This window comes from Bos grunniens, chromosome 18 (assembly GCF_055505025.1).
Source record: "Bos grunniens cultivar Pamir isolate PY7600 chromosome 18, Bosgru_T2T1.0, whole genome shotgun sequence".
Taxonomy (NCBI): Eukaryota; Metazoa; Chordata; class Mammalia; order Artiodactyla; family Bovidae; genus Bos; species Bos grunniens.
Window position 1 is genome coordinate 58,601,377 of NC_141182.1, and position 71,246 is coordinate 58,672,622.

Below are 71,246 nucleotides of genomic sequence, written 5' to 3' on the forward strand. Positions count from 1 at the left end.
GGGGATTCGTTTCATATATGATATTATACATGTTTCAGTAACAAGATTTTAAAAGCAAGTATGAATCACTTAAAGACAAATCTCCACAGTCTGTTATCAAAAGCCTCAATTAGTGGAAGCACCAAGTGCTAAATAAACACTGGACCACCAGGGAATTCCCATTGGTCTTGAATTGAGTGAGTAGCACTGGCTTATCTGACAGTTACAAGAATAGTAGAATCTCCCTCTTGAACTATTTGCTCCTGGTTCTTTTGTTTTTGAGGGACTTTTTAGAGCCTTCTCTTTTCTATGAATGTTGGTCTGCTTCTGCTTCCTATCATCCTGTGCTTAGTTACTCAGTCATGTCCAACTCATTGCGACCTGATGGACTGTAGGATATTTGGCTCCTCTGTCTACGGGGATTCTCCAGGCAAGAATGCTGCAGTGGGTTGCCATGCCCTACTCCAAGGGATGTTCCCAACCCAGGGATCGAACCCAAGTCTCCTGCATTGCAGGCAGATTCTTTACCAGCTGAGCTACCATGGCAACCCTCCTATCACCCTAATTAGAGTCAATATCAGTAAAGTTTAGTTTCCTAACAATTCCTAATATTTATTGATATTGAGTTGTACAAGTGGGTGCACTGATATCCAATGTGGATTATTGGCACCATGTCCTTCTTGTTACTTTGATCTGCTTTGAAAGCCTCAGATATTTGGACAAATTCTACTTCTTTGTTCTTAACTTAATTGATAATCCAGCTCAATATATGAAATTGGGAAAGAATTGTCCTGAGTACAGTTTTTCAGTGAGATGGAACCTCCTTTGAGATTCGTCCTTGCAACCAGCCCCTTACATGTCAGTCCTAAGTTCTTCCTGCTTGCTCCCTGAGGTGATTCTGTTTGCCTCCTGGGATCATGGAAAAGTGAGACTCGATCATAAACACTCTAATAGTCTCTTACGACATATTAGCTGGAAACTTCTTATTGCTCTTGACAGTTAGCAACTGGGATACAAGGATTTACTGTATGGTACAGGAGAAATATGCAATAACTTATAATAACTGACAATGCAAAATAATAGGAAATATATATATATAACTAAATCACTTTGCTGTGAAACTAACACAATAAGTCACCTATACTTTAAAAATCAAATTAAATTGAAAAATAATCTCCAATGAATAAATAGTGATGATTCAGATAAAATTGTAGATCTACTTTTATTGGACTAAATATAGACCCGTGACAGAGGAAAGCAATTTGATTAGAAAGTAAGTCCACTATGACAATATTTGTGTAAAAACATAACCAAAATGGAATATATTAAAGAATTCATTTTTATGCCATTTCAGGTAAAATATCAGGTACAATATGAAACCACAATATAAAAAAAGAGTATGTCTAAAACTAAAGAAAATTATCACACATCAATATCAAAATGTCATCAGCTGTGGGATGATAAATGCGAATCTTACTTAATTTTATTGTCTGTATATGATTGTGTTTCCATGGGAATCAGATTTCTATTGCTGCTGTAACAAACTGCCATGATATCAGCTGCCTAAAACAACACTCATTAATTTTCTCCTAGGTCAGTAAGTCAGAAGTCAAAGTCAAAGTGTCTGCTCCCTTGGACTCTTTTTTTTCAAATTGAAATATAGTTGATTTACAATCTTGTGCTAGTTTCGGGTGTCCAGCAAAGTGAATCAGTTACATATATACACATCTCTAGGCTTTTAATGTGTACTAAAGGACTTCCTTGGTGGTCCAGTGGGTAAGACTCCACCCTTCAAGCACTGAGAGTATAGCTTCAATCCCTCGTCAAAGAACTAAGATCCCAGAAGATATATTGTGGATTCGAGGGAAAAAAAGGATGTTAAATTTCTAGGTAAAAATTAACACATACTTCAGTTCAGTCGCTCATTCATGTCCAACTCTTTATGACCCCATGAACCACAGCACACCAGGCCTCCTTGTCCATCACCAACTCCCAAAGTTTACCCAAACTCATGTCCATTGAGTTGGTGATGCCATCCAACCATCTCATCCTCTGTCGTCCCCTTCTCCTCCTGCCCTCAATCTTTCCCAGCATCAGGGTCTTTTCAAATGAGTCAGCTCTTCACATTGGGTGGCCAAAGTATTGGAGTTTCAGCTTCAACATCAGTCCTCCCAATGAACACCCAGGACTGATCTCCTTTAGGATGGACTGGTTGGATCTCCTTGCAGTCCAAGGGGTTCTCAAGAACACCACAGTTCAAAAGCATCAATTCTTTGGCGCTCAGCTTTCTTTATAGTCCAACTCTCACATCCATACATGACTACTGGAAAAACCATAGCCTTGACTAGATGGACCTTTGTTGACAAAATCACGTCTCTGCTTTTTAATATGCGGTCTAGTTTGGTGATAACTTTCCTTCCAAGGAGTAAAGTGAAGTGAGTGAAGTGAAGTCTCTCAGTCATGTCCGACTCTTTGCGACCCTGTGGACTGTAGCCCACCCGGCTCCTCTGCCCATCCGATTCTCCAGGCAAGAATACTGGAGTGGGTTGCCATTTCCTTCTCCAGGGGATCTTCCTGAACCAGGGATCGAATCCAGGTCTCCCACATTGCAGGCAGATGCTTTAACCTCTGAGCCACCAGGAGTAAGAGTCTTTTAATTTCATGGCTGCAATCACCATCTGCAGTGATTTTGGAGCCCCCCAAAATAAAGTCAGCCACTGTTTCCACTGTTTCCCCATCTATTTGCCATGAAGTGATGGGACCAGATGCCATGATCTTCATTTTCTGAATGTTGAGCTTTAAGCTAACTTTTTCACTCTTCTCTTTCACTTTCATCAGGAGGCTCTTTAGTTCGTCTTCACTCTCTGCCATAAGGATGGTGTCATCTGCATATCTGAGGTTATTGATATTTTTCCCAGCAATCTTGATTGCAGCTTGTGCTTCTTCCAGCCCTGTGTTTCTCATGATGTACTCTACATATAAGTTAAATAAGCCAGGTGACAATATACAGCCTTGACATACTTTTTTTTCCTATTTGGAACCAGTCTGTTGTTCCATGTCCAATTCTAACTGTTGCTTCCTGACCTGCATACAGGTTTCTCAAGAGGCAGGTCACACTTTAGGTGCTGTGTTTTGTACTAGATATTGTGATTTTGATTGTTGCAGGGTTGGATGGACTGGAAAGTGTAGGAAGCTGCCATTATGAGGCAGCCAGAAGTTTGCAGATAGAACTGTTTTTCTATGGAAGATCATGTCACTGAGACACACACGTGCACGGTGACTGTGTTTTTAAGAAGGAGGGGTATTCTGAGTTTGTGTATCTATGAGTATTAGTATATACGCATGGGAATTTTCATGTGTTCAGTATGTGTGCTAATGCTGTGAATGTCCATTGAGATTATATGAGGATGTGCGCGTGTATATGCATAAATATGTGAATGTGTGTGACTATATGTTTGAGTATGTGAATGTCCATGTGTGTATGCTTGTATGTCTATGTAATGACTTGTGTGTGTGTGTGTGTGTGTGTGTCTGTGTGTGTAGAATGGGTGGTCCACCATTACGGCTCTAACAACTGACTTGACAATTGGGAGTGAATGTATAGTGAAGCCGGGTCAAAGATTTGTTTGTGAGTGGGATCCCCTGATAATTCAGTTGGTAAAGAATCTGCCTACAATGCAGGAGACCTCGGTTTGATTCCTCAGTCAAGCAGATCCGCTGGAGAAGGGTTAGACTACCCACTCCAATATTGTTGGGCTTCCCTGGTGGCTCAGCTGGTAAAGAATCCACCTGCAATGCGGGAGACCTGGGTTCTATCCCTGGGTTGGGAAGATCTCCTGAAGAAGGGAAAGGCTACCCACTCCAATATTCTGGCCTGAGTCTCAAAGAGTAGGACACAACTGAGTGACTTTCACTTTTGGTTTTCAGGGTAAACCTAAATAATTCAACTCAATATATAAACCTTTTTTCTTGACCCATTAGAAATGTGCTTCTTAATTTGAAGACCTAGATGTCCATCAGCAGATGAATGGATAAGAAAGCTGTGGTATATATACACAATGGAGTATTCAGTTCAGTTTAGTCACTCAGTCGTGTCCGGCTCTGTGAGATTTTGGAGCCCCCCAAAATAAAGTCTGACACTGTTTCCACTGTTTCCCCATCTGTTTCCCATGAAGTGATGGGACCAGATGCCATGATCTTCGTTTTCTGAATGTTGAGCTTTAAGCCAACTTTTTCACTCTCCTCTTTCACTTTCATCAAGAGGCTTTTTAGTTCCTCTTCACTTCCTGCCATAAGGGTTTGTAGTTACATGACCCTAAAGAACAGAAAGAATGGTTAGAAGCAAATGAAGTGGAAGATATTGAAAAAAGGAGGTGGGGGCGGTGGAGGGGTGGGGGGCGTGGTGTCAGTGTGCTGACACTGGCTTTCCAATAGAGTGAGCCATGTAGAAGAGATTGTGAAGAATTCTTGCAAAGACATGAATCAGCCTGCAAGTAATTCTCCCCCAGAGGCTCCAGTTAAGAGCCCAGGTGAGCAGACTTCTTGATTCTGGTCCTGACTTGACTGAGCTATCAAAAAATGAATGAGTGTTGTTTCGGGTGCTATATTTCATGGAAGTTTGTTTCAGAAACAATGGAAAGAGAATAATAAAGGAAAAATAAAATGAAGTAAAATTTTCACTTATTCTTTACAACTGATGCCATTTTGATATTCAAGTGTAACATTTTTTTGTTTTTCATCTATTCTTTTTAAAATGTGGTTTTAAAAAAGTATACCTGATATTATACCATAATTGGTGTAAAAATGCATTTTGTAATATGTTGTTTTGCTTCAGTGTTTACATAAATATTGTCAGACTGTTGTTAATTTTTCTCAAGTTGCTTACCTCAATCAGGTTGTTTATGAAGAAGATATTTTTATGTCAGTAGAAATAGCTTTACCATGTTCCGCCAAACACAACAATTTATTCAATGGAGAATATCAGTGAGTCATCTTTATCAAAACACTCCCTGTTTATACCTTTAGAGTGTTGAATCTCAGCTATCACACACTTCGTGGGATGTTAAAGTACATCACATTAAACTGTCCATTCGTGAATTTTTATTGGTAGCTGTGGCTCAGAGGTAAAGAATCCATCTGCAATGCAAGAGACACATGAAATACGGGTTTGATCTGTGCTTTGGGAAGATCCCCTGGAAGAGGAAATGGCAACCCACTCCAGTATTCTTGCTGGGAAAAATCCCATGGACAGAGGAGCCTGGCAGGCTATAGTCATGGGGTCGCAAGGAGTTGCACACAACTGAAGCAACTTATCATGCATGCACACAAAATCCCTCTGCCTTTTCTCTCTCTGCCCTCTCTATAACCCCAGGCCCCCAGGTTCACTCCGGCACCATCTTATCCTTATGGCTCCTTTTCTCTGTGGCCATTCCTACTTCACTCTATCACACCTGCACGCTGTCACTTGCCAAAACACTCCAAGTCCCAGAGTCTATATTAACATCAGGTAGCAATATTCACCACACATTTTAGGTGCTGTGCATTATGGTAAATATTGTCTTTGTGACTGTCGCAGGGTTGGAAGGACTGGAAAGTGTAGGAAGGCTCCTATTTGGAGGCATCAGAAGTTTGGAGATACAGCTATTCTACTCTGTACGATCATGTCATTGATGTACATGCATAGTGACTGTACTTTCATGAAACAGTGTAATTGTGAGTTTGTGTGTGTGTTTATATTAATGAGTATTTGTATATTCAAGAGGGAATTTTCATGTGTTCAGTGTGTGCACTCATGGTTGTGAGTGTGCAGTTGAAATTGTGTGAGGACATGAGTGATTGTGTATGTGTACAAGTATGTGAATGTGTGCAAGTATATATTTGAGTGTGAATGTCCCTGCATGTGTGTGTAAATGAGCTTGGGTGTTTGTGTGTGTGTGATGGGTTGTGGCTCTAACAACAGACTTGAAAACTAGGAGTGAATGTAGAATGAACCTGAATTAAAGAGTTAATTTGTAAGGGAAACCTGTAAAATTAAATTCACTTCATAATATGTAAGTATTTTTCTTGACCCATTGAAAATGTTTCTTAATTAAAAATGCAATCATAGTTCCTTAATGAAAAATCTCCACAAAACTGTGTACTCTGTTGACCTCACCGTGGTCTTGAATTAATCAGTAGCACTGGCTTATCTGATTGTTATAGGAATAGTAGAGTCTCCCTCGTAAGCTGTCTGATCCTGGTTCTTTTATTAGCGTGGGTCTCTTTTAGAGCCTTCTCTCTTTCTTCTATGGATAGCATATACTTCTGCTTCTAAAACTACAGAAGGTCCATATCAGTAAAGTTTGTTTTCCTAACAATTTACATATTCATTGATATTGAGTTGTATATATGAGTACCACAGTGTCTAATGTAGATTGTTGAAATCATGTCCTTCTAGTTACTTGTATCTGTTTTGAAAACCTCAGATGTTTGGAGAAATTCCATTTCTTTTACTGATGGTCCAGCTCAGTGTATGAAATTAGGAAAGAAGTTTCCTGGGTAGCATTTCTCAGTGAGGCAGAACCTCCATTGAGATATATACGTGCAGCCAGTCCCTTACATGTCAATCCTAATTTCTTCCTGCTCCCTGCATGTGAGCCCTGTCTGCCTCCAGGGATCGTGAAAAAGTAAGCATCTGTCACAAACACTCTAATAGTCTCTTAAGACATATTAACTGGAAACTTATAATTATCTTTGGCAATTAGGAACTTGCAAAATATTTTCAAAAACAATCCGAGCTCCCAAGTCTGTTCCTGCCCACGCTGCTACAGGTGACATGAAAATTGCATTTCTGAGGGGAGGTGAGGTCACAGGTTCACAAATTCATATCTCAGGGTCCAGCTACCCCTCCTGCACACTTACTGATTGCTTTGACCTTCACACTGAGCCCACCATTCAGGTAGCAGGAAAAAGTCAATGGTTTTCTCTGTATTCACACGAGAAGTAGAATCTGCAAGGGATAGATTTATATCAGCAATCCGGTAAGTGAACATATTGGACAAAGGGATTCTCCCTTGTGTGAACCTGGTCCAGCAGCAAAGCCCTGCAGGAGGGTGGGATAAATCCTGAGTCTGAACTAAGATAGAAAAGGGAGATGGGGTCCTAGACCTTTCACCAATCCCTGATTCCCATAATGTGAGACTGTTGTGATTTAATGCCAGTGTGATATTTTATGTACTTAAGGACTGTATTTCCCAAGTTAATATGATGTTCAGTCTACTTTCCAGGAATTACAGACATAAATTTCAGGGTTCAGAGGTGAGCACAAAAAAGTCCAATCTGTAACAAAGAGTGTGATGAGTCTGGAGGAATCATCTGACCCAGTGCTGTAACAGTGTGTCTGGCAGCCATTGCTGGAGTAGAAATGTTTCCTCTAACTGTGGGTGTGTGAAGTGCTGAGAAGATTTAATTATTGTGACTCTATTGATTATGGAGAGAGTCTTCCCACTTAATGTTAGGGAAGCAGCATTTAAGAAAAATAGAACTTTATACATTTCAGATACTATTTTTAGGCTCCAGTTTATCTTCTATTATTTCTGCCACTTTCAGGTATTTTAATACTGATCCAACAGAGTCTGTGCTTTGTACAGTATACTCACCTTAACATTCCATTTACATGTGCCTTATATTTTCATATCTTTTGCAAATCTTGCTTTACTGGTAATACTTATATTTGACTCAGGTATTAAAAAATAGGTAGATGATGTGAAATTAGTACTAATTTTGTTTCTACAATGCACTATTAATCAGGCAGCAGTGTTTCCTGTCCCATACGTCCTGAGACCTGGCCATTGCACTTTTGTCCTGGAATGAGAGTAAATGAGTCTTTCTGTTTCCATCCTAATATTGAGCTGTTCTTGTATATATTCAATCCACCATGTCATGGTACAGGTGCCTGCAGTTTTATATTGCAGGCAGTGTATTTACATTAAAAAAATTTTTTTTGGCTGCTCCTAGTGGCATGTGGGATCTTAGTTCCCTAACCAGGGATCATCCTCATCCTGTGCCATGAAAGCAGGATTCCTAACCACTGGATCACCCGGGAAGTCCTAAGGGCATCTACATATAATTAAGATCTCTAAAGCTTTATTCAAATTTTGTAATTGTGTAAGTGGAAATTTGTATAAATGGAAATTTGTTAGTACCTAAATTTTGAAATAAAATACAGGCCACCTAAATTGAAATGACAAGCTGCAAAACCAAACTAAATTTCAGTTCAGTTCAGTCACTCAGTCGTGTCCGACTATTTGCGACCCCATGAATCACAGAACGCCAGGCCTCCCTGTCCATCACCAACTCCCGGAGTTCACTCAGACTCACGTCCATCGAGTCAGTGATGCCATCCAGCCATCTCATCCTCTGTTGTCCCCTTCTCCTCCTGCCCCCAATCTCTCCCAGCATCAGGGTCTTTTCCAATGAGTCAACTCTTCGCATGAGGTGGCCAAAGTATTGGAGTTTCAGCTTTAGCATCATTCCTTCCAAAGAAATCCCAGGGCTGATCTCCTTCAGAATGGACTGGTTGAATCTCCTTGCAGTCTAAGGGACTCTCAAAAGTCTTCTCCAACACCACAGTTCAAAAGCATCAATTCTTTGGCACTCAGCCTTCTTCACAGTCCAACTCTCACATCCATACATGACCACTGGAAAAACCATAGCCTTGACTAGATGGACCTTTGTCAGCAAAGTAATGTCTCTGCTTTTGAATATGCTATCTAGGTTGGTCATAACTTTCCTTCCAAGGAGTAAGCGTCTTTTAATTTCATGGCTGCAGTCACCATCTGCAGTGATTTTCAGTTCGGTTCAGTTCAGTCCTTAAGTCATGTCCGACTCTTTGTGACCCCATGAATCGCAGGACGCCAGGCCTCCCTGTCCATCACCAACTCCTGGAGTTCACTCAGACTCACGTCCATTGAGTCAGTGATGCCATCCAGCCATCTCATCCTCTGTTGTCCCCTTCTCCTCCTGCCCCCAATCCCTCCCAGCATCAGAGTCTTTTCCAATGAATCAACTCTTCACATGAGATGGCCAAAGTATTGGAGTTTCAGCTTTAGCATCAGTCCTTCCAAAGAAATCCCAGGACTGATCTCTTTCAGAATGGACTGTTGGATCTCCTTGCAGTCTAAGGGACTCTCAAGAGTCTTTTCCAACACCACAGTTCAAAAGCATCAATTCTTCGGCGTTCAGCCTTCTTCACAGTCCAACTCTCACATCCATACATGACCACAGGAAAAACCATAGCCTTGACTAGAATGGACCTTTGTTGGCAAAGTAATGTCTCTGCTTTTGAATATGCTATCTAGGTTGGTCATAACTTCCCTTCCAAGGAGTAAGCGTCTTTTAATTTCATGGCTGCAGTCACCATCTGCAGTGATTTTGGAGCCCCCAAAAATAAAGTCTGACACTGTTTCCACTGCTTCCCCATCTGTTTCCCATGAAGTGATGGGACCAGATACCATGATCTTCATTTTCTGAATGTTAAGCTTTAAGCCAACTTTTTCACTCTCCACTTTCACTTTCATCAAGAGGCTTTTTAGTTCCTCTTCACTTCCTGCCATAAGGGTGGTGTCATTTGCATATCTGAGGTTATTGGTATTTCTCCCGGCAATCTTGATTCCAGCTTGTGCTTCTTCCAGGCCAGTGTTTCTCAGGATGTACTGGGCATATAAGTTAAATAAGCAAGATGACAATATACAGCCTTGACGTACTCCTTTTCCTATTTGGAACCAGTCTGTTGTTCCATGTCCAGTTCTCACTGTTGCTTCCTGACCTGCATACAGATTTCTCAAGAGGTAAATCAGGTGGTCTGGTATTCCCATCTCTTTCAGAATTTTCCATAGTTTATTGTGATCCACACAGTCAAAGGCTTTGGCATAGTCAATAAAGCAGAAATAGATGTTTTTCTGGTACTCTCTTGCTTTTTCCATGATCCAACGGATGTCATCTGCATATCTGAGGTTATTGATATTTCTCCCGGCAATCTTGATTCCAGCTTGTGCTTCTTCCAGCCCAGTGTTTCTCATGATGTACTCTGCATATAAGTTAAATAAGCAGGGTGACAATATACAGCCTTGACGTACTCCTTTTCCTATTTGGAACCAGGACACAGGTGACTGGTATTTGAGTATGTTCTGGATTAAATGCACCATTGTTGTTATTAGCTGAGTCAGGGTCCAATCTCCACTAGCCATCTGCCTCCAAACAGTGAGTGAATTTAAACCAAATACTTCATTTCTCTGTGTGGACGTTTGCCTCATATTTATAAGGAAGATAATAGTGTCTGCCTCATGAATTTGTGAGGGAAAAGACATTAACACACGTGTGTCTTTCATTGCAGTGATTCATACATTTCAAGTGTTTTTTAATGATTACACATTCAACCCTTGGAAGCCTTGACTTGACAGGAAAATTTTAAGTAATTATTTCTCAGTAGAAGTATTTGTAGGGTCTTCCCTCATAGCTCAGTCAGTAAAGAATCTTCCTGCAATGCAGGAGACCCGGGTTCAATTCCTGGGTTGGGAAGATCCCCTGGAGAAGGAAATGGCAACCCACTCCAGTATTCTTGCCAGGAGAATCCCATGCACCGAAGAGCCTGGCGGGCTACAGTCCATGGGGTCACAAGAGTCAGACACGACTGAGCTACTAAACCACAGGAAGTATTTGTAAGTACAGAATGTTGCCTTTCAGTTTACATGGTACCTGTGTTCCACATCTCATGTTCCCATTCAGGACCCTCTAGCTCCGAAGACACCCATCAGTCACTGAGACCTGACAGCATGGCTGCTGGTGATTTGGCAATAAGAATGGTCTTCTTATCACAGACTCTGTTTGGAGTCCTGGGGAATGTCTCTCTTCTTTACCATTATCTCTTCCTTTATTGCACTGGGTGTAGGCTGAGGACCATAGATTTGATTGTCAAGAATCTGACTGTCGCCAACATCTTGGTTCTGTTCTCTAATGGATACCACAATACAATGACAAATTATGGGTGGCACCACATGGACAGTGACTTTACATGCAGATTTTTCCCATATGTTCGTGGAGTGAGCAGAGGTGTGTCCATTGGCACCACTGTCCTCTTGAGTGTCTTCCAGGCCATCACCATCTGTCCCCAGACCTCCAGGTGGGCAGAGCTTAAAGTGAAAGCTCTGCAGTTGGTTTTCCCTTCAATTATCCTGTGCTGGATCGTGAACATGCTGGTAAATGTTGTTTATCCTATGTATATGACTGGAAATTTGAGCAACAAAAACTTCACAAACAGAAAACGTTTTGGACATTGTTCTTCTGTTCGTCATGACCAAATCAGAGACTCCTTATATGCAGCGTTGATATCATTCTCTGATGTCTTATGTTTTGTGGTCACAATCTTGGCTAGTGGCTCCACGGGTTTTATCCTGTACAGGCACAAGCAGAGGGTCAAAAACTTTCACAGGATCAAAATCTCCTCCATATCCTCTCCTGAGTCCAGAGCCACCAAAACTGTCCTTCTTGTGGTGAGCACCTTTGTCTGTTTTAACATCCTTTCCTCCATCTGTTATATTGTTTTGAGTGTTTTGAAAGATCCTGATTTGTTCATTATGAACATCTCTGCCATAATCACCGCATGTTTTCCAACTATCAGCCCCTTTCTGCTCATGAGTCGTGACTCCAGAATATCCAGGCTCTGCTTTGCTGGGAAAAGGAATACAAACTCCTCTAGCCTTATGAGAAAGATATAAATGGTATATATTTGCACTGTGGGTCCAAAACAGTCGTAGGATCAATGTCTCCTCCATATCCTCCCTTGAGTCCAGAGCCACCAAAACCATCCTTCTGGTGAGCACCTTTATCTATTTCAACACCCTTTCCTTCATCATTAATATTACCTTGGCTTTAAAAAAAAAACAGTATTGATTTTTTTTGTTTGTTTGTGAAAACGTTTGCAATAATCATTGCATATTTTGAAACTCTCAGCTCTGCTCATGAGATGTGTCTCCAGAATATCTAGGATCTTTTTTGCTAAGATAAGTAATAAAACATCCTGTAATCCTGTGAGAAAAATGTAAAATGGATGTATTTGGACTACGTTCATTTCATAGCCGCTTCCCCCAGAGTCTTAACTAAGATTATGAGTGGTTGAGCAGAAATAGTAGGTCAGCAAGACATGGTGAGCATCTTCTCCAAGTAAACGCAGTTATAATGGTAACTGTAATTGAAGATATATAAGTACTTATGTAATGGAAGTTTCGCTAGTGCTTGCATTGGAGGAGTTCAGAATTTATGCACTAATAAACAACAGTTCCTAAACAATCTGGATACTGTGGAGAATTGTATGAGTGTGTAATTTAAATGTGTCACAGTATATTTCTGAAAAATGAAGTTGACCTGGAATATTAAGAAAAGGTCCATGGAAGTGGAAGAGAATGCGGCAGGCCATGACTGGAACTGAAGATAATAGTGCTGGAGGGGAAATTCAGTGCTTGAGTAAAGCTTTTCCAACCATTCATGAGGTTTGTCCATTGTGTCCCTAGAGAGATGCCAGTTATGTACTTGAAATGTGATGCTACATAGGAAGATGTGCATGTTTAAACATTTGCAGTTAGAAATGTCCAAATTGAACTGGAGTTGGGCAAATGAGTGCATAAAATGACATTTTACCATAGTTTGAAACAATATCTGGTGATGTGAAAATTGAAAAAGATGTGAATTGCATGAAATTGGGGTTTGCAGAGGCACATTTCTGTCTTTTGTGACGATGACTTGGGCAAGTTGTCAAGAAAGACATTTGGAGGTATTGCTCATGTCCCTAAAGTGATGAAGTTTATTTCTACTGTTGTTGCTCAGTCAGTAAGTCGTCTCTGACTCCTTATGACCCTGTGGACTGCAGCACGCCAGGCTTCCCTATCCTTCCCTATCTCCTGGAATTTGTTCAAACTCATATCCATTGAATCAATGATGCCATCCAACCATTTCATTTTATGTCATCCCCTTCTCCTCCTGCCCACAATCTTTCCCAGCATCAGGGTCTTTTCCAATGAATTGGCTCTTTGCATCAGGTGGCCAAAGTATTGGAGCTTCAGCTTCAGCATCAGTCCTTCTGAATATTCAGGGTTGATTTCCTTTAGGATTGACTGGTTTGATTTCCTTGCTCTCCAAGGGACTCTCGAGAGTCTTCTCCAGCATTACAATTTGAAAGTATAAATTCTTCTATGTTCAGCCTTCTTTATGACCCAGCTCTCACATTGTAGATGACAATGTGAGTTACAGGAAAAACCGTAACTTTGACTATATGGACCTTTTTTGGCAAAGTGATGTCTCTGCTTTAGAATATGCTATCTAGGTTGGTCATAACTTTTCTTCCAAGGAGCAAGCATTTTTTGATTTCATGGCTGCAGTCACTGTCTGCAGTGATTTTGGACCCCAAGAAAATAAAAATCTGTCACTGTTTTCATTGTTTTCCCATCTATTTGCCATGAAGTGATGGGGCCGGATGCCATGATCTTCATTTTTTGAACCTGAGTTTTAAGCCAGCTTTTTCACTCTCCTCTTTCATCCTCATCAAGAGGCTCTTTAGCTCCTCTTCACTTTCTGCCATTAGAGTGGTGTCATCTGTATATCTGAGGTTGTTGATATTTCTCCCGGCAATCTTGATTCCAACTTCTGAGTCATTCAGCCCAGCATTTCATATGATGTACTCTGCATATAAGTTAAATAAGCAGGGTGATAATATACAGCTTTGACATACTCCCTTCCCAATTTTGAACCAATTCGTGTCTGCTTCTAACTGTTGCTTCTTGACCTTCATACAGATTTCTCAGGAGACAGGTAAGGTTGTCTGGTATTCCCATCTCTTTAAGAATTTTCCACAGGTTGTTATAATCCACCAGGTCAAGGACTTTAGCATAGTCATTCAGAGCATCACATGAAGATCCATTTGAAAGGAAAATACATGAAAGATACAAAAAGATCCATTTTGTGTATACAGAGTTTGGAATTTGGGGTTCCTTGATTTTTTTTTTCCTCGTCGAGCTGCTCAGTTTCTGGGATCTTAGTTCCCTGACCAGGGATGGAACCTGGGCCTCCTTCAGCGGATGCTCGGAGTCCTAATCACAAGACTGCCAAGGAATTCCCTGGAGCTCCCAGATTTTCAGTGAGCACTGTGGATATTGCCTCAAATTTAGGAGAGATTTTTATGTAGGTTTCTCTGTATTGATGTTCTGAAACCAGTGAAAGTATTGACAATTCAACAGTTTGAAAAACAAAAAAGTTATTTTCAACCGATTGATATATATATCATATATATATATATATATATTCAACCAATTGATATATATATATATATATATTTCCTTGTATCCCAAATAGAAACCACTATTTCTTTCTCACATGAGACACTTAAATATTTACCAGAAACTGGATTACAACGGACGAAGAAAAAAAAGAAAGAAAAACCTACCTATGCGTATATATGTCTGTGTGTGATCCGTGTGTGTATATGTGTCTGTGTGTGATCCATGTGTGTATATGTGTCTGTGTGTGATCCGTGTGTGTATGTGTCTGTGTGTGATCCGTGTGTGTATATGTGTCTGTGTGTGATCCGTGTGTGTATATGTGTCTGTGTGTGATCCGTGTGTGTATATGTGTCTGTGTGTGATCCGTGTGTGTATATGTGTCTGTGTGTGATCCGTGTGTGTATATGTGTCTGTGTGTGATCCGTGTGTGTATATGTGTCTGTGTGTGATCCGTGTGTGTATACGCATAAAGTCTGTCATGTTTGTTATCCATCAGTCAGTACATTGGAAAGTTGTACAGTAAGAAAAATTGAAAATACCACTAATTACAATAACAAAAGTCAAAGTGTGTGTTATCTAAGAAGTACGTTGCCATGTTAGCTGCTTCTTAAAACTCCATGAAATGTTGTTTTCGTTTTCCTACTTTAATTCTATTATGTGGCCATATCTCCTGTAAACCCATTCACGAATAAGGTAAAAAATTTTCAATTAAGAAATTAGTCTATATAAATGTAATGTAATAATTGATACATTTGCTGTGAGAGTATTTTCTTATTTTATCTATGTTAGCTTCTTTTCTATTAATTTCTAACTATAATTCTATAGTATAATTTATATATTTTCTTTGAAAAGTTGTATACTATGTATTTATTAGCTTTTACCCAGAAATTACAGCATATTTTCCAAAGGTAATCACAGTGTCATTGTATCTAATACTGTTAAACACCACCTTTATAATATGAGGACGTCACAACAGTAATCTGTTTTCTGTATCCCATCTTTTTTTTCCCAGAATGCTCCAAAGAAACCTTTATTTATTTACTAGCTTATTTAATCATTTACCTTTGTTTCTACTTTTTATTTTTAAAAATTCAATTTTTGAAGATTGAGGTATATTTTGTTTACAATATTATGTAAGTTTCAGATCTACAGTAGTGATTCACAATATTTAAAGTTTATACTCCACTTACTATAAAAGATTAGCTGTATATCCTGTGTTGTACAATATTTCCCTGTACTTTATTTATTTCATACATAGTCATTTGCAGCTCTTAGCCCCCTACCCTCTGCCTCCCTTTGGTAGCCTCTAGTTTGTTTTCTATATCTTCAAGTCTGTTCTTTTTGTTATATTCAGTAGTTTGTTCAATACCTTAGATTCCACAAATAAATGTATCATATAGTGTTTGTCTTTCTCTGACATATTTACTAAAGCATAATACCCTCTAAATCCATCTGTGTTGTTGCAAGTGGCAGAATTTCATTATTTTTTTATTGCTAACTAGTATTCCATTTTGTTTGGTATAGATATATTCCATCTACATGTATCACATATTCTTTATCCATTCATCTGTTGGTAACACAATTTGCTTTCATATCTTGTTTATTGTAAATAATGCTGCTATGAACATTGAGGTGCACATATTGTTTTGGATTAGTGTTTTCATTTTCTTCTGATATGTACCCAGGAGTGGTCTTTGATGATGGTCATTCTCACAGCATATCCCAACTTTTTGATTGGTGATATGTATCTTAAAATATTAAAGATATATGCAGTTTATACAGTCAGAGCTCAACAGAAATTACAGAATGAACACATTTCTGTAGTCTGTACCTAGATCAGTAAATGGAATACTGCCAAGCCCCCAGAATCCCCGAACTGTTCCTTCTCCTTCATTGCTCCTCAGGGTAACCACTGCCTTGACATCCAGCAACATAAGTCACTTTAGTCAGTTTGAATTTTATATAAAGTAAGTAAACTATTCTTGTATTTGGCTTTTGTCATTTCTCATGTTTGTGAGTTTATTGCTGGGTGTTGTCGTTGATCATTTGTTTGCATTGCTGTGCAGGGTTCTATCACGTGAATAGAAAACAATTACTTTAATCATTCCACTGTTAGTTGGCATGTGGATTGTTTTCAGTTTGGGACTATTAGGAGTAGTGCTTGGTATGTAAATCGAGAACCTGTTTTGATGAGGCACATACTAGTTTCTGTTGATTGTATATTTAATAACAGACTTGTTGGGTGACAGATTTACATTTTTATCATTTTTAAAGGTTGTTTTTGATGTGGACCATTTTTAAAGTCTTTACTGAATTCATTATAATATCGCTCCTGTTTTATGTTTTGGTTTTTTGGCTGTGAGGCATGTGGGATCTTAGCTCCCCGACCAGAGACCGAACATGTACTCCCCGCATTGTAAGGCTAAGTCCTAACCACCGGACCACCAGGGAAGCCCCTGCACCTTTACCTTTTAACCACCGGACCACCAGGGAAGCCCTTTCATCTTTACCTTTTAGGGGCAGTGCCAGTGAGGTCTGGAAAATGTTTGGACCAATTTCCACAGTCACAGCAGTGTAGGAGATACTCTTGGCTTACCAACATCCTTGTCAACACTTTCTGTTTATTTATTTATTTTTTTCATTTTGGACTTCTAATTGGTGTATGATGGTTTCAAGTAGTGATTTTATTTTATTATGAAAGTGAAGCATGTTTTCACAATTTATCTTTATTGGGAAACCTCTTTCTGAAGTATGTATTAATTTATTTTATCCATTTTTTCTATTGTATTGCTTTTTTCTTATTGATTTATAGTAGTTCTATATACCTACTGGACACGATGTCATTCTTGGTTTTCTTTATCTCATGCTCTCTATCTCTGTCTTCCTCTGTGTGTGTGTGTGTGTGTGTATGTGTGTGTGTCAATGAGGAGGAAGTGTTAATTTTAATGTAAAAATATTTACTTCTCAATAACATTTATTAGTCTGCTTAATAAAATTTCCCCATTCTAAGACTAGAAATGTTTGCCTTTGTTTTATTTTCAAATTTTTATTTAGCTTTAATATTTAGATTAGCAATCCACCAGAATTGACTTGTTGCATGTGTGGATACTGAATTATATATTTTTCTGATAAGTTAAAAAATTTCAATTTATTCAGATATGTGACATTATTCTTTCTTTTCATCTGTTCTCACCTCTCACTGCTCATCCAGGTTAATACCACCTCACCCATGAAGTCTCCTGTTAAATCTGTCTCTTTCTGTCTCCTCTAGCCTTTTAACAGTCACACAGCACCACACAGGTGGTGCTAGTGGTAAAGAATCCACCTGCTAATGCAGGAGACAAAGAGATGCAGGTTCGATCCCCTGGAGGAGGGAATCACAACCCACTCCAGTATTCTTGCCTGGAGAATCCCACGGACAGAGGAGCCTGATGGGCTAAGTCCATGGGGTCAGAGAGTCAGACATGACTGAAGCAACTTAGCCCAGCAGCACCACACAACCAAGGTCAGTTTTGGTATTGGAAATCTTCAGTGAATGTTTTTGCTCTGCTGCTGCTGCTAAGTCGCTTCAGTCGTGTCCGACTCTGTTCGACGCCATAGACGGCAGCCCACCAGGCTCCCCAGTCCCTGGGATTCTCCAGGCAAGAACACTGGAGTGGGTTGCCATTTCCTTCTCCAGTGCATGAAAGTGAAAAGTGAAAGGGAAGTCACTCAGTTGTGTCCGACTCTTCGAGACCCCATGGACTGCAGCCCACCAGGCCCTCCGTACATGGGATTTCCAGGCAAGAGTACTGGAGTGGGGTGCCATTGCCTTCTCCATGTTTTTGCTCAGTTACTCCCAAAAGTTGAAGGGAAAGGTGTACCTTACTGGGAGACAGTTCTCCATGACCCTCTCATTTTATTTTTCATGTCTTACATCAGCTTCTGTTCTGGACTACTTTGAAAGGATTTTTATATAACCTCCTTGAAATATGGCAGTAGTGTCTGTCTTGGGGACAAGGGCAGATTCATTATCTAACTAACATAATAAATAAAATGTCTTCCTCAGAAGCAAAGGTTGATAGATGTACTTACAATCCACACTGGAATATTAGGATTTCTTAAGCATAATGTTCTTCATCTGTGACACAGACCCCGCTGTGGGTGTGGCATCCCCCTGGACTTCTTTGCACAACCCCTCTGGGGCTTGTGGGAACAAAAGGAACCAGGTGTGAACTTGAAGCTCTTGCTGCCTGTTGTGCCACACATAATAATGGCTTCTGTCTCAGTCCTAGGCATCTCACGTCTTATGCCAGCATCCATGAAACTGGCAAGGTAACTTACTTTGCAAATGGGGTAAAATCTTACACCCTTTACCTTTTTTGACAATCTTGGAAATGAGGATGGGGTAGTGACTGAACCAACATAACAAACAGCCTTCATGTGTTATCACAAAAGCAGAGGGAAGCTAAATAGATGAGGTAGTTGAGGGCCTATCTCAGTCTGTTTTGGTTGCTGTAATGAAATTCCAGAGAGCGGATAGTTCACAAACATCAATTTATTTCTCTCAGTTCACAAGGCTGAAAGTCTGAGATCTGGGTGGCAGCATGGTCAGGTGAGGGCCCTCTTCTGGATTTCAGACTTCTGGTTGTATCTTTACAAGACAGAAGAAGGCAAGACAGCTCTTTCAGGCCTCTTTTGAAAGGTCATTATAATCCCATTCATGACCTAATCTCTTTCCAAAGCTCCATCTCTTAATACGATAACCTTGGGAGTTGAGTTTCAATATATGAATTTTGAGTGCACACAAACAGACCATAGCAGGATCCTTTGGAAAAATTCAGCATCCTGCATCAGAACGTATCAGAAATTGTTGTGTGATATGCTTGTGTTTCCACATCCCACAGAGGTGACTGTTCCAGTAAGGGGAGATGCAGGTAGACAAGTGTTAGTGAGACATATTACCTTTTTACTTGCCTCCGGCAAGTGGTAAGGATTTTGGTCATGCGCCACTAATGTCTGATGTACAAAGTTTTCATTATATAAATTATATTCTCTTTGTTCACAAGTTAGTGGCCCCAGCCTCCATAGCCTTGTCTAACTTGTCATCACATCTCTGCCAGTTGGGGTAGCTGATATAACCTGACCAAATTCAAGTCCTATTTTCCAGTGCAAGTTTAATGGGTCTTTGGGCAGATTATCATGCTCAATCTTTCCATCAGTGAAAGAAAAACTATTGTCTCTTGGACTCCCCATTAGCCAAAGGAGGCCCAACACTCACTACACTTCTGGGACATGGGAGACAATGTCCTAATGATTTTGTCAGTTAATACCTCTGGCAAAGGGATGCTGCTGCTGCTGCTAGGTCACTTCAGTCGCTTCCAACTCTGTGCGACCCCAAGGACGGCAGCCCACCAGGCTCCCCCATCCCTGGGATTCTCCAGTCAAGAACACTGGAGTGGGTTGCCATTTCCTTCTCCAATGCATCAAAGGGAAAAGTGAAAGTCAAGTCGCTCAGTCATGTCCGACCCTCAGCGACCCCATGGACTGCAGCCTACCAGGCTCCTCCACCCATGGGATTTTCCAGGCAGGAGTACTGGAGTAGGGTGCCATTGCCTTCTCCGGGCAAAGGGATGCAGCCTCCATTTAAAAGTCCCCACTGCTTTATGAACTCAGGGCCACTCTGACACTACCAACAGGTGCACTGCTTATGAACAGCAGTAGTTAGCTTGCCAATAAATGCACCTCAAGTGGGCTGCCATCTATGGGGTCGGATACGACTGAAGCGACTTAGCAGCAGCAGCAGCAAATGGACCTCAAAACTGAAGCCTGATCCGTAGAAGCCTTGCAATTCTCTGGCTTGATGTTCCAAATTTGGGGATGAATTAACTTGGACTCCACTGCCACCAAGGTACGAAGGGCCCCCAAAGTCCTACATCTTACGGGAATCACTTATTCAAGAATGAACCCAGACTGGCTCCAGCAGCATCCTGGCTTTATAGGAATAAGTGGTATCTATCCCTTTGGGGAAATTTTCAGCTCTACACTATAGCCAAAGCCACTGGCACTACCAACTCTCAGTCCTCTAAGACCTCCCTAAATGCATGGTCTGACCTACACAGAAGGTTTAGGCAAGCTGAAACCTAATGTTGCTCCCTGGGCCGCTGTGGCTGTGCAGTCTTAGTGCCAGCTGTGCAGGAATAGAAAACAGATGTGGTCAGACACCTGGACGATTGCCAGCGTGTCCAAGTGGCGCACAAGCCTTTAGTGTGCCTTGGACATCCCTCTTTTAGGATGTGAACTGTGGAAACAAACTGTTGTGCTGAGAGAACTGTTTGGGTCGCTGACTGAAATACTCTTGGTCAGGGTCTTTTCTGTGAAGAGTCTGACCAGAATCAAGCTGCTGACTGCATCTATGAGCTGCAGAGGCTGTCTCTGCATGGCACACTTGGGGCTCTTTGGTGAGGGGGAGCTTTGTTGAGGTGTAACTGACAAAATTATAAGATATTTAGAGCGCATCCTTAGCTAAAGAGATTTATAGCCTCCGTGAGTTGGCAAAGTTGGGGTTGCGGGAAGATCCTGGGGATAAGGAGGAAAAGACTGAAATATGAAACGTCTCCTCCGCTCAATCCCCGCTCCCTTTTATAAGGAGCAGTTTCCTAACTGGAGTGGGTCTTTAGCACAGACTCAGCTAAGGGACACGAATTTTGAGAGAGGGAGGGAGGGAGAGAGATTGAGATTGACTGATAACGTGGCTCTGGGAGTTTGGCCAGGACTGAAGAGAGGAAGGGAAGGGGAGATACGTAGACATCTGACGATTTAATAGGAACTGCTTTCCAAACAGAACGTATAGTTTGGGCAAAGGCTTGTTGGCATGAAAAAGCATGATGTGCTCAAGCAGTTAATTTTCCAGAACTGCTGAAGGGTATAAAGGGGAGGTGGGAGACAGGCGTTCAGGAATCAGATCCACGCATGAGGAGCGTTGGGTTTTATTCAGAGTAAGGCAAGTCGCCACCTTTCTCGGGGCCTCAGCAAAATAAGGCATAAATCAAAGACACACTCTCTCCTCCTCTCCCACAAAGGTTCAGAAGTCCGCTTGCCAGCAAGAGGAACCACTGCCTCCCAAACCAAAACCTGCAGATAGTTCTCGTTGCCCCGTCAATGACGTCATGCATTCCTAGCGACGCAGGCGCAGAAGAACTCGGAGGCGAGCTGGCTTAGCCACCTCCCAATCTTGCTCCTCATTGGCTAGAAGCAACTGCTTGTCTAGGCCGATGTTAGCGGCGACGTAGGCGGGCCCAATCTTGGTCGCTAAGATACCACGTACTTCCGTTTCTTCCTCCCCCTCTCCTAGGCTCCGGCAAACTTAATCTCGTCCCTTCGGCCAATGGCAAATGGGCGGTAGGCGGGACCTTATTTGTTCGGACCAAAGAAACGCAGGCTAAGCCCGGAGTATCGCAGCCAATGAATGTGGGGTAGCCCCTGTAAAGTGGCTCGGGCGTCCCCACGCCTTTCTTTCCTCCTCCCAGCCCAACCCCTCCCCATCCCGGTTTTAGCACGGCGCTGGCCGCAGTCTTGACAGGAACGGGACGGGCCCAAGATGGCGGCGGCCGATGGCGACGACTCGCTCTACCCCATCGCGGTGCTCATAGACGAGCTCCGCAACGAGGATGTTCAGGTCCGGAAGCAACGGGGACTTGAGGAAGAAGGGAAAGGGGACCTGGGGGCACGGGCGTCCCTCGCGGACAAGGTTCAGTGTTCGCTGGGAGTGGCGGAAGGGGCGGCGGCCAATCAGCATTCCGTTTTCATATGTTAGGGTCCCCGGACTCGATGAGACGGTGCCCGGGATTGGTTGTCGGTCCAGCGGAGGGCGGGAGCGAAAGCGAGCTTGGAGGGTCCTGGGCCTGCGAAGTGCGCGCGGGGCCCCGGGCCTACGAGGCCGCGGCTCTGGAGAGAGTCGACCGATTGGGTGGGGGAGAGGCGAAGGAAGGGCTCGGTGATTGGCGGCAGCAGCCCTTGAATGGCGCCTCGGGGATGCGGTGGGCGCGTGACTTGCTCCGAGTGGGGGAGGGGCCGCCTGATTGGTGGGGGTCCGGGTAGTTTTCACCCTTCACGGTTTCAGCGGCTAAGGCTCTGCGCTGTGGGGTAAACTTCCCAAATGGAGACTGAGACGTGAAGACTGACTATACAATTCCTGCCCTCCACTCTCTCCAGTTTTGGTGTAGACCCCCGAAGGGGAGAGGGGCGAAAAGCTCACTCCCAAAGTGGGAACTGGCCAAATTCAGGTACGAATTACGAGGTGGAAACTCGCCCCCCTTCCAGGATCCTCCCGTTGAGTGGAGGGTGGGCAGTGTACTAAACAGACTAACATTTCTAATGTGTGGGAGCGGGAGGTTCAGGTATCTGAGCCCAGTAGGCGAAGTATTGAGAAGAGGTAGGGTTCTAGGGTTTGCCTATCCCAGCCCTGCCTCTCACCCGAGTGACCTTGGGCCGATTACTTCACCAATCTGGGCCTTTGTTTTCCATAAACTGTGGTCTAATAATAGTCCTGGTCTCAATGGGAGTTTGTAAAGGGGCTGAACGAGTTAATAATACGAGTCATATAGAACGGCGCCCGGTCTGTTGTAAGGGCCCAATAAATGTTAGCTGTAATTGTGGGGAGTGGTGATTGAAGAGTTTCGATCCTCTCTTTGGGCCTCAGTTTCCCCATTGATAAAATTGTGCGGGTTACACTGGCCCAGCCTCTGTGGTTTGGGCTCTTATGACCGTAGTTCGGGAGTCAGAACAGCAAGGCCAGCTGCCCAGTGAATGTCGAAGTGGTGGCAGATGAGGATTAATCCAGAGCTAGATCAAGTGAGGCCTGTAGACCAGCAAGGCAAAGACTTTGGTGAGGTGGAGGAGCCAGTGCCAGGCTTTGCATAGAGGAATGACATGCTCTGAGTTTTTGCTGTCGAATGGGGCCCAGGCAGGAGCAGAGAGACCTTTCTGGATGCCACTGCAGAGCAGCACCAGCATTGGCAGGATTGGGGGTATCTTGAAAAGGAGAGTTGTTGGGGTTTGCTGGTGGTTTGGATGCGGTGTGGTGAGTGATGGAGGAGTCAAGGTGACTGAGGTTTGAATGCCAGCACTACCGGTGCGCTCCCTGTGTGCCCTGGACCAGTCAGTGCCTTGCGTGTTCTGGGTCCAGATTCCTCATCTGTAAGGAATAATGATGAGTGAGGAAGCAGCATCTGCCTGGTTGGGAGGTTGCAGTGGAATTGACCCCTTAAGAAGGCATTCAGTGATGACCTCATTCAGTTGTCATAGCAGTTTATGGTTTTATATTTGAAAAGTGAGGTTCAAAGAAATTGCTTCCTTAGCCAGTGAGAAGCAGTGACTGGGTTGCATTGTTTCGGGTTGTTTGGGGCCCCACGTTTCTTAAAATGTGGTCCACGGGTGGAGAGACCAGGTTTCTGTGTTACTTATACTGTCTGCTTCAGTTTTCTCATCTATGAAGTGGGAATAGGGAATTCCCTGGCGGTCCAGTGTCTGGAACTCGGCACTTTCACTGTATTGGGCTCAGAGTTCAGTCTGTGGTTGGGGAACTAGGGTCCCGCAAGCTGTGCAGTGGAGCCCCCCCCTCCTCCGCCCCAAAAGTAATACTTAGCATTTCATAGGGATGTTTCAAGGATTAAATAGGTTAGTACAAGGAAAATGCTTAGAACAGTGCGTGACATGTTTTAGGTTTTCATTAAATTTAGTCTGCCGCTTGTGGTAAGGTGAGGGCTTCATCTCTCAAAGGTGAGATGCTTCAGGAATTTAAAAACTATTCTCTTAATGGTTACTATAGAGCAGTGGGTCTTAACAGGTTGTCACGACTGGTGGGAGGAGTGCCGCAAGCAGTAGCTAGGTATGCTACCCAACATCCTGCACTGCCCAGGCCCTCCCTTCACAAGGGATGGTCCAGCCCCAGAGGTCAGTGGTGCCGAGGCTAAGAAACCCTGCTGTATGCTAGCCTGCTAAGTGCTTTGTGTGTGTTTGTTGAGTCCTCACAAAAGAAATCTGAGATAGGTGCTGGGTTTTTTTTCCAGTAAATGATTTTTGATTGTCAAATCTGAATCCACAGAGAAAATAGTACCAAATCCAGATTCAGCAGTTTTTTAAAAAAATTTTATCATATTTTTTCACCTGTTTCTCATCCTCTCCCACACACACTTTTTTTTTTTTTTTTTTTGCTGAAGTATTTTAAAAATAAATCCCATGCCCCAGATACTGTCTCCTACACACTTCATTATGCACCTCTAAAACCATGGACTTTTTTTAATTTGGCTGTGTGGCACAGCATGTGGGATCTTTGTTCCCCAACAAGGGATCAGACTAGTGCCCCCTGCATTGGAAGCATGGAGTCTTAACCCCTGGACAACCAGAGAAGTCCTAAAACAATGGGCATTTTAATAACCACAGTGACATTATCATACATCAGTTCAGTTCAGTCACTCAGTCGTGTCTGACTCTGCGACCCCATGGATTGCAGCACCCCAGGCCTCCCTGTCCATCACCAACTCCTGGAGTTTAGTCAAGCTCGACTTTGAGTCAGTGATGACATTCAACCATCTCATCTTCTGTCATCCCCTTCTGCCTTCAGTCTTTCCCAGCATCAGGGGCTTTTCAAATGAGTCAGTTCTTCACATCAGGTGGCCAAAGTATTGGAGTTTCAGCTTCAGCATCAGTCCTTCCAATGAATACTCAGGATTGATCTCCTTTAGGATTGACTGGTTTGATCTCCTTGCAGTCCAAAGGACTCTCAAGAGTCTTCTTCCAACACCACAGTTGAAAAGCATCATACATGACAAAGTTTTTACAGTGATCTTTGATGTCATCTAACAATAAATTCATACACATAAATCAGATTTTCCTGATTGTTCCAGAAGTGTCCTTTTACAATTGGCTCCTTTAAATCAGATTCTGAATCTTCATTCTGAATGTTTGGTCATTGTCACACAACCCAATAAATACTGAAATAGGACTTTGCCAACAGCATTGGGTTTCAGGGCAGCACTTTGCACCACCAAGCTGGGCCCTGTGGAGACAGAGTAGGCCCGGAGGTGACACAGAGATGGCAGTGCCATGGGTGGAGGCAGACCAGGGTTTCAAGTCCTGGTCTGGCAACTTGATGAGTTACTCAACCCTTCTGGGCCTTGATTTTCTTGTTAAGTGAGAAAAAGGGTGGGAGACACACCCGGCAGGGTGTGCTGTGAGGATTAAATGAGATAAACTGTGTAAAGACAGCAGGTTCTTGCATGGTCTAAGACATTTTGGGTGCCCACACCTTAGAAATATGACGTCCCAGACTCTGGTTTCTTTTCTGGAGCACATAGAGAACATGGGTGTTTGAAGCAGAACTCAGGAATCAGGTTGCTCTGAGAGTTTAGTTGGTGTAGGGTGGTGGTGAAGGATGTGGGTTCAAGATCCAGGCTCTGCCGTGCCGTCTCTGGATGACCTGCATTTTTAAAGACTTGAAAAATATTTATGCTTGCTGTTTTTGACCCAGCCCTGTACTCGGTTCGGGAATCACCAGCTGGTAACAGTCATGCCCCTTCCTCATCCCAGAGACAAATCACCTTCCAAATGGGGGAGCAGGCACCACCATAATTATAAGGCCAGGTAAACTGCTAGGAAAGGACTCGTTTGTGCTGCGGTTTCCAAGGAGGTGGGGAGATTACTTTTTTCCTTTCTATTTCAGGTGAACTATTTGTTCCCTGCTCAAGAAATAAAAATACATGAGAAATAATGATAAGAATAATGGTTAACACTTGCGTGCTTGCTTCATGCCAGGCTCTGTGTCTTCTTTATTTGATTATCCCAGCAATCCTGTGAGACAGGCATTGTTGTGATAACCATCTTACAGTGAGGAAACTGAAGCTCTGAGGTAGCAGGGATTTACCTGGGGACCTTAGCCAATTGGTGAAGCCAGAGTGCTTACTTGTTCATTCTTTACTTTAAAAAAAAAAAATCAGATGCTCCAGAAATAGAGATTGTGGTCCTCATTTCACTCTGGTGATGCAGAACTTTTCACACCCATCTGCCTGCACACACCCACACACATTATGTTCATTTAAAAACATGATTCTTCATGGAATGAGGTGGAAGGATGTTAGGATTTTATAGATGTTGAAGAGGCACTTGCGTTACTCCCTGGGCGTTTCCAGGGCTGAGGCTTGTTAAAGCAGCCACCTTGCAGCCTGCCACCCCGCTCATTCCCAGCCACCGGCTCTACCAGACTGTAACAGTTTGGAGCATATTCCCCCAGGTTCTTTCCTTCTCTGCCTGTAGAAATAGATGTGTAGCCTAGATTTAAAAAAATTAATCCAGCATTTATTGGACTCTTCTTGTTTGCCAGGCTGTGCCCTGGGATTTGGAGGCACAGAGTGCAGAAGACAGAATCCCTGCCCTTGTGAAGCCCACATTCTGGGGGGGAAGGAGAAACAGTGAACAGAGAAGTACAGTTGACCCTTGAACAGCACAGGTTTGAACTGTGTGGGTCCACTTACGTGCAGATTATTTCAGTAGTGAATACCGTGGTACTACGTGGTCTGCTGCTGGTTGAACCCACAGATGTGAAACTGAGATGCGGAGGGCCCACTGTAAGTTAGACTCAGGTTTTCAGGTGAGCGGATTGCGGGCGCCCCAACCCTGTGTTGCTCAAGGATCCGCTGCCTGTGTTGGAAATGATGAGAGTTAAGATGTGTAGTGATGCGGCCGTGCCGGTGTACCCGGGGCAGGCATTGGTGAGGAGCCCTGGTGTGTCTTGTGGGAAGCTGAGGAAACAGCATGTCAGCAAGTAAGAAGATCTGACCGTAATGTTTGTGTTTTAGTAGCTGTTGAGGGAGCTACTGTGACAGGAACCCAGGGAGCAAAGAGAGGGAATGGGAAGTGAGGACGAACCTGTACACAGGAGCCAGTCCTGTTGGGCCTCGTAGTCCACAGGAGAGCCTTTGGGTGTCACTCAGCGTGAAGCGAAGACATTCTACATGTGGGACCGTACTCCATGTGGTCATATCGGGGAAGCTCTGTGGATTGAATGTGACATGGATTTTAAAAAGTGGTAGCGTTTCTGTGTGGATGTAGTGGTGAGAAGGGAGTTTTTATTTATTATGTCTCGTGTAGTAGGCTGAGGGCTGCTGGGGACACAAGCAGCCCTGGCTCATGGTAATACGTGTGGTCGTGGAACCATGGGTGTGAGCAGAGAGGTTCTGCTCATCCTCCTACCGCTTATCAAAGAGGAAAATCTTTCCTGGATGTTCCTTGGCCGGCTTGTCCTTATGTCTTTCTGTCCAAAAAGAACTCAGTCACTGACTGGGGTAGTTAGGATTAAGGTTGGCTGTAGTAGTGTCACTCGGTCGTGTCTGACTCTTTGCGACCCCATGGACCGTAGCCCGCCAGGCTTCTCTGTCCATAGGATTCTCCAGGCAAGCATAGTGGAGTGGGTAGCCATTCCCTTCTCTAGGGAATCTTCCTGACCCAGGGATTGAACCTGGGTCTCCCACATCATAGGCAGATTCTTTACCATTTGAGCCACCAGGGAAGCCAAGGTTGGCTGTAAATAATAGGAAGACTCTGAATAAATGATACTTAAATGACTCACATCAATAAGTCTGGCGGTAGTTCAAGCAGGTGTGACACTGTAGGTGTTGTGGAGTCCCAGGCTCTTACACGTTGTTCTGTTGTCTTCCATCCCGCCCTCCCCAGTCCCAGGTTACCTCAAGACCCCAAGATGGTTGCTGAAGCCCCAGCTATCATAAGCCCATTCCAGACAGGGAAGGAAGGATGAAGAATGTGACCCCCATCTCCCCATAAGAGCACTTCTAGAAGTCACACACACCGTTCCCACTTGGATTTCACTGGCCAGACATTAGTCTCATGGTCACATCCAAATGCAAAAGTGATTTAAAAATATCTTTGCAGGGACTCACATGCATAGATGGAAACCAGAGGTCCTAGGCGGCAGTATAGCCCAGTGCAGGAGCTCTTAACCTGGGGTCCGTCTGGCATTCAGGGCATGTCCATGACTTTGGGTGAGGAAGATAACATCAGGGAGCGCCTGTGTGCTTCCCACTCAGATTTCACTGGCAGTTCATGTTCACTGTATTTAGTTGTTTATATGTTTCTGTAGGTCTGTCTCTATATACATTTAATCTTTGGCTAAAAAGAAGATGCAGGGCCTGTGATGTTTAATCTGGAGACCCTCTTGCTGCCAGGCCGGTGAGTGGACCACTTCAAGCCCAGGTGGTCCAAAGACCCAGTGACACTGTGTGAAAAGTGGGGTGTTTTTCTGAGGAGAGGCCACCATGGCATTTCTTCAGGCTGTCGTCATTGTGTTTGCCAGAGAGAGTCTTAGCGCCTTCAACCGGAGGGGGTGCAGGGTCCCAGGCACGTTCCGCCCTCTTCAGAGCCGCACGGCCCGGGGAAGAGCAGGCCGAGGGAGCCCTTGCTGCTCCCTCTTCACCATACTCCCTTCTTTCCGCTCCTCCTCGGGGAGGAGTCCGCTTGTGCTTGGGCTGGCGAGGCTGACGGGCCTACCCAGCACTGGGGTGTCGCCTTGCCCTCTCCGCACAGGAGCTCACGGCTGCAGCCCTGCTGTCAGGCTGAAGACACAGAAGGCCAGGCCACCCGAGCAGCTGGGGTTGGGTCCTGGCCCACTCAGAGCTCATTCAGACAGCTGTCTGCGCCCCCGAGCCTACCTCCATGCTGGTGGAAAGGTGGCATTGGTTGTGTTCCCTGGGATGAGGGCATCAGATGAGGTCCTGACACTAACATTCTGAGCCTGAGGCCTGCCTTGTGTTAGCAGAGGGTGCGATTTCAGGGGTGGCCACGACAAAGCGCCGCAACTTAGGTGGCTGCAAACAACAGAAAGGGTTCTCTCTCAGCGCTCTGGAGGCCAGAGGTCCGAGGTCAGGTGTTAGCTGCATTGGTTCTTTGGGGAGGTTCAAGAAGTCCGAGATCATGGTGTTAGCTGTATTGGTGCTTTCAGGAGGTTCAAGTTTGAGATCACGGTGTTAGCTGTATCGGTTCTTTCAGGAGGCTCAAGAAGTCCGAGATCACGGTGTTAGCTGTATTGGTTCTTTCGAGAGGTTCAAGAAGTCCGAGATCACGGTGTTAGTTGTATTGGTTCTTTTGGGAGGTTCAAGAAGTCCGAGATCACGGTGTTAGCTGTATTGGTTCTCTCGGGAGGTTGAAGAAGTCCGAGATCACGGTGTTAGTTGTATTGGTTCTTTTGGGAGGTTCAAGAAGTCCGAGATCACGGTGTTAGCTGTATTGGTTCTTTCGGGAGGTTGAAGAAGTCTGAGATCACGGTGTTAGCTGTATTGGTTCTTTCAGGAGGTTGAAGAAGTCTGAGATCATTGTGTTAACTGTATTGGTTCTTTCAGGAGGCTCCGTGCCTCTCCCCAGCTTCAAGGGGCTGCCAGCCATTCTTGACAAATTCCTTGGCTTGTGGACACAGCCCCAGCTCCCTCTGTTGTCTTCACACGGCCTTCCCTCTGTGTCTCTTCGTCTTCTCTCCTGTCTCTTGTAAGTCACTGCTGTTGGATTTCGGGCTCCTGTCTTTCCTTTCCTCTCACACCCCTCCCACACTTAGCACTTCTGACACCAGATGGCTTTCCCCCTTCCTGATCAAGCAGTTCTTGGCAACACCTGCTGGATGTCCTACAATTGGCATTAAAGCAGGCCCCCTCCATGGATTTGATTATTTGCTGGAACAGCTCACAGGACGTGAGGAAACACTTGCATTTACCAGTTTGTTATATAATAAAGGATGCAATAAAGAGTCTAGATGAACAGCCATGTGAAGAGATGCAGAGGGCGAGGTCAAGGGAACTTTTGTCCCCTGAAGTTGGGGTGCATCACCCTCACGGTATGTAGGGGTGCACCCCAAGCCCCATACTCTGAGGTTTCTTACAGAGGCTTTATCACATGGACGTGACTGATCATCCGGTCAGTGCCCCTCTTGGGGGAATGGGGCTTGGGGCTGGAAGTTCCCAGCTTCTGAGCATGGCTTGCTCTCTCTGGTGACCAGCCCTATCCAGGAGCCCAGCCAGAGTCACCTCATTAGAACAAGAGACATTCCCATCACCCAGGAAATTCCAAGGAATTTGGGGGCTCAGTATCAGGAACCAGAATTGAAAATCAAACATCAGAACAAGAGATGCTCCTTGTGTTCCTGTCTCTTAGAAAGCTTCAGGGGTTTAGGAGCCAGGAATTAGGGGTAGACACATACTTTTCTAATGTTTCATGGCACCACCACCACCCCCTGCCCCAAATTCAGGACGATCTCAAGGTGCTTACTTAGTTACATTTGCGTATTTCACATTTACCACTACTGAGGATTAGGACTGGGACGTATCTTTTTGCAATCACTGTTCAACCCAGCGTACTAGTGGAATTACTACTGCTACTGCTAGTCATGTTTTTACAGCAGTGTCATTATAAAATTGTTTGTTCTGTTACCACCACTGTAAACCACCATCTAACCCATCACTGGGTTACAATCCCCGCTCCATGCCACAGAGCTCTGTGACCCTTAGAAGGGACTTTGACTCCCTGAGCCTGTTTGCTGTCCTGGGGTAGGGCCTGTAACCCTCTGCCCTCAGCTTGTCGTGAGAGCTAAATGAGACGTGCAAGTGAGTACTCTGCCTGGGACTGGGCCCAGCACAGTAGGCTGGGAACGTAGCTGCTGCTGCTGTTAAGAGCACAAGGTGGAGTGTGTTAGTGGTATTGAGCCAAAGAGTGGGCACAAGTAGGAGGGTGGGGAACTTGGGCATGCAGGCACAGTGTCAGACAGAGTGATCCTGGAAAGTGCTAAAGGGGGTGTTGGCTCAGTGAGACCCATCAGGTACTGTTGCTGAGGCTGCCGCTGTAATTTAACAGCTCAAGGTCACACAGTCACTTGGGAGGCTTGCGTTACTGAGCACCCACATGTGCTTAGCGAGGCTTCCAGCGGCCGACTGGGTCCAAAACTATCACCTTAAGTGTGGGCTTGCTAACGTTCTCCCTTCCTTTTCTTCTTCCCCTCATTAGCTTCGCCTCAACAGCATCAAGAAGCTCTCCACCATTGCCTTGGCCCTCGGGGTCGAAAGGACCCGCAGTGAGCTTCTGCCCTTCCTTACAGGTACAGTGGAGTCCTGGGGCCCACCTGGGGAGTGGGGAGTGGAGTGGGGGCTTCTGGGGGTGGTTCCTGCCAGATAGGAGAGAAACCTCTCCGTGAGTTTAACAGATTGTTCGTAAGTGCGGTGTGCTGGGCGCTGGGGGCTGGTGCAGGGACTAATGGAAGGGGCTCTGAAGGCAGATGGAGGCTGGTTTGAATTACAGCTCCAGTTAGAAGCTGGTGACTTTAGGCAAATTACTTAACTTCTCTGTTCCATAGAGTTTTTATGTATGAAACAGGCATGGTCATCATGCGCTATAGCGTTGATGTGAGCATTAAACAATAATAATAGTAATAATAGCTAATACTTACTGTAAAACTGACAATATGCCAGATAGTGTTCTAAACCCTTTCTTGTGAGAATTAAGTTTGTTCACATAGAGCTCGTGCTCTATGCCACCATCGTTGTCAAGATTATCTCACAGTAACTTAAGGCAGGTAAGACTACCGCCCTCATTTTATAGATGAGGAAACTGAAGTATGGAGAGATGAAGTGACTTAATTGGTCGTGTAGTTAGGAAGTGACTCAGGATATCTATCAAGTCACGCTGGCTCTGAACTTGACGGTATTGGTGGTCTCTCTTCCCTAGCATCGCACACCTAATCACTCATTCCCGCCGCCCGCCCAGGTAGAGGGTGGCTGCCAGGTTGAGGAAGCGGACTGGAGCACGCTTGTTCCCCAGGGTGAGTCAGCTGTGGGGCGGGACTGTAACCCAGTCTGTCTTGTCCCGCAGACACCATCTACGATGAGGACGAGGTCCTCCTGGCCCTGGCGGAGCAGCTGGGCACCTTCACCACTCTGGTCGGAGGCCCCGAGTACGTGCACTGCCTGCTGGTGAGTCTGGAAGCCGGGAGGGCCCCTGCCGGCCCCTGGGGCGTCAGAACCAGGATCCTCGCAGGGAGGGGAGAGTGCAGGCCAGGCTGGGGTCATCTTCTCTGAACCTTGATGATTCACTTTAACCCAGCAGGTCAGCAGGCTTTTACTATATTTGAACGAAAACGCACCTGTCTTCCTCACTGTTGACTGGGCGTGTCTGAGCAGCACCAGGCCTCACCTGGCCCTCTGCGTGTGAGGTTTTCAGTTGGGAGTCAGGCTCCACTTACTTGCTGGGTGACTTGTAAGTCACCTGACTTCTCTGTGCTGTCCTTTCCTCATCTGTAGAAAGGGAGTCCTTAGAACTTACATTGAGGACCACCTCAAGAAGCCTTAGTGCAGTACTTGGCATGTAGTAAGCACTCAGAGATGTCAGCTCCGTTGTCATCCTGTCCACGCTTTGAGGTAGAGACAGTCACACCGTCTATGGCCGTACCACCCTGGACTCGCCCGATCTCATCTGATCTTGGAAGCTAAGCAGGGGTTGGTCCTGGTTAGTACTTGGATGGGAAGACAGTCACACTGCTAGTGAGTGGCAGAGCTGGGATTCCAGGCTTGTCCCCGTGACTTTTCCTGAGTTCCTGTCCATGTGACCCTGTGTTGGGTGATGGCGAAGGTCAGAGATGGTCAGATACTGAGAGTAACTGCTGTTTGGGAGAAGGGAAGGGAGGAGGCGCTCCAGTCCTGTGGCCTGGGTTGAAAGAACCTTGGAGGTTGCTCAGTTTTCACTGTTCCTCAGAACCGCCATTTCCACCTGTGATTCTGTCTTTCGTGATCCCTAAAGATATGTCTTCATATTTTGGTATCTGCACTTGATGGTGTTTTGTAGTTAGTCTGCAGGCTTTCTTTTAGTGGTATACGTATCATTGCCACATTTTTAATGAGATTGTAAAAAATTTGTTCTTGATTTTTTTATTTTTTATCACGGTGAGTTAGTAATAGTTACCATTATTAATCGCACCTTTATTAGTAATAATGGTGGTAAATAGTTACCATTACTAAGAAGTAGTTACCGTTTTCACCACTCTTTTTCCATGACATTAAGTACATGCACACTGTGGTGCAGCCATTGCTACTGTTCATCTCCAGAACTTTCTCATCTTCCCCAAAGAAACTGTGCTCATCAAGCAGTATCTCCCCAAGCTCCTCATCCCAGCCCCCAGCAACCACCATTCCACTTTCTGTCTCTGAGTCTGCCTGCAGACATACCTCAGAAATTGTGGGTTTAGTTCCAAACTACCATAATAAAGAAAGTGAATGTCACAATAAAATGAGTCACATGAATTTTTTTGTTCCCTAGTACATATAAAAGTTATGATTACACTTTACTGTTGTCTATTAAATGTGCAGGAACATTCTGTCAAAAAAAAAGATACCTATCTTAGTTAAAAAATACTTTCTCACCAAAAAACACTAACCATCATCTAAGCCTTCAGCAAGTTGTAGTCTTTTTGTAGTAGTAACATCAAAGGTCACTGATCGCAGATCATCATAATAAATACATTAATAATGAAAATGTTTGAAATATTTTGAGAATTGTTGAAATGTGACACAGACTCAAAGTGAGCAAATGCTATTGGAAAAGTTGATGTTGATAGACTTGGTGGGTGCAAGGTTGCCACACACCTTCAGTTTGTAAAACGTGGCACCTCATGTAAGGAAGCATACATTATGCAGTCTTCTGCGAAAGGCTTATTGCATTTAGTATAACGTCTTCAAGGAGTTCATCCACGTTGAAGCTTGTGTCAAATGAGATTTCTTTTTCACATGTAAGGGCCTGGCCCTTTTGGCTGCTTTTGGGAACCCCGAGATTTGCTTTCCCCGGCCATGTCCCCCCGTGACAGTTGGTGGAGCTGGAAGCTGGAAGCAGCTCTGCTCCCTGGATTGGACACTCTTTAGCCAGTCTCTGCCCCTGCTGTCCCCTCCTGTCACCTTTGCCCGTTGCTGCAGTCAGTCACCTGCCTGGGTCCTGGAAGCATCTCCATTTATGATTTCTTTCTGCTTTCTGTCCCTGTCAGGCCAGGTTGGACTTCAGACCACAAGCCTCCACCCACATGTTTATTTGAACAGATTAGGATAAAAATTGAGTCTCCCTTCTTTAAGTCAGTAATTCCTGCATTCCTGCTCTGTGCTAGGAGGTCTGCTGGGCTCCAGGTGACCCCATGGTCAGCTGGTCACACGTCCCTAAAGGAACACGATCACTCCAGGCCTCGCAGTAACAAGAGTCTCGAGCCCCAGGTTCTCCAGTATCGTGAGATCCTTGTGTGGTTGCCTGTCAGAAACCACAACTCTGCCTTTCAGCCCTTTGGAGGTTCTGGAGCCAGCTGGCCTGGTTTAGATCCTGGCTTGTCACTGTTCCATCTCGGGCAAGTTGCTTAGCCTGGCTGTGCCTCAGTTTCCTGTTAGTTTAGAATGGAGACAGTAACAGGACGTGCTTCACAGGACTCGTGAGTTAGAACCAGCACCGCTGGAGCTGTGGCCCTGCTAAGAACATGCAGTAAATAGACCCTGCTGTCAACATCAGTGATTATTACTGCACTTGGAGATGCCAGGGACAGCTGTGGCCCTCTCAGAAGGTGACATGTACAGCTTGGGGGTTTGTACACCCCACTGAAGCGCCTTCAAGGACCTGTGCGTGAGGTTCTCTGTTGTGGTTCTTCAGGGAGGAGACACTGAGTGTGCGTGGGCCTCTGGTGATCAGGGAAAGCCTGTCAGAGGAGCTGAGTCCCTGCAGGGGGGCAGCCGGGAGCTCGGGGGGGGCTGGGGAGGAGCTGTGTGCTGATCTGTTCTGCCCCACAGCCGCCCCTGGAGTCGCTGGCCACGGTGGAGGAGACGGTGGTGCGGGATAAGGCAGTGGAGTCCCTGCGGGCCATCTCGCACGAGCACTCCCCCTCCGACCTCGAGGCCCACTTTGTGCCCCTGGTGAAGCGGCTGGCGGGCGGCGACTGGTTCACCTCCCGCACCTCAGCCTGCGGCCTCTTCTCTGTCTGCTACCCCCGCGTGTCCAGTGCCGTCAAGGCGGAGCTTCGACAGTGAGTCCCCCGGCCTCTGGGCCCTGGCGAGACCCCTCCTCCCGCTTCTGCTTGGTCCCCTTCTCTCAAGCCTCAGGCTCTGTTAGGCCCATCCAGCACCAGGAAGCCCCTGAGCTCTGCCAGCCCTCAGAGAGCAGGTGTCTGGACATGGCCGGGTGTCAGTCCAGGCACTGCCTCCTGCTCATTTAGGAAATGAAGACAATGATGGTTCTTCCTCCTGTTGGTTATTTAAAAGAATTACTGTGTATAAAACGCTTAGGACAGACTCTGGTACATGGCAGGCACCCAGCCAGTGACGTGTGGTGCAGTCGTTTGCCTGTCTTGGTGTGGCAGATGGGAGGCCGCCGCCTCCACCACCTCCCTCCCTCTTGGCTGAACCCCAGGAAGTTGCTTGCACTTGAAATTTGGCCTGTGGAAGAACCAATATTTTTAATTGGATTAAAATCTCCCATTAACATGTGTTTCCTCTCTTCCCTCTGGACTCCTGTCCTTCCACCATTGTCCTGAACTGCGGGCAGCACGCCCAGCCCCTGAGCCATCACTCCGGCCAGGACAGCGGCATGCAGCTGCTCGCAGGCGCTTAGAGGGCTGTTCTGGGCCCCTTGTGTCTCTTTAATTGGAAGCAGTTGGTGCTGGAAAGGAGACGCTCTGAGCAGCTTCAGTGCAGCGTCTTAGCTGAGCAGAGGCTTATTTATGTGGTCACAATAATAGATAGAATCAGCAGCTGTGGCTTGCTGTAGACCTGTGCGCTGAGAGACGGCTGGGTGTCTCACACACGGCGTCTCGTTTAAACCTCAGTGGCCCAGTGGGGTGGGTTCTGTTATCAGTTCCTTCGTGTAGGGCTGGGGAGACTCAGAGGCTGTCACTTGGGTCAGGATTACTCGGGCAAAGCCAGGAGCTGCAGGGCTGCCTGGGATTTCAGGGTTTCCTCCTCCTGAGCCCCCTCTACCCGCCCAGGTACTTCCGGAACCTGTGCTCAGATGATACCCCCATGGTGCGGCGGGCCGCAGCCTCCAAGCTGGGGGAGTTTGCCAAGGTGCTGGAGCTGGACAACGTCAAGAGCGAGATCATCCCCATGTTCTCCAACCTGGCCTCTGACGAGCAGGTGGGGCCGCCTGCCCGCCCCTCTGCTGCTTCTCCCTGCGGTGGACCCCGAGTCTGGGGAGGAGGCCCAGGGCTGATGGGGCTTCTGCTCCCCCTCCTTGTTCCCACCCTCTCCCCAGGACTCGGTGCGGCTGCTAGCGGTGGAGGCATGCGTGAACATCGCCCAGCTCCTGCCCCAGGAGGACCTGGAGGCCCTGGTGATGCCCACCCTGCGCCAGGCTGCTGAGGACAAGTCCTGGCGCGTCCGTTACATGGTGGCCGACAAGTTCACGGAGGTACGTGCAGGGGCTGTAGACAGCGTCTCATGGACGGGGAGACGGAGGCCTCAGGAAGGAGTGGGGCCACATGGAGCTGGGGTTTAGTGAAGCCCAGTGGGTCATCCGGGCATTGAAGCAGGAAGCTCTCCTGTCATTTGATTAGCTCACCTGTCAACCCTGGTTGGTTGGTAGTGGCAGCTTGAAGTACTTCCTTGAGGTTTCTGAGGCCAACTTAAGGTTCTGTGGGGGAGAACCACAGGAGCAGAGAAGAGTAGCATGTGTGTGTTCCCGACCTACGAACCTTATCTCCTTTGATGGAGACGTCTTTCCTTGGCCGTAGGCGGCCTCCTCCCTGTATGTTACCTGTGGGTTGTGTTCTCATCTCTTCTTATAAGCGCTTTAGAGGTTTTGGCTTAGGGCTCACCTTAATGACCTTATTTTACCCTGTTACCTCTTTAAAGACCCTGTGGCCAAGTATAGTCACATTCTGAGGTACTGGGGTAGGGAGTTAGGGTGTCAGTGTATGAATTTCAGGGGATACAGTCGAGCCCCAAAACACGGCCCAAATGTTAGAATGGTCAGAGTGATGCTGTCAAGCAGGCAGAACAGATGCCATGTCTCTGAAGACAGTGCTCTTTCCATGGAGTCTCAGTGGCTCGTCGCACAGACATGTTTGTCAGGCTCCAGCTCGTGGCTGGGTGTTGGGGGTCCAGTGAATTCGGCGCGTTCCTGGCCTTCAAGGAACAGGCAGCCTGAAGGGGGAAGGTCAGCTGAGACAGAGGGAATGCAGTGAGACAGCATGACAGGCGCAGGGCCGGCTGGTGGGCATGGAAGCGCCGAGACGAGGAGGTGCTGCAGCAGGTTCTGGAGGACGAGAGAGAGCCGGGGCAGGAACTGTGTCCCGTGTGTGCAGAGGGCCTGGGTGGTGAGAAGAGCACAGGCAAGAACGTTGGGCATGGCTCTCGGGGGAGAGGAAGCTGGAGAAGTGGGCAGCAGGCCCCTCTCCTTGCAGTCGGGAACCACCCTGCTCCCCCAGGCCCTCACGAAGCAGCTTCACAGCAGAACCTGTGCATCTTTCCTTGCCTGGTTTCCTGAGGGGCAGGGGGACCCTAACCTGTATTGTTTTATTTTAATTGCAAAAGTAATATCAGTTCTGGTAAACAGTCTTAACACGGAAATAATACAAATGAGAAAGTGACAGTGATCATACATCATTAGTCTTTTGGAATCAGGGACAGAAAACCCAACCCGAGTAACCTGAACAGTAAGGCAGTCTGCTGTTACTTTTAATGCAGACAGCAGTGCTCTGCAGTAGGTACCCTCGGGGTTTGAGGAAGCAGAGGCTCAGAGAGGTGCAGGCACTCATCCAAGGTCACACAGATGATAAGCAAGAGTAAGAACTTGAGCCAGGCAGTTGGACTCCAGGGCCACGCTTGTGAGCACAGCCCTGCCCAGCTCCTCGGCACCATACACAGTTCATCACTGCACAACAGGGAAACTGAGGCTCAGAGAGGCTCTGAGACCTGGCTGAGGTCGCCCGTACGGCACCCGCGTTACATCTCAGCAGTGACACTGAGGGCTGCTTTTGCCTCAGTCTTGGTGCCTGTAACTTGATTTTGTTCTCATTCACTGAAGGTGCTCGGCAAGCCCTCTCACCTCCCCCGCCCTTCCTTCCCTTCCTGTAGCTCCAGAAAGCGGTGGGGCCTGAGATCACCAAGACGGACCTGGTCCCTGCCTTCCAAAACCTGATGAAAGACTGTGAGGCCGAGGTGAGGGCCGCCGCCTCCCACAAGGTCAAAGGTTGGTGCTGGTGACCAGAACACAGCAAGCGGGCGTGTGGGTGGTGGGCTTGGTGTCCGAGGGGCTGCAGGCAGAATGGGCACCTCGGGTCTCATCTCCCGTCACCTCCCTCTCGCTGCCCACAGAATTCTGTGAAAATCTCTCCGCTGACTGTCGGGAGAATGTGATCATGACCCAGATCTTGCCCTGCATCAAGGTAACAGGGAGTTTGGTGGGAGGAGTAGAGCATGCCTGAACCTTCTGGAACGAAGGTGGAGATAGGGCGTGAGGGGCAGCCTGGTGCAGACTGAGTTCCCAGCCTCCTCGGACCAGGCGGTGTTGGGTTTAGAGCAGTCAGGAAGCCTGAGGGCAGGCGTAATCTGAGGCTTGGGGCTGAGCGTGATCGGGGAGTGCTTCCTCCTCAGAGCTCACAGCATCTCCTCATCCACAGAGCTTTGAGTTTGGGGCAGAGGCCCCCTGGGGGGCAGGGGTTGTTGAACTCCAGGCACGCCAAATGTGTAAGGAAGACACTCCAGTTCCCCTCGTGCACTCAGGCTGGATCGAGAGGACAAAAGCAGGCAGTGTCTCAGGGTTCGTAGGACTTGAGTCTCTGCAGCCACTGACCCCATGGCTCCCGTCCTCCTTCTCCCTCCCAGGAGCTGGTGTCTGACGCCAACCAGCACGTCAAGTCGGCGCTGGCCTCCGTCATCATGGGCCTCTCCCCGATCCTGGGCAAAGACAGCACCATCGAGCACCTCCTGCCCCTCTTCCTGGCCCAGCTGAAGGACGAGGTGTGGGCGCCGTGGGGCTCTGCACACTGGCGGTGGTGGGCGGGGCGGCTGCTCCCTGGGGTCGCCGGCACCTGCGGCAAATGCCCGGGTCGCCAGGGAGTTGAGTGTCTGTGGGTCTGGGGGGCTGCCCGGTAGCTCATTCGCTTATTTGGCATTTGTTTCATGTGCCTTTATTCTGTACTAGTCTTTTTCCTGGGCATTAGGGATACTGAGAAAAAAAAGGAACAAGACCCTTTTGATCCTCCAGGACCTTCAGAGACTGGCAGTGGAGAGGGACAGATGGGCGGTCCCTTGACTCCCTGATCATACAGGCACTGTGACAGGTTCATGTCTATCCAAATTCAGGCTAAGGTGCCTACTAGAGACCTCAAAGTGCCATGGATTAAATAAGGTGGAGAATGGTTTCTCTCACAGGAATCCAGGGGTGGGGGGACCCACACTGAGGGCGTTGTCCCTGCTGACCCCAGCGCCCTGTGGGTCTGAGATGGCTGCCCTGATGTGTTCCGTCTCAGCCGGCATGAAGGGAGAGGGCACCGACCAGCAGCAGGCCAGTCCTCTCAGACCCCAGAGAGGGTGCCCATCCTGTCTGCCGATGGCTGACCTTAGGTTACAGGTCTCCAGCCTGTGTGGAGGTCAAGTCGATGCCACATGGCCCAAGGGCCTCACCATAAGTCACATTGTTAGCATGATCTTTTTGACATGGCCCAGGGTCCTTAGATCATCTCCCAGAAGCTGGTGGGGGGCCGGTCCTCTGTTTGGAATGTGCCAAGTTTGAACAGCCTAGCCCTGTCCAGTTAATAACCCTTTACTGCACACTTGATTATTTGGTTCACTGATTGATTTCAGCCCATGCCTCTTCACCCCACAGCTCCCAGAGGGAGATGCAGGAAAAACTGACTGTGGTGTCTGCCCTCCAGGAATATATGATGTTGGACAAGGAATTAAGTATATTTGTGTTCCTTTTCTTAGAGGTTGCTTCAGAGATTTTTGGAAGCAGATGGGAATATAGGTTCCCACTCTGTGCTAAGATAGAGCGTTCCTATAAGCCTGTCATAGATTGAAATGGCATAGAGTGAAGCAGCTGTTTTTTTCTTTGGTAAAAGCACAAATCCTCTTTGGGTTTCTTTTAGTGAAAGCAGGAACCCATGTAAGTCTCTCATAGTGGTGTGAGGTTAACTTTAATGGGGGCTACCTGTGTACATGTGCATGTGTGTTTGTGTGTATGTTAGTCACCCAGTTATGTTCGACTTTGCAACCCCATGGGTAGCCCACCAGTCTCCTTTGTCCATGGAATTCTCCAGGCAGGAATACCACAGTGGGTACCATTCCCTTGTCCAGGGGATCTTCCCAACCCAGGGATCAAACCTGGGTCTCCTGCACTGCAGGCAGATTCTTTACCGTTGGAGCCACCAAGGAGGCCCATACATGCGTGTAGTATAAGTCAGAGCCTTGCCTTGGGCTCTGTTTGCGGTGCACCTTCTCAGAACGCTCCTGTCCTCTCCTCAGTGCCCGGAGGTGCGGCTGAACATCATCTCCAACCTGGACTGCGTGAACGAGGTGATCGGCATCCGGCAACTGTCGCAGTCCCTGCTCCCTGCCATCGTGGAGCTGGCGGAGGATGCCAAGTGGCGGGTGCGGCTGGCCATCATCGAGTATATGCCTCTGCTGGCGGGACAGCTGGTGAGAGCGCAGGCCTTGGCCAGGCCCTCTGCCCGGGGAGGTGGGTGGTGCAGTCAGACCTGGGGGCTGTGCCAGGGCCCTGGGGCCCGTGAGGGCCCAGTGGAAGGTGTGAGGGCTGTCGTGGGAGTCAAGGGGAGGGAAGGGAAGAGAGCCCCTCAGGTGAAGTGGAACAGTGCCTGGCTCTTTGCGGGGGTGGGGGCTGGTTTCCCTGGGCTTTGCCCAGATCTGCACAGTCTCAACCCTGATTTGTTATCTCGTCTCCTGCAGGGGGTGGAGTTCTTTGATGAGAAACTCAACTCCTTGTGCATGGCCTGGCTTGTGGATCATGGTGAGCACCTCCCCAGGATCTCTGGGAGGAGACTGGGGCTCCAGAAGGGTGTAGGGGTGGATTGTTTGGGGCAGGTGGGGGGTGGGCGTCACCCCATTGCTGCCAGGTACATGGACCAGCTCCCTTGCTTTCTGGATTCCCACAGGAGGTCAGGGTGGGAGGTGGATGAATCAGGTCACCCGGGGCTGCCAGGTCCAGTGGAGAGTCCGAGGACCACCTGGCAGACAGCCCGAGTTTGAATCCTACTTCCTGGCTGTCGAACTTTAAACACGTCACTTGCCACCTTTGAGCCCACACTCTATGAAACATAGGGTGCCTCATCCCAGTCTTTGAAAGCCATTGTGAGAATTGCTTATTGTTTTCACTAGGAGTGGCAAAAATAAAAGTTAGCATTTGTCTGTAACAGGCTCCATTCCACATACTAAGTCATTCACTTGGGCAAATTCAGAGCCTCAGTCTGCCCGTCCGTGCCTTGGAGCTGTTGAGAACGTGTTACGTGAAAACAAAACCCTACCTCTAGCGCACAGCCCTCTCTCTCTCTGCGAGTTTATGGGTTCTCATGTGGCCTGGTACCTGGGGCTGCTCTGCAGGCGGGAGTGAGTGTGACTATGAGTCCCCACCTGCGTCAGTCCCTTACCTCCTGAGTCTCCCTCCCTTTTCCTCCTCCCACAGTCTATGCCATCCGCGAGGCGGCCACCAGCAACCTGAAGAAGCTGGTGGAGAAATTCGGGAAGGAGTGGGCCCATGCGACTATCATCCCCAAGGTCTTGGCCATGTCTGGGGACCCCAACTACCTGCACCGCATGACCACACTCTTCTGTATCAATGTGAGCGCCCACCGGCCCCCACCTCTCCCTGGGGGAGGGGAAGTAGACGGGAGAGGAGGAATGGAGAAGGTCCTCGGGGGAAAGCTGGCTTGGGAGTAGGGAAGTGGTGGGATCTGGGGCCATAGGGGTGAGTCCTTGGGGAACTGCAGACCGGAGCTTGGGCTCCCTGGTCAGAGTTACAGGGCCTTTGCAGGAGGGGACCTGCATGGGGGAGACGGGAAATTTGGCCGACAGAACAGTGATGGCTAGGTCTGTCTGAGCACCCCCTCCTTCCCCACAAAATGTGCAATATTTATGATACAATGGTTAAAGCACAGTTTTCTAGAATCAGACCTACTGTTTAATTCTAGCTCTGCCATATATTGACTGTGCACCTTGAGAAAATTACCTTACCGCTTAGTGCCTCAGTTTTCTCACCTGTAGAGGGTTCATACCAACAATCACAGCCCCAGACTCCTGAGGCCGTGAGATTGATCTGGTTATACAGCTTAGAACAGTGGTTCATATGTAATGTATGGTGTGTATGTAATATGTATACGTATAGTGTGTATGTAATATGTAATGTATGGTGTGTGTGATACGTAATGTATGCTGTGTGTGTGATATGTAATATGTAATGCATGCTGTGTGTGTGATACGTAACGTATGGTGTGTATGTAATATGTAATGTATGGTGTGTGTGATACGTAATATATGGTGTGTGTGTGATACGTAATGTATGCTGTGTGTGTGATACGTAATGTATGCTGTGTGTGTGATACGTAATGTATGCTGTGTGTGTGATTGTAATGTACGCTGTGTGTGTGATATGTATGCTGTGTATGTGTGATGTGTAAATGATAGATAAATAACAGTAGAAAGTGCTTGTATGTAGTCACTTAAATAAACCATAAACTTAAATAAACCACTTAAATAAACTTAAATAAAACCACTTAAATAAACCACATAACTACATATTAAAGAATGAGATTTAAAAGTTAGCATAAAATTGTTCCGGTAATCCCTTCCCTTGCATCACTCTGGAGACCACGGCACTAAGGAAGGGATCCCAGGGTCAGGGATCCAGTCCCATCCCCAGAGGATGAGGGAGACTCTGAGAAGAGGAGCTGGGATGGGACAGTGTGGGCTGGGGGTTTTCAGGGCAGGGAGACGGTGGAGTTAGGAGGCTGTTAGGGGACCTGGGAACTTGCAGAGAATCAAGACCCTCAGGCTGGGCGAGTCTGAGCTCAGAGTCCCCCTGATGCTCAGCTAGCTTCACCCCCAAGCCTGACGGCCACTAAGTGTCCCGGTCAGAGGGAGCGAGGACTCTGGGGAGTCACCCTCTGCTGCTCCCTGGCCTGCAGGTGCTGTCCGAGGTCTGCGGGCAGGACATTACCACCAAGCACATGCTGCCCACCGTGCTGCGCATGGCCGGGGACCCTGTCGCCAACGTCCGCTTCAACGTGGCCAAGTCCCTGCAGAAGATCGGGCCCATCCTGGACAACAGGTGAGGCCTGCCCCTCCTCCACACACGATTGCATTTGTATCAACTTCAAAAATGGATCAAGGGGGACGCAGGCGATGGAAGTGAGAATGGTGGTTATTTTGGGGGAAGGGCCTTGTGATGCCTGCACCTCTGTCTGTCCAGGACACAGCTTCACCCCTTAGTTTCTCTCTGAAGGCTACCTTTGTCCCCCAAACAGCTGACTGCCACTGCAGAAGCCTTTCCCTTGGCCCTTACCTCCCTGGGACCCTGTAGGGCTGAGTCCCTCCCTCGGGCGCTCGCTTCTCCTGTTACTTGTCGGCAGTTTGATCTGCCTTCTCCCAGTCTGGGCTCCGTGTGGGTGAGAATCAGGAGGGTTGGGTTTTCCACTGTGTCCACACCTGATGGGCAGCAGGCCTCAGTAGATAATGTTACACAAATCCACGGCGTCATGTGGCCGAGGCTCAGAGGCTTGAGGTTCTGGGTTTTCTGCCCCACCTTTCCACACCACCTCACCTGCCTGTACCTATTCTGGGCCCCCAAGGCCTCTGTCCTGGTTTGTGAGACTTCCAGCCTTCCAAGTACTGGTTGCTCTGGCCCCTGAGAGCTTTCATGCACCCGTGTGTCTGCATCTGTGCAGACACCGAGCAGCCCCGCCCAGCTGACCCCTCGCCTTCCCCCCTCTCTCCCCAGCACGCTGCAGAGTGAGGTCAAGCCCGTCCTCGAGAAGCTGACCCAGGACCAGGACGTGGACGTCAAGTACTTCGCCCAGGAGGCTCTGACTGGTGAGGCGTCAGGAATCTGAGACACCGGCGGGAGGGGGTGGGGGTCTGCAAGGGCAGTGCTTGGCCTGGGAGCAGCCGTGGGCAGCGGGTTGGCTGCCTTCTGATTCCTGCCTCTTCCTGTTCCCCCAGTTCTGTCTCTCGCCTGATGCTGGAAGAAGAGCCACCGCCAGCCTCTGGTGTCCGCCCTCCCCCGCCAGGCTCCTCCCTGGGGGGACAGTGGGGGGCTTTGGCTGTCACTCCCTGTGCATGGTCTGACCCCAGGTCCCTCCCCCGGCACAGTTCCTCCCTCAGCCCGGGACTCTGACTCCTCATGTCCACCCCCCACAGGGCTGGGGGCGCACAAGGTGGGACAGAGCAGAGACCCTGGGAGGAAGGGGCCACTCCCGCCCTCTGGGGGAGAGACGCGAGCATCCCAGGTCGCCGGCTCCTGCTGCTGTATGGGGACCCCTCCCCCATCTCCTCCACCTCCCTCCCTTCCTCTTGGTGGTTTTTTTGTGTCAATTGTGCCGTTTTTATTTTATTGCCTTTCCCCCCTTTTCACAGAGAAATAAAGGCCTAGAAATAGCTGGTCCTCTGGTCTAAGTCACTAGATGGAGAAGGGGGCCCAGCCTTGCGCTTCTTTCTGGTGAGGACTGACTGGACTTGCCACACCCCTGTCTGCGAGTGAGGAGGATGCCCTGGGAAGCCGATGGGAGTGCCCCTGGCCCCAGGGGCCAGTGGAGTCCTGAGGTGCACTTAGGTTTCACAGAGACTGGCTGAGTGTGTGGTGGTTATAGCAGGTGCCTTGGCGCCAGACTGCCTGCGTCCAGATCCTTGTCCTTCCGTTAATAGCTGTGTGGCCCTTGAGTAGGTGCCCAGGCTCAGATTGCAAGACTGTAAAATGGGGGTAACAGAATCTAGATTGAGCGGGACAGGAATGAAGACTAAATGAGGTGATACACACAGAGTGGGCAGTGATGTTTGACGCATGAGAGGAGTGGGCCAGGAGCTCTCAGGATCATCAGGGCTGCAACAGAGCAGGCTGGGGACTGTGGCTAGACAGAACCACTTGTTCTCTCTCAGTGTCTGTTTTTCTGTTTCTTTAATACTGATTAGACACCTGTATTTTTAGTTGGGCACATGGCTGCCTGGATTCAAGGCATTTTCTCAGGGTCTCTTGAAATTCGGTGTGGCATTGCAGCTAAATTCAGGCCAGTAGTATGTGAACAGAAATGGCACGGGCAGCTTCTAGAAGGCATTCCTAAGCGGGGAAATAATGCTTCCGCCTCCCTGCTGAGCCCCGGATGGCGGGACCAGGGACCAGGACCCATCATGTGGACCAGATGGCAGGAGTGGGTGCAGCCATCCCAGGCCAGGACGTGAGCCCAGAAGTGCAGGCCCAGCGAGGCAGCAGCGCAAGACAGGCGGGGCCCAGGGTTCCTGATGCTGTCGAGGCCCACACGGGTTACCTGTCACCTGGTGGAGTTAAACGTATAAGTGACTTAGGGGTTTCATCACTTGGCAAGTCATCCAGATCCTAACTGATGCAGGGGCCAAAGAGCCTTGCAGAGAGGACCAACGGATGATGCAGATGGTGTGTGTAAAGTTTCACAGAGAATGTGACACCCGAGTGAAATCTGGCCTTGCAGGGTGGCAGGGACCTTGGCGTTTGGTGGCAGGTTGCTTTCACCAGCCAGCTCTTGTGTTACTGAGTCCCTGCTCTTTGTTAGAGCAGATCAGACTCGGGGATGAGGGCGAAGGAGACCCTCTTCCTCGTCGTGCTAGCTGACATTCATTTCCTAAGGACAGGGCCTGTGGTTTAAACTCAGCCCATCGCTCTCTGCACCCCCTGCCTCACACACACATGTGCCTTCCTAAATAGAAACACTTGAAGGACTGAGGGAAGAGTTTGTGGGGTGGGGACGAGGGTAGTGTAATCACTTGCAGCGTGATGTTGAATATTCTGGCTTAGCCAGCAGCCTACCAATAATGAATGACCCATGGTGTCCCACTTATATTTTCCTGCCTTTCAACCCATCCCCCAAAACTTAGTGACTTAAAACAGTGAAACGTATCATACCTCATCATTCTGCAGTCTGGGCTTGGCTCGTTGGGAAGGTTCTGCTCCATGTGGTGTCTGCTGGGGCTGCAGCCTTCAAGGTGACTTCTTCACTCCCACGTCTGGCCCTCAGCCAAGGCCTGCTGTATCTTCTCCCAGCATTTGGCTGCTCCAGGGTGGCTGGATGTCTTTATCTGATGGCTGATGGCTCCGGAGCAGTTTCCAAGAGAATAGGTCCCAGTTTCCAAGTGCCTTTTAAGCCTCTGCTAGCATCACAGGCCAAGTCAAGTCACGTGGCCAAGCCCGAGTCAGTGTGGGAGGGGCCGCTCAAGATGTGAGCGCTGAGTGGGGTTCATTGCAGACTGCGGATGTAACGGTCCTCACGTGTGTGGTCCAGAGATGGCTGAGCTCCACTGCTGGTGAGCGGAGGCATGGAGAGCGTAAGGAGATGAGGCTGACTCTGACTCCAGGGCGTGTATTTTGGAGAGAGCTGAAGATGGAAGCTTTACCCTGGGAGGCAGAAGAAACTGCAGGGCGTTTTGGCAAAGTAGTGACAGCATCCGAATTGAAGGGCAGGTTGAGGCTGAGAAACCTGAGAGAATTCTGGTCTAGGTGAGCTGGAGCAGGTGGAGTGAGGGGGGGTGGCAGGTAATGAGGGTGACAAGGAAGATTCCCAAGGAGGCAGATTGGGACTTGGTGACGCCTGGATTAGGGGAGTAAAGGGAAGGATGCAGTCACCTTGGCACCCAGAATTCGGATCTTCCCAGTCTCAGCACCCACTACTCCCTGGGAAACGTTCTCGGTTCCTGCAAACCCACACATGCTTCAACATCTCAGTCTTTTGCCTGTAACGTGACCCTCTACCTGGAAAGCCTTCTTTCCTCCTCACTTGTCAGGGGAACAAGTAATTTGGTGTGCAGAGTGGGAAAGTGAGACTGAGTGGCACAGCGAGCATGGAGGAGTAAGTATGTAGGGGTCAGATCCTGAGGAGCCTCTTCAGTAGCAGGGTGGGGGGAACTTGGCCTTGAACTTGGCCCCGAGGGACGAGGTCCAGTAAGACTTGGGGAGATCTTTCCAGGGTCAACAAAGCCTGGAGCCAGGGAAGAGGCTGGGATGATGGTCCTGGAAGATGAAGACCTCAGCTGGGCAGTGGTCAAGGGCAGAGGGCAGAGGGATCGAGGAAGTGGACTTGATGCCACTTTCCCTTCCAAACCACAAGAAATTACACAAAGAGTAGCTGGAAGGAAGGCCTGTCTCTCCCGTCCTTGGTTCTCATCCGAATATCCAGTCTCGGCACATGCCTGTCTTCAGTCTGCCCCTGTCCAGCTGTGTCTTCCAGATGGGAGAACAGCCCGAGTGTGTGGGGTGTGTGATGTGGGCTCTTACAGAGCGACCACACCAGAACTCCACAAACCTCCCAGAGGAAAGAAAATGCCTCAATGTCCTCTGATAATTTAAGATCCTCTTCAGCCCAGCCAAAGACGGAAGCTGGCCCTACAAGTTAGATGAGGCCGAGCGGGCTATGGCTGGCTTAGCGCTGTGGGAGCTGTGATGCACATTGTAGAAATTCTTTTATATGAATCACTGGGGGCAGAACCTGATCTGACCTGCACTACTCTATTGACAAAAGCTGACTTGGACTGCTGTGTAGAGTATTATCCCTTTTCTTGTGGAATAGAAAGTACAGCAGAAATGTCCTTGTGTTTGGAATACATGGAATATACTGAATCAACAATAAAAAGCATCCACAAAGAGAAGCACAGGCCCCAGTGGCTTCACTGAGTTCTACCAAAACATTTGCAAAATTAACCAGTTCTTCTCAAACTCTTCCAAAAGCAGAAGGGGAGGAAGCACTTCCCAGCTTACTTTGAGGCCAGTATTGCCCTGATACCTAAAGCCAGACCAAAACACCAAAATGAAATCTGTAGAGCATTTATCTCTTAGAAGCATAGATACAAAAAATGCTGACAGCCTGAATTCAGCAGCATATAAAAAGAATTGTATACCATGACCAAATGTAATTTATCTCAAACATTAAAGGTTAGTTTAATGTCAAGAAAGTCAACGTAATATACCGTATCAGTAGAATAAAATGCAGAGAGAACCACATGGTCATCTTAACTGATGCAGAAAAAGCATTTGGCAAAATCTAACCCCTTTTTGTGATTAAAAACACTCAAACTAGGAATAGAAGGGAACCTCCTTAAACTAATAAAAGGCATCTCCAAAACCCCACAGTTAACAATACTTGGACATGAAAGACTTGAGTGTTTTCCACATAAGATCAGGAATAAAACATTCTTGCCACTTCTGCAGACCATACTGGAAGTTCTAGCCAGAATATTTACTCAAGGAAAAGCAAAGGTTTGCAGATTGGAAAGGAAGAAGTAAAACTTTGCAGGTGACAGGATCTTATATATAAGAAATCCTAACAAATCACTAAAAAAAACCACCACCACTGTTTGCGCTTCCCAGGTGGTGCTAGTGGTAAAGAATCCCCCTACCAATGCAGAAGATTTAAGACATGCAGGTTTGACCTGGGTCAGCCAGATCCCCTGGAGAAGGAAATGGCAACTCACTCCAGTATTCTTGCCTGGAAAATTCCACAGGCAGAGGAGCCTGGCGGGCTACAGTCCATGGGACCACAGAGAGACACAACAGAGCACAGCACAGCGGCACACATGTTCAGCAAGATGGCAGGATACAGGATCAACATGAAAATCACTTGCATTATCACAGATGATAACAGGTGTTTGGTGAGGATGTGGAGGTACTGGGATCCTCATACTGCTGATGAGGATGTAAAATGCTGGACCCCACTTTGGAAAACATTACCAAGCCAATTCCACTGTGAGGCATATTCCTGAGGGAACTGAAAACGTGGCCACACGAGAGCTCGCACACAAATGTTGGTAAGATTGTTCACAAGTCAAAATGTGGAACCCATTCGAATGTTTATCAACTGATGAATGGGTAAATGTAGCCATATAATGGATATTTCTTAGCTATAAAAATAAGGACTGACGTGCTACAACATGTTGGAACCTGAAAAAAAAAACAAAAAACATTGTGCTGAGCGAAAGGAGCCAGACACAAAAGGCTGTATGTGGTGTGCTTTCATTTACAGGACATGTCCAGATAGGTAAATCTGTAGAGACAAAGTAGCTGAGGTCAGCGGGTAGGGGATAGGCAATGGAAAGTGACCCCTTAGTGGGCATCAGGTTTCTTCTGGAGGTGATGAAACATCCTGGAGTTAGTGGAGATGGTTTCCTCCCTTGATAAATATACTAACACCTATGCAGTTGTGCCCTATAAAAGGATGAGTTTTATGGTATATGAATTATGTCTCTATGAAAAGCAGTCACCACCAAGCCCTATCTGGCTACCCCGGTTTAGGTAAGTGGATTTATAAGAATAAAATAGAATTGTTTTCTCCCCTCTCTACAAAGTTATTTATACTCCAGTTGGCCCTCCATACCCTTGGGTCAAAAATATTTGGAAAAACATTCCAGAAAGTTTCAAACATCAGAACTTGTACTTGCTGCATTTGTTGTTCAGTCGCTCAGCTGTGTCCAACTCTCTGCAACCCCATGGCCTGCAGCACACCAGGCTTCCCTGTACTTCACTGTCTCCAAGGTTTGCTCAAACTCATGTCCACTGAGTCATTTACATTGCAGTAGGTATTATAAGTAATCTAGAGATGGTTTAAAGTATACAAGAGGATGTGTGTAGCTTGTGTGCATTGTTAAACGTAAGGGGCTCGAGCATACGTGGATTTTGGCATTCATGGGGGATTCTGGGGTTAACCCACGTATACTGAGGGATGACTGTTTCACGTGCTGTTTTCAAGAAGACTTTCTAACACGTTTGCTATCAATTTCTATCTTCATTTCACTAGAATTAGAGGATATGTTTGGTATTTTAAAAAATCCTTTGATTACAGCCAAGACTTACTTTGGGCCCAATATGTGGTCGAGTTTTATAAATCCTTTTGTGTCTTTAAGAGGTGTAGTCAGCAATGGAAGCAACATTCTGCAAAGTCCAAAAGGCCAGGTTTATTGTTTGTGGTAGGCAGACCTGCTATTCATTTCTCAATTAATTCAGCTTTTAACAAATTAATACTAAGGAAATTGCTCAACTCCCACTTTTAATTATAGAATTGCCTGCTCTTCCTGTTTTATTTTTGCTTTATATATTTTGAAGCCATGTTTATAGAGGCATAAAATGAAGACTTTTTGTATTTTTGGTGAATTCAGTCTTTTATCATTATGAAACTGCTTCTTTATACCGAACAAGACTTTTTCATGTCAAGTCTTGTTTCTCTGGAATTAATATAGATGCATCAGCTTCTTTTGATTAGTACTTTCTTGCCATGCTTTTTCCATCCTTTTACTTTAAAACTTTCTGCATCCTTAGGTTTTATATATAGCAATTATAAATGGCATATTTTGGAAAATCTACTCTGACCATCTTTGTTAACTGATACTTAATTCCAGTTATACTTAATATACTTAACGAATATATTTACACCTAAATCTGCTGCCTCCCTTTATGCTTTCTATTGCTTCTATTCTTCTATGTTTCTTTTTCTAACCACCTCTTTGCTGATTGACTTAGGATTTATTTTACCAATTCATTTCTCCCCTCTTCTGGTTTGGAATACACCGACTCTGCTTGCTTTTAGATGTTCCCCTAGGGCAGTGGCCACAGGACTGGAAAAGGTCAGTTTTCATTCCAATCCCAAAGAAAGGTGATGCCAAAGAATGCTCAAACTACCGCACAATTGCACTCATCTCACGCTAGTAAAGTAATGCTCAAAATTCTCCAAGCCAGGCTTCAGCAATATGTGAACCGTGAACTTCCTGATGTTCAAGCTGGTTTTAGAAAAGGCAGAGGAACCAGAGATCAAATTACCCACATCTGCTGGATCATGGAAAAAGCAAGAGAGTTCCAGTAAAACATCTATTTCTGCTTTATTGACTATGCCAAAGCCTTTGACTGTGTGGATCACAGTAAACTGTGGACAATTCTGAAAGAGATGGGAATACCAGACCACCTGATCTGCCTCTTGAGAAATTTGTATGCAGGTCAGGAAGCAACAGTTAGAACTGGACATGGAACAACAGACTGGTGCCAAGTAGGGAAAGCAGTACGTCAAGGCTGTATATTTTCACCCTGTTTATTTAACTTATATGCAGAGTACATCATGAGAAACGCTGGACTGGAAGAAACACAAGCTGGAATCAAGATTGCCAGGAGAAATACCAATAACCTCAGATATGCAGATGACACCACCCTTATGGCAGGAAGTGAAGAGGAACTAAAAAGCCTCTTGATGAAAGTGAAAGTGGAGAGTGAAAAAGTTGGCTTAAAGCTCAACATTCAGAAAACAAAGATCATGGCATCCGGTCCCATCACTTCATGGGAAATAGATGGGGAAACAGTGTCAGACTTTATTTTTCTGGGCTCCAAAATCACTGCAGATGGTGACCGCAGCCATGAAATTAAAAGACGCTTACTCCTTGGAAGGAACGTTATGACCAACCTAGATAGCATATTCAAAAGCAGAGACATTACTTTGCCAACAAAGATTCGTCTAGTCAAGGCTATGGTTTTTCCTGTGGTCATGTATGGATGTGAGAGTTGGACCGTGAAGAAGGCTGAGTGCCAAAGAATTGATGCTTTTGAACTGTGGTGTTGGAGAAGACTCTTGAGAGTCCCTTGGACTGCAAGGAGATCCAACCAGTCCATTCTGAAGGAGATCTGCCCTGGGATTTCTTTGGAAGGAATGATGCTAAAGCTGAAACTCCAGTACTTTGGCCACCTCATGCGAAGAGTTGACTCATTGGAAAAGACTCTGATGCTGGGAGGGATTGGGGGCAAGAGGAGAAGGGGACGACAGAGGATGAGATGGCTGGATGGCATCACTGACTCGATGGACGTGAGTCTGCGTGAACTCTGGGAGTTGGTGATGGACAGGGAGGCCTGGCGTACTGCGATTCATGGGGTCGCAAAGAGTCAGACATGACTGAGCGACTGATCTGATCTGATCTAGGGCAGTATTTCCCCACCTAAGTACTCACGGAGGTTTTCAGCTGGATAGTTTCTCGTGGAGGCTGTGCTTTAGGAAGTTTGTCAGCATCCCTACTGTCCACTCACTAGCCAGCAGTCACAGCACCACCCCTCCTTCGTGAACAGAAATGTCTCCAGCATGGCATACACAGTGGAAGGCAAAATCCCTCCTGGCTGAGAACCTCTGCCCTAGAAATTACCATACACATAGCCAACACATTAAAGGCTAACATCAAGACCTTCATCCTCATGGTTAATGTGAGAACCTTAGAATCTTGATACTCAGAATCCAGAATGGACCAACAGCCTCAGCTGCCCCCAGAGGCTTGTTAGAAGTGCAGAATGTCTGACCCCAACCCAGACCTGTTTGATTTTATATTTAGAATACTTCTTTTGTCTTGTATGCTGGAAATCTTAGTTTTTATTGAAATATATAAAAGTATCACAAGTAGATTATATGTTAGTTATACATTCCATATATCAGGAAGGCATATACAACACCTATAATAATTCCAGGATGACTAACAAATTTATAGATAGTCTACTGAATATAGCTCAACATTTTCTTTATGGCTCATTTTTTGGAAGAAATTTCCCACTTAGTGTGACCTGAGGTTGGTCACATGGCCCTTCTCATCCACCCACTCACACTTGAGAAGTGCTTCAGCCATGGGGTGCATGGAAAAGGTCACTGGCTGTGGGGGCCCATCCTCCCAGTTCTCCAGTCCTATCTTCTCCACCTGGAGAGTGACTTGGCTTCTGTGAACTTCACATTGGGAGAATAAAATGATGAATGCGTGGTGATGAATGTATTGCTATGAGCAGCACCCCAGCCCACAGGCTCTGCTTGCTGTGCAAGCCTGAGCCTTTCTTTAAAAGCTGCAGTTTGCCGCTCCAGGTCCTTGATCCCGTTAGAGTGAAGAGACCAGGGTGGAGCCGGGATGAGCTGCGTGGCCCTAATTCCTCGTCCCCTGCAGGCCCAAACCAGCAGTGGTGCGTCACTCATCTCTTCCATGACACTGTTCATGAGAACCGCCACACTAACGTTGTCTCCCTATTTATGACTCCACTTTGGCTGGAATTTTTTTTTTTTTTTTTTTAACCGCCAGCTTCTCCATTCAGCCCTCCAACTGCTGCAACCTAGATGACCTCAAAGTGGATGAGTTTGGGGAGCCATTTGGTACCTTTGGCTGCTTTAACTTAAATGGTCAGGGTAGAGGTTCTAGCAGAGCCCTAGAATCACTGCGCTCTCAGGAGGTCTGCCTGTGGTACATGAGATGTGGGTGTCTTGGGTGGCTCGGATCCCACGGAGAAGGGCATGGCAAGCCACTCCAGTATTCTTGCCTGGAGAACCCCATGGACAGAGGAGCCTGACGGGCTACAGTCCATGGTATCTCAGTCGGACATGACTGAAGCCACTGAGCCCACCAGCGCTGGAGAATTACCATGGCTGCCCAAGCAGATAAGGGCCACACGAGGGCACTTTGTTCCTGATGTGCAAACTGTCCAGGTGAAGGACAAGATCTTGCTTACTATCATCAAGTATGGATGGAAGGCACCAGGTTCATCTTTCCAAATGAGTGGTGACAGGCCTGAAGACATCTTTCACATCTTTGTGCTCAAAGACAAGTTCCACACACACTTCGGCAGGGATGCATCAGTGTGGTCTGGAGTTTATCATGGAGCCACAGGGACATGGCACCTGGATCCTTTAGTGTGTGTGAGTAGATGGTGAAGGTGAAGATGATGGGGATGTTTTCATTCATTACCACCAGGCTGGCTGTTCTTTGCCCCGCTTTATTCATTTCCTAGGCATTCTACCTCAGCCTCTTTCTCACTGTCTGCCTCATTTCCCCCTAAGGCAGCATGTGCTTCCCTCATGAACACTCCCACCACTACTGGAGGATTTCTTTACCCCACAATGAAATCATCATGACAGGCATGTAGTCTGCATAGGGAGGGTCTCCTCTTTCCCATGGTGCCACCAAGGGGGAGATGTCAGGGTCAAGTTCATATTGTTTCCAGATGGGGTAACATCAGAAGACAGATCCTGACATATATTTAGGCTTTACTTGCTCTTCCTGGGATCCACATTAAAAAAAAAAAATATATATATATATATATATATACACACACACATACATATACATACACATACATACACACATATATGTATCTCCGGATCATACCTCCATCTAGTACCCTTCCAGAATTACTTCTCCTTGACACTGATGACATTTTCTAAACTGCAGCAACAACAGTGCCTCTGATTCTGGGGAAAACACCCCTGAACCTGAACCTCTTAGGAGTTGCGCTGCCTTGTAGAGAGAGGGCATGGGGAGAACTTGCCCATGTCAGGGTTCAACTTCGATGTCCCTAGCTTGGAAGCCACTTCTATCCAGTGGCTGGAGAGAGACCTGGATGCTACTCAGACATAGGAAAAGATTTCTTGTCCAAGCCTGCAAATAGCACGTCTTCTTTCCCCTCCAGTTTTTAAAGGCCTGCCCTGTGCTCCTTCTGGCCGGGGTCCAGCAGTCAAATAGCCGGGGTACTACAGACTTGTTTATGCATCATTACCCTTCTCACAGAATTGTTTGCCCAGACTCTAGGTTGAGATAGGAAGGAAGGGCAGTAACCTCTCAACACTTTTCATCTGGGACAAGGAGCTGAACAAGGCCCATGGTGGGGTTCTTAATAGCTCTCCGGCTTCCCCACACTTGGAGCTGGAAGGTCTATTTTCCCTAATACTCTAGGTTATATGCACACAGGGTAAGGGAACAGCAGAATGGGAACTGCTCTTAATTTCCATTAAGGCTAAGCTCTAGGGTGGGGAGCAGATTCCAGTCTTCAGCCTCCACTGGGGCAGGGGGCAGCTACTTGCCGTGAAGAATATCAGGGCCACAGGTTTCCCTCCACCCTTCTAAAGTCATAGTCTAGGCAACTCAAACTTCTAGTTCTAATTTTGCAACACATGGAGCTACTTTTCTTTTACTCTTCTGGAGGCTGGGGTGGGGCGGGGGGAAACCCAGCTCTACAAAGCCTGTAACCCCACTCACCCACAAATACGTAATGTTTAAAATCTTGAAGGAGAAGAGGGAAGGGCTTCTGGAGCCAGGTCCTGGGGTGGGTCTTTACTGTTGTTCAGTTTCTCAGTCATTCTCTTTGCGACCCCATGGACTTCAGCACGCCTGGCTTCCCTATCCTTCACTATCTCCCGGAGTTTGCTCCAATTCATGTCTTTACTAGATTTTTTTTTTTTTTTTGACAAGACCCTGTATATTTTTTTTGAGATTTGAAAAATCATAGTAAAAATACTCATAAAATTTACTATCTTAACCATTTAAAATTGTACAGATCAGTGGTATTAAATATATCCAGAATGTTATGCAAACCTCACCATATCCAGCTCCATAATTCATTTCATCTTGTAAAACTGAAACTCTATGCCCATTAAACAACAATTCATTAGCTTCTCATTTTCCCCTTCCCCCAGTCCCCGGAAACTACTACTCTACTTTCTGTCTCATGATTTTGACTACGGTTAAGTATATCACATCCATGGAATCATACAGTATTTGTCCTTTTGTGACTGGTCTATTTCTCCTAGCATAATGCCCTTGTTAACTGAAAACAACAAAATAGCATTTTACCAGACAAGTGGGTTTATGCAGGAGCAACAGAGAATTGCAATTTGGGACAAGCAAACTCCGGCGAAACATACAGAAGTCCAGTAAAGCAAGTAAGAGGAAACTTTTATAGAAGAGAAGAGGCAGTTGGCAGGGGCTGTTATAAACAAAAAGTCCATTGGAGGAAACTGGGAGTTCAAAGTGCAGTGGCTTTTCGTTGAGTTGTAACAGTCTCTCATTGGCTGAGCTGTTGTCTGGCTTCCTGTTGCTAGTGGTAGTCGTAAAGTAGTGTCACTTCCTGCCAGAAATGCAAGGTAACATCTCTTCTTGCTGGGATCTGTATTGCGATCCAGAGGTACATGTGTGAGTGCTCCCCCTGCTGGTCACCCGACAACATTTTAGTGAGATTTTCCTTTATTCGTTCACATTTCTCAAGTTTCATTTTTGTTGCATTATATTGTAGAATTTCCTTTCTTTTACATTTTATGTCTATACTGTCTTTTACTTATCTGTTCATCTATTGATGAACTGTTGGGTTGTTTCCATGTTTTAGCTATCAAACATCTATTTGGGACCCTGCTTCTGATTCTTTTGTATAGATACCCAGAAGTAGAATTGCTCGATCATATAGTAATTCTATGTTTAATCTTCTGAGGAGCTGCCATCCTGTTTTCCAATGGCTGTGCCGTCTTACATTTCTGCCCAACAGTACATAGAATTCCTTCCAATTTCTCCACATTCTTGTCTTCACTTGTTTTCTATTGTTTTGATAGGAGCTATCTTAATGGCTGCAAGATGGCATTTCATTGTAGTTTTGATCTGCATTCCCTGATGGATAGTGATGATGATCATCTTTTCATGTGCTTATTTGTCATTTATATATATCTTCTATGGAGAAACGTCCTTTCCCAAGTTCTGAATTGGGTTATTTCTGGGTTGTTTTTTTTTTTTATTTTTGTTTAAGAGTTTTCTCCATATTTTGGATATTAATGTCTTATCAGGTATATGATTTGCAAATATTTTCTCTTATTCAATGAATTCTCTTTTTACTCTGATGATTCTGTCTTTGATACACAAAAGCATCTTAAATTTCAGGAGGTTCAGTTTGTGTTACCTGTGCTTTTAGTGTCAAATCCAAAAAATAATTGCCAAGTCTAATGTTGCAAACTTTTGCCCTATATTTTCTCCTAAGAATTTTATTGTTTTAGGTCTTACATTTAGGTCTTTGATCCATTTTGAGTTAATTTCTTTGAAATTTTATTTTATTTAACTTTACAATATTGTATTGGTTTTGCCATATATCAAAATGAATCTGCCACAGGTATACATGTGTTCCCCATCCTGAACCCTCCTCCTTCCTCCCTCCCCATACCATCCCTCTGGGTCGTCCCAGTGCACCAGCCCCAAGCATCCAGTATCATGCATCAAACCTGGACTGGTGACTCGTTTCATATATGATATTATACATATTTCAACGCCATTCTCCCAAATCATCCCACCCTCTCCCTCTCCCACAGAGTCCAAAAGACTGTTCTATACATCAGTGTCTCTTTTGCTGTCTCGTATACAGGGTTATTGTTACCATCTTTCTAAATTCCATATATATGCGTTAGTATACTGTATTGGTGTTTTTCCTTCTGGCTTACTTCACTCTGTATAATAGGCTCCAGTTTCATCCACCTCATTAGAACGGATTCAAATGTATTCTTTTTAATGGCTGAGTAATACTCCATTGTGTATATGTACCACAGCTTTCTTATCCATTCATCTGCCGATGGACATCTAGGTTGCTTCCATGTCCTGGCTATTATAAACAGTGCTGCGATGAACATTGAGGTACACGTGTCTCTTTCCCTTCTGGTTTTCTTGGTGTGTATGCCCAGCAGTGGAATTGCTGGATCATAAGGCAGTTCTATTTCCAGTTTTTTAAGGAATCTCCACACTGTTCTCCATAGTGGCTGTACTAGTTTGCATTCCCACCAACAGTGTAAGAGGGTTCCCTTTTCTCCACACCCTCTCCAGCATTTATTGCTTGTAGACTTTTGGATTGAAGCCATTCTGACTGGCGTGAAATGGTACCTCATTGTGGTTTTGATTTGCATTTCTCTGATAATGAGTGATGTTGAGCATCTTTTCATGTGTTTGTTAGCCATCTGTATGTCTTCTTTGGAGAAATGTCTATTTAGTTCTTTGGCCCATTTTTTGATTGGGTCATTTATTTTTCTGGAATTGAGCTGTAGGAGTTGCTTGTATATTTTTGAGATTAATTCTTTGTCAGTTGCTTCATTTGCAATTATTTTCTCCCATTCTGAAGGCTGTCTTTTCATCTTGCTTATAGTTTCCTTTGTTGTGCAGAAGCTTTTAAGTTTAATTAGGTCCCATTTGTTTATTTTTGCTTTTATTTCCAATATTCTGGGAGGTGGGTCATAGAGGATCCTGCTGTGATGTATGTTGGAGAGTGTTTTGCCTATGTTCTCCTCTAGGAGTTTTGAGTTAATTTTTGTATGTAGTGTTAAGTAAGGGTCCAACTTCCTTCTTTTGCATGTGGATATCCAACTTTCCCAGCCTCATTTGTTGAAAGAACTGTCATTTTCCCACATTGCCCAGAACTTGGGTAAGAAGATTTCCACTTGTTCCAGGAAGCATTCTTGTATCCCCTAATCAGGATTGTGTAAGATCTTTATAATTTTCTCTTTGAGAAAGTCATGTCTTTCTCAGCATTACATCCTTATCATTATGACTATTAAAGAATGTGAAGAAACGTCTTAGATTTTACCCTACACACAAGAAAACAAATTATCCTGTCAACTTCATGGATCTGTCAGAAGGCATGAGACTCCTGGGTCTGAGAAGAAAGATTTTATCATTCATGACACAAGAACAGCAAGAGCTTTGCGTTTTCATTTGTTCTTGTCTGTATCAGGCTTCTCAGAGGTGATAAAAAGAGGCCCAAAAAACACATAATAGGTTTACATCACAAGTGAAGATGTGAAGAAGAAATCCAAATATTTTAATGTTGGTCACGAACAAACCTGCCCAAATTTTGCCTCAGAGGAAAGCATTGTTTTTATTATGCTGATCAAGTAATTAACCTGTCCTTTTCCCTGGGGAATATACTGTAGACATTGTCTGAAGCTGGTTGTTATATGAAAAGTTCTTGAAAAGATAATTCAGGACAGAAGCTTACACAAACTGTGAAGAAACTTACAGCAAAACTTGTCTCTCAGCACGGTGCAACTTTCCCTTTAAAACATGAGCCTAATCAACCTTCTAAACAAAAAGGCCCACTGAAGCTTTCTGGTCCCAAGACTAAACTTGACTGTGTGCACACTGGGGTTGTAAATATTGTCAGGAAATCTGACAGAAAACCAGTTCCAAGGGTGAGATGATGTCAAACTGGATGAGGCAATGATAGATGACAGCAAATAAAAAGCAAGGCAAGCACAACATTTTCAGAAGAAGTGGAAATGTGTTATCTTGAAATGTAAAGAGACAAGTTGCTACTGACATATATAACAAATTATTCTGAATAGATTGCTGATGTAAATTTTAAAGATATAAAATGATGTTTTTAGAAGAAAACAGAGAACATTTCTGAGCTCTAATAGGAAAAGACTGTTTTTAAACAGAGCAAAAATATCGACTATAAAGGAGGACATGACAAATGAGCTTGTATTGAAGTTAAGTGCTTCTACTCATCAAAAGAGAAGATAGAAAACAAGATAGAGAATTCGTTTCATCTTGCAAAACTGAAACAGTAACTCCCCATCTCTTCTTCCTCAGTACCCTAACAACTGCCTTCCTGCTTTTATTGCTGTGATTTTTACTATGATAAATATCTCATAAAAGTGGAATCATACAGTGTTTGTCTTTTTGTGACTGGTTTATTTCACTTTATATAGTATCTGCAAAGTTTGTCCATGTTGTGGTATATATCATTATTTCCTCCTTTTAAGCCTAAATAATATTCCATTGTATGTAGATACCAGTTTGTTTTTGCATATGATATGAGAAACTATTCCAGTTTGATTGTTTTGCATGTAGCTGTTCAGTTTCCCAACAACATCTGTTGAAGAGACTGTCTTTGCCCTATTGTATCTGCTTGCCTCCTGTGTCATAGAGAAATTGACCATTAAGTGTAGATTCATTTCTGTCCTATTTATTCTGTTCCATTGATCTATGTGTCCCTTGATCTTGTGTCAGTACCACACTGTTTTGATGCCTGTAGTTTTACAGTGTAGTTTGAAATTGGGAGCAAGATAGTTCCAACTTTGTTTTTCCTTCTCAAGATTGTTTTGGCTATTCAGGGTCTTTTGTGTTTCCATACAGACTTTATGTCTTCACTCCAGGCTTTCCCCACCATGGTTTTATTTGGGTATGAATACATACCCATTCACTGTTATACCCTGAAACATGCTATCTTTCTTACCCCCTGACCCATGAGGAGGTAATGCTCACATAGACTATAGAGTCCATGGTATTCTCCAGGCTAGAATACTAGAGTGGGTAGCCGTTCCCTTCTCCAGGGGATCTTCCCAACCCAGGGATCAAACTCAGGTCTCCCACATTGCAGGCAGATTCTTTACCAGCTGAGCCACCAGGGAAGCCCAATTTTAAGGCAGCCTATAGCAAATATTGTCTGTGGATTGTTGCAGGGTGAAAGGATTACAAGCAGAGGAAAGGATGCCTTTTTCCTGTGTCCAGAAGTCTAGAGATATACCTGTTCTTCTGTATATGAAATCATCATCCAGAGATACACAGGGACCATGTAAGTTGATTTTATGAAGGTGAATGTGACAATGTGAGTTCATATGAATGTGTGTCATGTGTTTAGGAATATGATGTGAGTTTGGGTGTGGTGAGCATGTGCACAAATGTTTGTGAGTTTTAAACTATAATTGTGCAAGTACTATATACATAAGTATGTGAGTATTAATGCACATGGGTGTTTGCATCTGCCTGTAGGTGTTCAAATGAGTTTGTGTGCAGACTTAGTTGACCACCAAGTATGGCTCCAAATCCCTAACTTGAAAATCGGCAGTGATTGCATCATGACGCTGCATCAAATGTAGATGTATTTATACGAAAAAACCAGATTTCTTGCAAGTCCTAATTTATATTTCTTAATATCAGAGTACCAAGTGCTTATTCTTGAAAAATAGCACAATTAATTAATTAATGTAGAGCACTGTGGTAACTATTTTATCTCTTTGAATGAAGTAATTGAGTATTGGTTCATCTGATATTTACAAGAATGGTAGAATCTGTCTGTTGAGCCGTCAGAACTAAGTGCTCATTTGTGAGACACTCATTTTGAACCTTCTCATTTTTTCCATGTATATTGTTCTGTTGTGTGTCAGTTGCTCAGTCATGTCTGACTCTTTGAGACCCCATGGACTGTAGCCCACCAGGCTCCTCTGTCCGTGGAATTCTCAAGGCAAGAATACTGGAGTGGGTTGCCATTTCCATCTCCAGGGGGTCTTCCCAACCCAGGGATCGAACCTGTATTGCAGGCAGATGCTTTACCGTCTGAGCTACTAGGGAAGCCCCATATTGTTCTGTGTCTGATTCTAATTGCTAATGGAGGTGAATAATCATAAAGTAAATTTTTCTACAACATCTCCATGTTGATTGGCATCGATTTATGCAAAGCATCCAATTAATTGGCTCTGATTTGTGCTGACATTTTCTATAATGAGTAATGTGTCCTGTTCTTCCTTTTACTTGTCTCTCTTTGAATGTTTTTCCCAGGTATTTTGTCCCATTCCATTTCTCTAACAATACTTTAATTGATCATTCAGTTTAACGGTCTGAAGATTAGGAGAGCTCTAGTTTCAGGGTAGAGAAACATCTCAGGGAAGTAAAGAATGCAGAGGGACACACAGTTCATGCCAGTCCCTTATGTGTGTGACTTCAGAAAGTCCAGCTTTCCTCGATGTGAGACCCTGTCTGCCTCCAGGGATCATGGAAAGTAAGAAGGCTCTTGGAAACACTCCTTTAGTCTCCTAAGGGTGCTAACTAGAAACTTGTAATTGTTTCCAGTAATTAACAACCGAGAGAAAAGTTTCCAGAAATGTTCTCAGATCCCAGGCCTGCACTCCCATTGCTGCTGCAGGTGAAATGATAATTGCAGCTCTGATGGGAGGGGAGGGGGGGACACAGCATCTCAAACCCATATATCAGGATCCAGTTGCCTCCCTCCCACACAGACACTAGGTATAATGACCACCAGAAAGCCCACTCTCCTGATAGCAGGAAGGTGTCAGGTAAGTGTTTTCCATCTCATTCTAAGCAGCAGAGTCTATAAGAGAAAGTCAGATCAAGAGTCTGGAGAAGAGATCATATCAGACAAAGGCAATCTTCTGTGTAGTAACTGGATTCAGTGCCAACAGCGGGCAGGATGGTGTAAGTCTGAGGCATGAGCTGAGCTAATATTGAGAGATGGGTTTCTAGAACCCATGGCAATCTCTAAAGACCCTTCATGCAATCAAATGTAATCCTCTGACAGTTTCTGTTGTGACTCAATCCACGTTACAGCAAAACCTGATTTTTAAGGTGCTTAAAAATATTTGTGATGAAAGGATCCTAGTCCACATTGGGGAAATGTCATTTGTAAATAAGTATATGGTCTATCATTTGGTAATATTTAAGCTATTTGTTAACTATACTGAAAAAAGCTTTGCTTCTCACTGAGTTAAAGCTCTTGGGTTTAACTCATTCATGTCCATCAAAGCCATTTCTAGGCAAAGAATGAAACTGCATACATGGCATAATTCCAATAAAGATATTTTTCTCAACTTAAAAAAAATTGTATTTTAACTGGTAAAATACATTTGTAAAATCAATCTGCTGTTGAGTCTGCCTTACAGGAATTATAGACTCCATGTTCAGGATGACTAGAAGTTCACCACCAATCCATACAGGTTTGCACTAAAATGTATGATGGATCTGAAGAAATCATCTAATCCCATGCAGAAAGTGTGTCTAAATGAAAACGACTTGAATAGAAAGGGTTGTTCCAGTCCTGGATGTCTGATGCAATTAGTGTAGACAGTAGCTTTGCCTGAACTGAAAACCTCTGTAGTGTGTTCATTCTGGTGAGGTTACTGTCATTCTTAGATTTAAAGAACGGTTGACATGGTAATTGTAAGTTAGAGGCAGCAGCTGCCAGTCTCCTAGCATGTTGATTCTTTTTTTTTTTTTTTTAAATAGGCTACTATCAATCCAAAAATCCAGTCTCTGAATTTATAAAATACATAAGAATACATGCCTTGCAGATGCTATTTTACACATATGTCTGGTATGTCAGTGGCATGCACAAATATTATTTCTTTGTTGCTATTTTTGCTTAGCTCTGGAATTAACAAATAGATAAGTATATGAATTGAAAACAACAATAATTCAGTTTTTGCACTCTTTTATCATGTATTAGTGTTTTATGGCTCAAAGTTTACAATGTTACTTGTGCTTATTCAATAATTCCTGTGATAGGTACATTATACCTACATTACAGACATAAAAGCATCCTAATACCATTCCAGTACTGAGCCATTCTCATCTTCATGACATTAAGTTATCTTGGGCAGGTTCCTGCCATATGCCATATTCTGCTGCCAGCAATCCATATATATGTATTAAGATATCTAAAACCTAATACATAGTACATAGTGCCCTAAAGAATAAAGCTTTACAAAAATGGAATCTTCTTATAATAAAAATATAAAAGACCATTGGTCTAAAATCAAGTTAAGAAGTTGTGAAATCAAAACTAAATATGGGTATGGGTTATTATTTGAATACAACTAACTGGTTTTTGGCAGAGCTGGTGGGTCAGTGCACTCTCTTGACCAGCCTAATGAGTTTCTAAAGTCTTCACTCTGCCCTGTGCAGCAGATCTCAACAAATACATAACCTCTCTGTGTTACCTTTCCTTGAAAAAATTGAAGTCACAGAAATCCCAGGCTCGTGGATTTGTGAAGAATGAAGTGATAGCATGGAGTGCCTTCAACAAGTAATTTTGCATTTTAAGTGCTCTTTCAATGTTATACATTGAGCCCTTTTAAGGCTACTAGTAGCAGAAAAGCATAAAGCAAAATTTTCCAAGTGGGACCTGAGGATAAGTGGAGAATATTGGATTTCAGTGGACATGATGCATACAGCACACACCTGATGTTCCCATAGAGACAATAACTCACAAGACAAGTACCAGTGACTGTGAACTGAGAGGATGGCTGGCAGCTTTCTCATAATAGGCATGATCATCTTAACACAGACCGTGGTTGGAATCCTGGGGAATTTCTCACTCCTTTGCAGTTATATCGTCCTTCACGTCATGGGTTACAGGTTAAGGTCCACAGATTTGATCCTTAAGCACCTGATTGTGGCCAACTCCTTGGTCCTCCTCTGTAAAGGGGTCCCCGAGACAATGTCAATCTTTGGGTGGAAGCAGATCCGCAGTGATTTTGGCTGCAAACTTCTCTTCTTTCTACACAGAATGGGGAGGGGAATGTCCATTGGCAGCATCTGCCTCTTGAGTGTCTTTCAGATGATCACAATCAGTCCCTGGAACTCCAGGTGGGCAGTGCTGAAAGTAATAGCTCCCAAGTACACCGTTCCCTCTATTTTACTGTGTTGGATCCTCCAAATGCCGGTAAATGTCATTTTTCCTATCTTTATAACTGGCAAATGGAGTCACAATAACATCACAGAGGAAAGAGATTATGGCTGCTGTTCTAGTATTCAAACTGGCCAGAAGAATATAAAAACCAGAGACGCCTTGTATGCAGCATTGCTGTCATCCCCTGATGTTTTATGTTTGGGGCTCACGCTCTGGGCCGGTGGCTCCATGGTTCTCATTCTCTACCGACATAAGCAGCAGGTCCAGCACATTCGTAGGACTGATGCCTCCTCCAGGTCCTCCCCTGAGTCCAGGGCTACTAAAACCATCCTTCTCCTGGGGGGCACCTTTGTCTGCTTTTATACTCTTTCCTCCATCTTTCAAGTTCTTCTGGCTCTTTTTGTTCAGCCCAGCTGGTTGTTTGTGAACATGACTATAATCATAGCAGCATGCTTCCCAAGTGTCAGCCCCTTTCTGCTCATAAGCCGTGACTCCAGTGTACAAAGGCTCTACTTTGCCTGGAAAAGAAATGCAAAGTCCTCTACTATTATGAGAAAAGTGTGAATTTTATTTATTCTATAATGAGCCACTGCCAGCTCATTTATTCACCCTCAGAATCCTAATTTAAATTTTGAATTTCAAGATAATATACAGGACATGCCAAATGTCTTCTTCAATATAAAGACCAATTGAAATATATTGTCATGAAATATGAATACCTCATAAAAAATCATATCATTGAAGTTTCCTTGTAGAAAAGGAGTTCAGAAATTTATGCAATAAACAAGTCTTGAAATGATATGCATATTATAAAGTGTTCAAATGTGTTACTTTCAGTCTAACAGAACGAATTTCCCACAGATGAAGTAGGTGTGGAATTATAGATAAAAGTATACATGAAAACGGATCAGTGTGTACAGTAGTCAGAAATAAAATGGAAGAAATTAATGTCCTCACAGAGTAAAGAATACCCTGGTTACTACGCAAAGGTAAAATCAGGTAAGAATTTGGGAGCCAGTTACAAGTTTATAGTTCACATTGTTAAGAGAGATGGCAGTATTTATTAGAAAGAGTCTTGCAGGGAGATTAGCGCATTTAAATATTTTCATGTAGAAATGAGCAGTTTGAAGTGAAGTACAATACAAAACACACTGAAAGAAAAATATATTTCAGCAGATTTAAAAAACTGAAATATATTTGACATATAACATTGTGTGAATTTTAAGTGTAAGATGTGATAATTTGTTACACATAAATATTGTAATGTAACTGCCATTACAACCACATATCACAATGCATAACTTTTCTTTTATGTCAAATTTTTCCTTGAATTATAGTTGATTTACAGTATTATAGTAGTGGCAGAGGTACAACATTGTGGTTCAGTATATAGGTTATACTTTGTTTAAAGTTATTATGAACTATTGGCTATATTCCCTGTGCTGTAAAGTATGTCCTTGTAGTTTATTTATTTTCTACATAGTAATGTGTACTTCTAAATCTTTACTGTGTCTTGCCCCTTCCCACTTTCTCTCTCCACTGGTAAGCACTAGTTTATTCTCTATATGCGAGAGTCTTTTTCTATATCATTATTTTCATCCATTTGTACTAGCTTTAGATTCCATATGTCAAGGGATAATATACAGTATTTAACTTTGTCTGACTTAATTCACTAAACAGAATGATTTCCAGGTCCATCTATGGTAGAAGCAGCGAAATTTTATTCTTAAAGGGTGAGGAATATTCCATTGTGTGTGTGTACTGAATTCATTAGTTTTCTGGTGGAGACATTAGGGTTTTCTATAGAAAGTATCATTTCTCTATAGTAGTGACAGTTTTACTTCTCTTAGGCATTGGATGTCTCTTATTAGTTTTTGTCCAAATACTGTTAAACCAGAGTGGCAAGAGTGAGCATCCTTGTCTTGGTCCTGATTTTAGAGGAAAAAGCTTTCAGATATCCACCTCTGTGGGTTTGATTTGTTACGTGGAGATGTATTTTCTCTATGCTCATTTTTCTGAGAGTATTTACCATGAATGGATGTTAGATTTTGTCAATGCTTTTTCTAAGTCTATTTACAAAATCTTGTGTTTATCTTCCTTTTTTTAATGTTGTGTATCACGTGGATTGACTTATGGATTTTTAACCATCCTTGCATCTCTGGAACAATGCTACGTGGTAATCATTTATGATATCTTTAATAGATTGTTGAATTCTGTCTGCTAATATTTTGTTGAAAATTTTTTTCAACCATATTCATCAAGAAAATGATCTGTAATTTTCTGTAGTGTCTCTTTATAGTACTGATATCAATGTAAAGTTAGCCTGATATAATAAACTTAAGAGTGTTCTCCTCCTCTTTAATTTTTGGAATAGTTTAAGAAGGGTAGATTTTATTTTTAAAAATGCTTCATAGGATCACATGTGACACCCTCAGGCCCTGGACATTGTTTTCTGGGAGGTTTTTGATTCAGTTCAGTTCAGTTCACTCGCTCAGTCGTGTCCGACTTTTTGCGACCCCATGAACCGCAGTACACCAGGCCTCCCTGTCCATCACCAACTCCTGGAGTTTACCCAAACTCATGTCCATTGAGTCGATGATGCCATCCAACCATCCCATCCTCTGTCGTCCCCTTCTCCTCTCACCTTCAATCTTTTCCAGCATCAGGGTCTTTTCAAATGAGTCAGCTCTTCACAGAAGGTGGCCAAAGTATTGGAGTTTCAGCTTCAACATCAGTCCTTCCAAATAATATTAAGGACCGATTTCCTTTAGGAAGGACTGGTTGGATCTCCTTGCAGTCCAAGGGACTCTCAAGAGTCTTCTCCAACACCACAGTTCAAAAGCATCAATTCTTCAGCGCTCAGCTTTCTTTATAGTCCAACGCTCACATCCATATGTGCCTACGGAAAAAACCATAGCCTTGACTAGACAGACCTTTGTGGACAAAGTCATGTCTCTGCTTTTCAATATGCTATCTAGGTTGGTCATAACTTTCCTTCTAAGGAGTAAGCGTCTTTTAATTTCATGGCTGTAATCACCATCTGCAGTGATTTTGGAGCCCCCCCCCCCCACCACCAAAATAAAGTCAGCCACTGTTTCTACTGTTTCCCCATCTATTTGCCATGAAGTGATGGGACTGGATGCCATGATCTTAGTTTTCTGAATGTTGAGCTGTAAGCTAACTTTTTCACTCTCCTCTTTCACTTTCATCAAGAGGCTTTTTAGTTCCTCTTCACTTTCTGCCATAAGGGTCTTTTCATCTGCATATCTGAGGTTATTGATATTTCTCCCAGAAATCTTGATTCCAGCTTGTGCTTCCTCCAGCCCCGCATTTCTCATGATGTACTCTGCATATAAGTTAAATAAGCAGAGTGACAATATACAGCCTTGACGTAGTCCTTTTCCTATTTGGAACCAGTCTGTTGTTCCATGTCCAGTTCTAACTGTTGCTTCCTGACCTGCATATAGGTTTCTCAAGAGGCAGGTCAGGTGGTCTGGTATTCCCACCTCTTTCAGAATTTTTCACAGTTTATTGTGATCCACACATCAAAGGCTTTGGCATAGTCAAGAAAGCAGAAATAGATGTTTTTCTGGAACTCTCTTGCTTTTTTGCAGATGTTGGCAATTTGATCTCTGGTTGGTTCCTCTGCCTTTTCTAAAACCAGTTGAACATCTGGAAGTTCACAGTTCATGTATTGATGAAGCTTGACTTGGAGAATTTTGAGCATTACTTTACTAGTGTGTGAGATGTGTGCAATTGTGTAGTAGTTTGAGCATTCTTTGGCATTGCCTTTCTTTGGGATTGGAATGAAAATGGACCTCTTCCATTCCTGTGGCCCCTGCTGAATTTTCCAAATTTGCTGGCATATTGAGTGCATCGCTTTCACAGCATCATCTTTTAGGACTTGAAATAGCTCAACTGGAATTCCATCACCTCCACTAGCTTTGTTCGTAGTGATACTTCCTAAGACCCACTTGGCTTCACATTGCAGGATGTCTGGCTCTAGGTGAGTGTGAATGATCACACCATCATGATTATCTGGCTTGTGAAGGTCTTTTTTGTACAGTTCTTCTGTGTATTCTTGCCACCTTTTCTTAATATCTTCTGCTTCTGTTAGGTCCATACCATTTTTGTCCTTTATTGCGCCCAACTTTGCATGAAATGTTCCCTTGGTGTCTCTAATTTTCTTGAAGAGATATCTAGTCTTTCCCATTCTGTTGTTTTCCTCTATTTCTTGGCATTGATCGCTGAAGAAGGCTTTCTTATCTCTCCTTGCTATTCTTTGGAACTCTGCATTCAAATGAGTATATCTTTCCTTATCTCCCTTGCTTTTCACGTCTCTTCCTTTCACAGCTATTTGTAAGGCCTCCTCAGACAGCCATTTTGCTTTTTTGCTTTCTAGATTGTCTATTTCTTCCTAATTCAGTCTTATTTTTTAATATAAATGTATTTATTTTAATTGCAGGTTAATTACAATATTGTATTGCTTTTGCCATACATCCACATGAATCCACCATGGGTGTACACGTGTTCCCCATCCTGAATCCCCCTCCCATGTCCCTCCCCATACCATCCCTCTGGGTCATCCCAGTGCACCAGCCCCGAGCATCAAAGACGGTTTCTAGAAATTTGGTCAGTTAAGTGGATTTGGGTTTTTTCTTTAGATTTTTTCAGACATTTGAAATAGGCCTGTATTGATATAAAGTTTTCTCTTAGAAATGTGTTTACTGTGTTCCATCAATTTTGGAAAGTTGTGTTGTTATTCTCATTTGTCTTCTGGTAATTTCTGATTTACTCTTGATATGTTTTTTGAACCTATTGAGAGGGTAACAGGCAGGAAGGCCAGGAGTCTCCAAGTGGAGGAAATAGCCTGCAAGTGTCAGACATTTTTGTCTCTCTTAAGTGACAGGAGGAAACAAACTAGCAATATTTTTTTCTTCTCGATACAAATTTAAAAGGAGGTTTCTCTTAACATACTGTGTTGCCATAATGACACCTGGTTTCACCTGAAGTTAACTATTCTCAAACCTTGAGATAACCAATGCATTTTTCTTATGGAAATGTTTGTCTTAAGCTATTTAATGTACTGTGCGTTTACCCCAGACTCTGTCTTCAAGTCGGTTCTGCCTAATGGCTCAGAAGCTACTTGACAAAGCAGAATATTATACTCAGATACTGTTCCCCTAACCTATGTAAACAAAATTATTTGTATGGTAATCTGCCCTTCTACAAGATTCAAGTTAATCATTTTATGGCCTGGGATGAGTCGTCTAGTGTCAAGATTATCCCAAAATGCACCTTATGGATGAGGGGCCTTGTGCCATTCTGAGTTTTAAGACATTCCTTTCTTTCATTAACAGACGGTTAGTGACTATATAACATCCAGCTGAAGACTAGCAGGGGGGTACTCTTTCTGCCCCTCTCTGATGCCTATGTCAGAAGCTTTCTGTATCTCCTTTATACTTTAATAAAACTTTATTACACAAAAGCTCTGAGTGATCAAGCCTCGTCTCTGGCCCCGTGTTGAAATCTTATCCTCCGAAGGCCAAAAATCCTGGCGTCTTTGTATTGTTCAACAACAACCTTTCACTATCATGTTTTAGTAGTGTTTTGTTTAGTCTCTGTGTGTTTGTCTCTTTGCAGATTTATATCTGAGGTAAGTCTCTTGCAGGAAACATAGTGAAAGAACTCATTTTTTTTTTTAAATCCAGTTAGGTGCCAGAACAGAAACCCTGTGGGTCAGGCCCAAGGTGAATCTCTTTCTTCTAAGTGTGTGTTGTTCCTCTCCACACCTTGGGTCCATTTCCCCAGAGGAAGAAGACCTCTGAATCAATTGGGAACCATGGGCAGACAGGGGTCTGATGCTCTGCCTATGTAGGTGCCAATGGCTGTGCTGTCGCAGCCTCAAGTGCAAGTTCCCATTGTCCTTCACAGTTGAAGACTGCTCCCTGTCTTTGCAACCCCCACCCTGTTATGGAGCTGCTCTTTACAGCTTGCAGGAGCTCACGGGGACCCTAAGCATTGGTTGAGAAGTGAGCTGTTGTGGAACAGCTCTGTCCCAGAACCAGGTTGTTCTGTGTCCCTTGGTGAAGTCTTCTCTCTGGTTGTAGGCTCCCTAGATCCAATGCAGCGATATGACATGGATTGAGTTGGGCAGAAGCATTTGCTATGTTCAGGCTGGGCACATGAGTAGGTGGTAGATGGTCGTGGGAAACTCTGCAGCCACTAGAGCAGACCCCTCTGTCTTGTCTGGATGGAAAGTCCCTTGTGTCTCTAAAGTTTCCCCATCCTCTGTCACTCCTGCACTGTGTGAAACTGCTCCTCAGGGTAGGCAGTTCTTTGCATATTTACCTGCAAATTATCCCTGCGTAATGAGCTGTAGTGAAATAGCTGTCATATGATCTCCGGGCTGCTTCTGGGGGGTTGCTTGAATCAACACCAACAGTGGCTGCCACTGCTCCACCCAGGCTCTGCCCTGGCTGTGGGTTATCTCTGTGTCCCTCCGTCAACTCTTCCCTCACAGTGACT

General features: G+C 45.1%; 3 protein-coding genes across 3 annotated transcripts; all 3 read left to right on the forward strand.

Annotated features, from left to right (window-relative positions):
• The first annotated feature begins 10,706 nt into the window (after window positions 1-10,706).
• On the forward strand, window positions 10,707-11,732 carry LOC147354413 (vomeronasal type-1 receptor 4-like). The gene has a single exon (XM_086353951.1). The coding sequence runs from the start codon at window positions 10,707-10,709 to the stop codon at window positions 11,730-11,732; it is 1,026 nt and encodes a 341-aa protein (XP_086210077.1).
• Window positions 11,733-21,807: 10,075 nt separating this feature from the next.
• PPP2R1A (protein phosphatase 2 scaffold subunit Aalpha) lies at window positions 21,808-44,929 on the forward strand. The gene is made up of 15 exons (XM_086353918.1): window positions 21,808-21,942; window positions 31,320-31,410; window positions 32,181-32,281; window positions 35,120-35,352; window positions 36,310-36,457; window positions 36,576-36,731; window positions 38,399-38,513; window positions 38,639-38,709; window positions 39,149-39,283; window positions 40,790-40,963; window positions 41,231-41,291; window positions 41,964-42,118; window positions 43,462-43,604; window positions 44,274-44,365; window positions 44,495-44,929. Exons 1-15 carry the CDS (start codon window positions 21,865-21,867, stop codon window positions 44,509-44,511), a joined length of 1,770 nt encoding a protein of 589 aa, XP_086210044.1. The 5' UTR covers window positions 21,808-21,864; the 3' UTR covers window positions 44,512-44,929.
• A 16,654-nt stretch (window positions 44,930-61,583) lies between these two features.
• LOC147354415 (vomeronasal type-1 receptor 4-like) lies at window positions 61,584-67,080 on the forward strand. The gene has a single exon (XM_086353963.1). The coding sequence runs from the start codon at window positions 64,329-64,331 to the stop codon at window positions 65,280-65,282; it is 954 nt and encodes a 317-aa protein (XP_086210089.1). The 5' UTR covers window positions 61,584-64,328; the 3' UTR covers window positions 65,283-67,080.
• The last annotated feature ends 4,166 nt before the right edge of the window (window positions 67,081-71,246 follow it).

Coding starts and splice junctions, on each gene's coding strand:
- PPP2R1A (XM_086353918.1), top strand. CDS start 21,865: ATGGCGGCGGCCGATGGCGACGACTCGCTCTACCCCATCGCGGTGCTC. Junction 36,732..38,398: donor TGGCCGACAAGTTCACGGAG/GTACGTGCAGGG, acceptor CCCTTCCTGTAG/CTCCAGAAAGCGGTGGGGCC. Junction 38,514..38,638: donor CGCCTCCCACAAGGTCAAAG/GTTGGTGCTGGT, acceptor CGCTGCCCACAG/AATTCTGTGAAAATCTCTCC.
- LOC147354415 (XM_086353963.1), top strand. CDS start 64,329: ATGGCTGGCAGCTTTCTCATAATAGGCATGATCATCTTAACACAGACC.
- LOC147354413 (XM_086353951.1), top strand. CDS start 10,707: ATGGTACCTGTGTTCCACATCTCATGTTCCCATTCAGGACCCTCTAGC.